Source organism: Gracilinanus agilis, chromosome 2, assembly GCF_016433145.1.
Source record: "Gracilinanus agilis isolate LMUSP501 chromosome 2, AgileGrace, whole genome shotgun sequence".
Lineage (NCBI taxonomy): Eukaryota > Metazoa > Chordata > Mammalia > Didelphimorphia > Didelphidae > Gracilinanus > Gracilinanus agilis.
Genome location: NC_058131.1, coordinates 429,952,542 through 430,024,630, shown reverse-complemented (window position 1 = coordinate 430,024,630; position 72,089 = coordinate 429,952,542). Strand labels below are relative to the sequence as shown.

The 72,089-nt window shown below is 37.5% G+C and overlaps 1 protein-coding gene across 2 annotated transcripts; it reads left to right on the top strand.

Annotated features, from left to right (window-relative positions):
- Positions 1 to 26,061: 26,061 nt before the first annotated feature.
- VDAC1 (voltage dependent anion channel 1) lies at positions 26,062 to 64,375 on the top strand. Of its 2 annotated transcripts, XM_044664685.1 has the most exons (10): positions 26,062 to 26,131; positions 42,131 to 42,200; positions 43,286 to 43,335; positions 43,436 to 43,438; positions 47,069 to 47,221; positions 47,319 to 47,371; positions 54,324 to 54,551; positions 59,130 to 59,280; positions 60,300 to 60,357; positions 63,378 to 64,375. In XM_044664685.1, the coding sequence occupies exons 2-10, from the start codon at positions 42,134 to 42,136 to the stop codon at positions 63,467 to 63,469; spliced, it is 855 nt and encodes a 284-aa protein (XP_044520620.1). In that variant the 5' UTR covers positions 26,062 to 26,131; positions 42,131 to 42,133; the 3' UTR covers positions 63,470 to 64,375. The 2 variants fall into 2 exon arrangements, with proteins under 2 accessions (XP_044520620.1, XP_044520618.1); XM_044664683.1 differs by lacking the exon at positions 43,436 to 43,438.
- The last annotated feature ends 7,714 nt before the right edge of the window (positions 64,376 to 72,089 follow it).

The window sequence follows — 72,089 nt, the reverse complement described above, 5'->3', positions numbered from 1 at the left end:
AAAGAAATCAAGTCAACAAAAATCATAAAAATTCTCCAGTTCACTAATAATTCAAGAAATACAAATTAATGCAGTTTTGAATTGCTATCTCTCACCCATCACATTGGTAAAAGTGACAAAAATAGAAAATGAAAATGATAAATATTGGATGGGCTGAAGGAAAATAGGCACATTAATGTACTATTGTTGGAACTGTGAACTGGGCCAGCCATTTTGGAAAATAATTTGGAACTGTCTGAAAAAGTTCACTAAATTATAATACCATTTCACCTAGCATACTATAAGGAGAAAAGGAAAATAATCCACATATGCAAAAATATTTGTAATATTTCTTTTTGAAATAGCAATAAATGGGAAAGTAAGAAGGTATTATCCTCTTGGGAATGGCTAAACAAATTTTGGCATATGAATTTAAAAGAATATTTTTACACAATAAGAAATGAAGAAGATGATGGTTTCAAAGAAACGTAGGAAGAAATGTATGAATTGATGCAGAGTCAAATGAGAACTAGCACAACAGTTAATAACATTATATGAAAAAACAAATTTGAAAGATTCAAAACTTCTAATCAATGCAATATCAAAAAACAATTCTAGAGGAATGAAGATGAAGCATGAAAGGCAAAAGACTCATGATACAAATGAGAAATAAACTTTTTTTAGAGCCAGAATGAGAATTTGTCTTTCTCACTATGTATATTTGCTAAAATAGTTTTTCTTTTTCAAGTTTGTTTAATGGGGGGTGGGAAAGAGAAAACTAATTCTTATTAATTTTTCAAAAATAATAAAACTAAAAATTTAAATATTAGAATTTATGAATATAATGAAATGATATTGTGCCATTAAAAATTAAGAAATAAATGGTTTTGTTGGAAGAATTCCATGTGAACTGGAATGACCTCCCGGAATTGATGCAGAGTGAAAGGAGCAGAACCAGGAAAACATTGTACACAGACACTGATACATTATGGCACAATCAAATGTAATGGATTTTTCTACTAGCAGCAATGCAATGACCCAGGACAATTCAGAGGAACTTGAGAAAAAGAATGATGTCCACATCCAGAGAAAGAACTGTGGAAATGGAAATGCATTAGACAAATATGTGATCAATCATAAAATAGGGATATGATTGGGCTTTTGATGTTAAAGGATCGCTCTACTGCAAATATGAATAACATGGAAATAGGTTTTGAACAATGATACATGTATAACCCAGTGGAACTGCTTGTCAGATTTGGGAGTGGGGGAGAAAACAATGGGAAGGAGGGATAATGAGTCATGTAACCATGGGAAAATATTCTAAATTAAAAAAGGGGAAAAAATTCTAAAAAAGAGAAAGAAATGGTTTTAGAGAAATTTGAGAAGATATATGAAATTATATAATAGCAGTGACATTGCAAAGACAAATAGCTTCTAATGACTTAGGAATTATGACCAACGCAATGACCAACTAACTATAGCAGGGGATTGATGAGGAAGCATGCTATCCACAAGATAAGTAGTGGATTCAGAACATAGAAGATACATGCTTTTGCATATGGCCAGTGAGATTATTTTGCTTTGTTTTGTTTGAACTACATTTTTTTGAGCAGATGTTTTTTTCCCCAATTAGAAGATGTGGGAGAGAGAGAGAATAAAGAAATGCTTGTTAATTGGGAGAAAAAGTTAAAAAGAGTTTCTCTTAGACCTTTCTCTCAGGTTCTCTCTAGCCATTGTGATTAATACTCCAAGATGACAGTTGAATTGCCAATCTTCTCAACTATAATAATCCGGAGAAACAAAACCACAACTGGTCATGGTGGTACATGCCTATAATCCTAGGATTATAGTAGGAGTGGCCAAGTCTAGTGGATTCCTTGAGTTTTCAGCAGCAGCAGGTGCTAAAGCCAATCTTGTGTCCATACTCTCTGATACTAAATGGCGAATGGGAGAGAGGGAGACTGTCATGACTGCCTAAGGAGGGGTCAATCCACCCAATGTCAGAAATAAAGCAAATTCAATTGGATTGGGTCCGCTGAGTAGACACTACATTGTCAGACTAGGTGAGATAGAATGAGTGACTCAATCAAAGACAAGAAAGAAAGTAGGAAGATAGGAGAGAAAGGGAGAAAGCGAGAGGGGGGAAGGAGGAAGGAAGGACAGATGGATGGATGGATGGATAGAAACTGAGAAAGAAAGAACCTCTTGTCTAGGTAAATCATTACCTGCTACTGAAATGATAGGAATATTGATGTCTCTATCTCACTCTCACTGCCTCTTATTGAATCTAGATCTCTAGGAGGAGTCCCATTGATTCTTTGAGACAGAGTTGTCCAGGAGGAATAAAATAGGGTTGTTCACCTATTGACTATTAACACAGATTTGTATTATTATATACTTTGATTTTCCCTCCTCTTTTTTCTCCTTTTTCATCCTTTCTTTTTCTTAACATTCTGTTTCTTAATTCTCATATTTCTTTATCCATCTTTTCCCAATGCTTTTCAAAATATATTATTCTAATTGTCTCATCATCAGAATTCCATGCATCTTACCTTAAAAGAACAAATACAGCAAAGTGGCAAGATAAAGAGGCTATTCCATTTCATAACATGCTACAAACATGCTAGAACAAAATGGAATATAACATGATAAAGTTGGGGCATTGTTTCACATGTATGCCATGTCACTGGAATTACAGAAAGAGTCTGAGCAGAGAGAAGTGATAAAAATTTGCTGTTGGACATCATACAGAATATGTATGAATTCAATTTTCTAATAGTTTAATTTCTTGGCCTTTAGTGAAAAGGTTATTCAGATTAGCAAATTAGTTTGGGAGCAGGTTAGTGCAGGTAAAAGACATTTGAAAATTCAGAGCGATTTAATTTTGTTGGCCAAAAGATAGCATGATTGGCTATGTGAATCACTGTTTACTATAAAAAGAAAGATGTCTAGGGTTCTAACAGTGGTTTCCTCACTACAGTTATCATTGTTTTTAAAATAATTTTTAAAAATCCTCATCTTCATTCTTCAAATAAATTCTGCTTATTGGTTTCAAGGCAGAAGAGTGGTAAGGACTAGGCAATGGGGGTTAAGTGACTTGCTCAGGGTTACACAACTAGGAAGTGCCCCAAACCAAATTTGAACCCAGGGCCTCCTGTCTCTGGGCCTGGCTCTTTAAAATAATTTTTAACCAGTTGTGGTACTTTTTATTTTTTGGCCAGCTAAACACGTACTTCTCTCTCATACTGTAATTGTGAATCCTATCTTTGTAAAGGCCAGAAAGTCCACTGATTTCCATTTCCATACCAAAAAGATGGCATAAATTCAGGAGCACTTACTTTAAACAGGCAATTATTACTCAGTCTCACATACATCTTCTCCAGGGACCCAAGAAGTCCTGTAAATTGAAACCCAAGTCTCCCAAATGGTAACATAGGAATCAACCTGAGGATGCATCTTGAGTGGTTACATGTCCAACATAAGACCTTCCAGGTGGACCTTCATGCTCATAGATTAGTTGGAATTCCTGAGGTATTGGTTAACTGTTAGACCACTGCTGATGAGTAAGGTCATCATGGAAAACCCTTAGCTTATCATTTTAAGATATCTTATACCTCAGAGCATACAAAGCTATCCCATTCATGTGACAACTTAAATGCTAATCTCTTATTTTTTTGGCTAGTGAAGAAATGATTGGGAACTTTCCTAAACCTACTTGGAGCTGATTTGTTTGTTAACAAGGTTTCTCCCCCCACCCCTTCTCAATTGGGGAATGTGGGAGAGAGAAAAGAAATATTTGCTAATTGGAAAAAATGTTTTTTTTTTTTTAAAGAAAGATATTCTCTTGGTCCTTTTCCTCTGAACTCTCATTCTCTCTAGCTATTATAGAAAATACTCCAGGAAGATAGAATTTCTAGTCTCTCAAGATACTACAATATCCATATTCTTGGGAGGGATTATTGAAGTTAATGTTACATGTTCTATAAAAGGCATTAATTAAATATGAAGGGATGTATGGGTGTGGGTATAAGAGTAGGGGAGAGAGACAGACAGACAGACATACAAATAGACAGATTGAATTCAATAATGATGGCATAAGTCAGGCCTGATTGTGGCTAATCCAGTACCTAAGGTTCAAGATCATCACAAAATGGTATTCTCTTTCTAAGTGTTTTTGTATAATCCAGACTGAAACTGCAGTCTTGGTCCAATATCAAAGATGATCAGTTAAATATCATTTAGTCACCTAAAGGAATGTGGGTCCCCAAGATTTAGTCACAGCCATATAATGTCCTAATCAAAGAGCTACTCCTTTGGAACAATTATACTATTGGAAATTAACATGAAAGCCTATCAAGGGAACAGCAAGTTTAATAGTTCTAGCATAGCATTGGCCATCATCCCTGTTTCTCCTAGTGGACACTGTGTACGAAAGCTGTTAGGGTATCATATTAATAATAGCATGGAATTGAATGCATTGTAAGAGAGTACAAGCCACGTTATACAAAATAGTGCAATTAAGAGTATAAGTGGTAGAAAGTTTCCTAGAAGCAGCTTCTTTCACATTTTTATATTTAGTAATGCGGTAACAAAATGGTTCCATCTCACCCATTTCACAAGTACCAAAAATGCATCTATATCCATTTATCTAGAAAAGGCATAAATGCTATAGTTAATAGACTTCAATCACAAGGATACCTATTCATATATGAACACACATATAACAAATCCTTTTTATTTTTATTTTTTAACCCTTACTTTCCATCTTAGAATCAATACTATGTACTTTTTTTTCTAACGTAGAAGCGACTTACCCAAGGTCACATAGCCAGGAAGTATCTGAACCCAAGATCTCCCATCTCCAGGCCTAGTTCTCTAAACATTGAATACCTAGCTGCTCCAACAAATCTTTTTCAAGGAACATATTTTAAAAACAATGCTTATTGGAGCTGGTTAGTTGGTTTGGCCTGGGCTAATTCTCCTCTAAACTCTCAAAAATCTCCACTCTAAGAAAAGTATTTTTTTCTTTGTACTAGTACTTCTTCAATAGGGGAGAGGTTCTCAGGAATGTCATCTTGACTTTTGTCACATCCTCAGTTTCCACAGAGGCTGCAGTTTTTTCAAATTGTGATTTGTGAATCCAAGAATGAAGATTCTGCTACTAAACAACTCTTGTTTTTCAGAAATATTTGGTGGAGTCCTTTCCAATAAGGTTTCTGCTGTCTTTCTTCAATGGACTTTTTTGTTGTTGCTCAGTCTGTCTGACTCTTTGTGATCCCGTTTGAGATTTTCTTGGCAAAAATGCTGAAGTGGTTTGCCATTTCCTTCTCCAGTTCATTTGAAAGATGAAGAAACTGAGGCAAACAGGGTCACACAGTTAGTAAGTGTCTGAGACCAGATTTTAACTCAGTAAGATGTCTTCCTGACTCTAGGCCCAGCACCCTGTCCACTGTATCACCTTGCTGCCCACTCAGTGGACTTCAACATGGACCAAATCATCAGATTGAAGGGATTGGCACAGTCTACCAGGGGCTTTTGGTAAGGCTCCTGAGACTTGCAAGTGGAAGGCTTTAACACACTTTCCCAGTGTTGAACAATTATTTAACACATTAGTCAAATGGATATTTGCATATGAAAATATAAACATTGGGGATACTGGGATTCTTATGGGTCTTGCCCTGAGTACTTCATTTGGGTTTTGACCAGTTTTCATACTTGCAGATCTCATGCTCATAAGGAAAACAGGGAAGGGATCACACCATTTCAACCCAGTTTCAGTGAATATCTCTTAATTAGCCCAGTTTTCAAGATACCATTATATCTTTATGCAGTTCCTATTGAATGAGGGTAATAAGGGAAATGTAAGTGCTGTTGAATTTAGAGAATTTAACAGATTTCTTTTTCTTTCTTTTTTTTTTTTTTGGTGCACAAAATGCATCCCTGGATCACTACTAATTGAAATTGGCATCTCAAATCATTACATAAAATATTTAAATAATTTTCAGACAGAGTTTGCTTTAACAAGAGGCTAAAGTTCAACCCATCCATAAAACATATATACAATAACAAGAACCCACCCATTATTACAATATTCAACTGTTCAAATAGATAAAATCAATTTAAATATTAAGAAAAGATCTTCAAGAGGAAGTATGCTACTCTCTTTGTTTGAAATGGCTTCCCAACATTATTATATGGCTGACAGATGGAGGAAAGGTAGAAATATTGTTGTACTATTGAAGGAAAGTTTAGAGCATGCCAGTCAGCTTCTCTAGCTTCAACTACTTTCCCTTTGCTCACTTATGCCATATAATGGAGTACCCAAGCAAGGTGAGGGGCCGGGTACAACCAGGCAAGTGGTCTGGGTGGGGCTACATGGGATCTGGATGAAAAGGGCATCCTGCCATTCTTTAAGCCTCCTTTTCAATTTCAATTTCAATTTCAATTTCCATTATCTTGTAAAACAGAAATATCTTTTAGACTAGCTAATGGGGATTGTTGTTGTTCATCCTTCATTTTGGAAGAAGACTGATGACAACCCAGTTAGTGATGTGTTGACTTGCAGAGGAATTAAATTTTAGTGAGGCAGTTGCACAAAATCATCTTTCTCTTCCAAAGACATCAAAGTCCAGGAGTTGGCATCTTCAACGTCTTATCAAGCTTTAAGCTCTCATGGATAAAGGAAAGTATTAATTGTACTGGCTGAGGAGATTAAGAGGCTTTCCAGTCAGCTAAGGTATTCCAATGTGCAATTTCATCATGTACAATTAATTAGGTGAATGGCATATTTAGCAATATATAGTTCACTAGCAATTATAAAGCATCTAATAAAGAATTTATATATTGTACATATTTATATATATTTTAAATCTTCCCTTTCCCTAAAGTGAAATAGCTTCTCTGTTTCCACTACTGGACATAACAATACACGAATCAAGTTTAGGGAGAATCAATGTATTCAAAGCAGAATTACTTGGAGGCCAAACTATAGTTTTGATGAGGACAACCAATCCTTCAACCTAGGCAGGAAAAAAATTGGCAAAGGGTTAATTTTTAAAATTTAAAATGTATTTTTCCAATCACTTTCTCTCTCTTCCACTCCATTTCCCTTCCCTCTATCTCCAGTTGAGAAGTAAAGAAAAAAATTCCTTTTATTAACATGTATAGATAAGAAAAACAAATTTTCACATATCTGTCCATTTATCTGTCTACACACACATATATATGAATATGTATTCTTATTTGTATAGGCACGATTCTGCACTCTGAGGCCTTCACTTCTATATTAGAAAGTGAGTTCATCATTTAACTGCTGGAATTGTTGTTAGTCATTATACAGACCAGCATTCCTAAGTCTTTCAAAATTATTTGTCTTTATGATATTGTTGTTAAAATGTAAATTATTCTCATGGTTCTGCTCACTTCACTCTGGGTCAACTCACAAATGTCTTCCCAGGTTTGCCTTTCATCTTTTTTTTTTTTTTTAGTCATTTTGTTTTCAAAGATCAGCCTTCTTCCCTTTTCTCTTCCGTTCCACCATCCTTACCACTGAGAAAGCAAGCAAAACATAAGTCCAGTTACAAATATGTATAGGTAGGCAAAATAAGTTTTTGCATTGGGCATGTGTAAAAAAAAATGTAGCAAATTTCCCTTTAGGGCTCATCACCTCTCTGTTAGGAGTTGGGCAGCATATTTCATCATGAGTCCTCAGGAATTGTGGGTAGTCATTGTATTGATTTGATTTCCAAAGTTTTCTTGTTTTTAAAACTACATTTTAATCAAACAAGATTTAATTTCTTACCCTCCTTCCCCCACCCAAGCATCTGAAAGTACAAGAAAAACAAAACCATTACAAGCATGTATACTCAATCAAAGCAAATTTCCATATTGTCCATGTCTTGAGAATTTTACTCTCATTTTACATTCTGAGTCCTTCACTTCTCTATCAGAATGCAGGTAACATGTTTCTTCATTAGACTTCCTGAATCCTGGTTGGTCATTATGCTGGTAAGAGTTCAGTATAATAGTATTCCATTACATTTATATACGATAACTTGTTAGTCCTTTCCTCAATTTATGGGCACCTCCTCAGTTTCACATTCTTGACATTTTAAAGGAACTATAAATATTCATGCACAATCTTTACAATTTGTTTTGCTTAGGACAAATCTCTCCTTTAATCTACTTTTCCTATATTCCCGCTTTCTTTTTTTCTTTCAGTTTCCCCTGAGTGAAATATATTTCTGTACCCACCTTTCTGTATGTGTGTGTTCTTCCTTCTTTTGATCAGTTCAGATGAATTAAGGTTTAAGTATCTGCCACTCCCCTCACCTCCCTCCTACTTGTCTGTATAGATGTCTACTTTTGTGCCCTGATTATATGAGATAATTTTCCTAATTATATGAGACAATTTCCCCTAACCTTTTCCTTTCCATCTTCCCACAGTGTATTTCTCTCCCTCTTTCTTTCCATTCTTTTCTCAAGATTGTTAGGACATAGTAACAGAATCATTCTCAGGCCTTGTCTAAGTAGACTCCCTTTAGGTGCCTTGATGGTAGTAGGGATAACAAGGGACAAACATATCATCTCTCTTCTTTTCAAATTCTTCTCTCTTCATAGGGATGGCTACTAAATTATGTGTGATCTTGACTGGCTCCTCAGAACTTGAATTCTTTCTTGATTGCTGTTTGCAGTATTTTTTCTTTGACTTCAGAGCTCTGAATTTGGCTATCATGTTCCTAGAAATTTTTCATTTGGGAGTTTCCCCTAAGAGGTGGATTCTATCTCCACTTTGTCCTCTGATCCTAAGAGATCTGAGCAATTTTCTCTTAAGATTTCTTGAAATAGGGGGGCAGCTGGGTAGCTCACTGGATTGAGAGTCAGGCCTAGAGACAGGAGGTCCTAGGTTCAAATCCAGCCTCAGCCACTTCCCAGCTGTGTGACCCTGGGCAAGTCACTTGACCCCCATTGCCCACCCTTACCACTCTTCCACCAAGGAGCCAATACACAGAAGTTAAGGGTTTAAAAAAAAAAAAAGATTTCTTGAAATAGGATGCCTAGTCCAGTGATGGGCAAACTACAGCCGTAGGGCCAGATGCTGGCCCCCTGAAATGTTATCTCCAGCAGTGTAACATTATTCCTAATCTGAGGAATACAATGAGCAGGATACAATACAATGAAACTTCAAAAGAGTTGCCTTAGAAACAGACTGACAGATGAGCATTTCCTTTCCTTTGGCCCCCTCTAAAAAGTTTGCCCATCACTGGCCTAGTCTATTTCTCTGTCTCTCTGTCTCTCTGTCTCTGTCTCTGTCTGTTTCTGTTTCTGTCTTTGTCTTTGTCTGTCTGTCTCCCTCCCTCCATGGAGACTTGTAAAAATGAAATTTGGGAGATGTCATCTAAAAGTATATATATTTTCTATGGACACGTGGAAATTGTCAAACTACATTTCCCGTGGTCCAACGGGTTTCCGTTTCCGGTTCTTTGGGCGTGGGAACGCCTACGTCTCCACGCAGAGAAGAGTTTGAATCTCCTGGGTTAGGGGGGAGTGGTCTCTTGGCCAGCAGACTCAGGAGGAGATAGGAGACAATAATGGCGAGGGCGGTGGTTTTGAATTCTTACAAGCGCGTGGTCTAATAACTTTATCTATCAGCATGGCTTTAATTAAAATAATAATATATATTTATATCTACCTTTATTATTTTTTATCCTTATAATTATGGCAACCTTACGAAGTTTGGAAATCGAATTTTCAATTTTCCAGATAGCCTTTCAGAAACGATAGCCATGCCTGCTTTTTGGCCGTCTGGCTCAGCTCTTTTGAGCACTTTTTTTAAAAGGGAAAGTGACTTTCCTTGCCATGCTTTTGCTAAAAGCAAGAGCACATTTTTGCCTCCAGCGGGACTCAGCCAGCCAGTCCAGCCCAAACCACCTTGGGAGGGAGGTCAGGCCAGCCGATTCGGGCTTTTGGCTTTAAACTAAAATGCCGGAGCCCAGCCAGTGTGTCTCTGCCGCCGATCTCCTGACTCCTGACTTGATCTCCATTCCTGCCCTGCCGCAAGCCTGCAAGCGTCCCAGTGCCTGTGATCTCCGATCCTGACTGCTAATCTTGCTAGTTCCAGACCCCGAGCCCCAACAGCGATGACCTGCCGCTTTTGCCGAGATCTTTGGAGACTTCCACCACTGCTCCTTAGGATTTGGTATTGTCCCCGCTACCCCCTCTCTTGGCTTGGTAATGGCCTGCATTCAAGCCTTCCACGTTTTTCTCTAAAGACCTAAATTAGGCAACCCACACAGAGTCTAAACGTGGGTATTTTCCTGAGCTTTTCTCCACTAACCCCGAGCCCACGTGGACACTAGCGTCTGGACCTAGCAACTAGCGTTTACCCTTAATGGGGCCAAATGGCCTATTCAGACTTGCTTGTGATTAAAAACTGAACTCAGGGGAAGAAATATTCACCCCCATACCTGCTCAGAACTTTGAACTTTAAAAAACCCCTTAAACTCAGCAGAACTCAATCAGAAGAACCTTAAATTGAACCAGGGGTGAACTTTTAAAACCTCAGAACTGAATGAGCTTTATTTCTGTTAAGAGACTGTATTTTGCTAATTAGTTTTGTAAATTAATCTTGCTTATTTCGTTGATTTTCCTGTTGCACTGAATCATTTTAAGTTAATGTAGTTTGTGGCTGCTAGATTAATTATGTTATGATTTTATTGTAACTCCCAAATAATGAGAAAAATCTATTAGAACTGGTAAGAGGTTTTGACCAGCTTGTTACTCTAATACTCACATTATATTTCCTACACATTTTTAATGTTGTAACTTGCCTTATGTATACTGGCTTTATAGAGCACATGTCTTTTAAAATTTATTCTGTCTTGGTAAAGAACCTTGAAGTTTCCGTGCTTTGAACATTACCTTGTAATTTTACAAGAGGTCTTTTTAACTTTTACTTTAAATCCTTAAGAATTGTTGTCTTAAAGGATAAAGCTTTTATATATTTTATTATAAGAGAAATTGTTGCCTTAAATGGGTAGAAGCATTTCCTACCCAGGATTTTTTTTAAATACAGAGAGTCAAGGAGCTCCTGTATATTCTTATCTGAGGATAATTATATCAGAAGGTTTCTTTTTTTTAAATATCAGATTTTGCTATGGAAGCAATAACAGAGTTTGTTGAGAAACTCTTAGCCAAGATTTAAAAGTTGTAACAAGTATATGATTTTTAAACATCATTGTTTATTGTTTTAAAATGTGCTATTGGAAATTATGGTACTCTATTTGAATGTGCATTGTGAATCTGCTATTTGTAAGATCCATTTACACTCACAAAATGAAAACCTCATTTTTGGGTAACATAACCCTTCTAGTTCTAAGCTATATATATATTTTTGATTTTTAAAACATTTTTCTAATGAGCAATTGATTTTTTCCTTTTCTCATCTTGTACTGGAAGTACATATATAATCATTATATATAATCTTTTTCTGATTCTACAGCAAATACCTGAGCCTATAGGACTGTGATTAAATGCCTTTCTGTCTGATTCTACGAAAAGGGAATATGAAAGCCATTAATAGTGCTAAAAGAAAGCACATGGTCAGAGACTTGACTGACTAAAATCTGCATAATTGCAGCAGTTCTATGCCAATACTTTAGGGCTTGGAAATTGGGGTTTGAGTCCTGGAGTCCCAGTCTTTTCTAAAACTTTAGAGGACGTGGGTCCCCTCAACTTAGATTCCTAGAAAGCACCTAAGATTGGTTATTTAATTGGCTCAGTTCCCTAAAAAAGCTGATGATAAGTCAGATCAGAGAGAGACATTTTCCTTAAGTCCTGGCCCTGAATGAGTAATTGCACACTGCTGAATTCACTTTAATTAGGCCTTCATTCAAAGGTCTAAGTTTATTTTCCCTACATTTTTTGCACATTTTACATTTCATTCACAAGTTAATTTTTTCTTCTTTTTTCTTGAATTCTATTCTTTGTATTTTGCCAATTGATTTCATACAACCCCCAGGACTCAGCCACTCATCCTTAGCAGACCTGAGGTGCCTTTTTTTAGAAAAAAAAGGTGTGTTTAAGATTTACCTCAGGGGGATATCTGTTAAGTTTTTTAAAATTCGATAATGTAAAAATATATGTATATTTAACTCTTTTAGGAGTAATTTCACGGGGAATTGTATAAATCTTAGAAGAAAATGTATGTTTTGTAATCTATAATGTAAAGTTTAAATTCTTTTGAGAATAATTTCAGGATAAGGATCTTGCCATCTCCCCAGAATCCAGATGACGAACCTGTTTGGTGAAGACACCATGAAGATGTCTGAAAAGCCTTCACTGTACCATGAAGACCAAATTTTGAACTTTAGAGTGCAGTTGATTGAACTATGGGGAGTTGAAATTGAGTTGTATAATTTGTTCTAATTGTACACTGTTATACCAATAGGGGACTGCCCCCAAATTGGTTTTTTGTCAATGCGGCTAATTTTAACCATTTGTTCATCTATTTCTTTTATCCCCCAAATTCCTAAATTTTAGAAGTTGTCTATTTTTACAGGTCCAGCGAAGAAAAAGGACTAACCTTTTTTTTGCCGGACCTCACGGGGAATTGTAAAAGTGAAATTTGGGAGATGTCATCTAAAAGTATATATATTTCCTATGGACACATGGAAATTGTCAAACTACATTTCCCGTGGTCCAATGGGTTTCCATTTCCGGTTCTTTGGGCGTGGGGACACCTACGTCTCCACTCAGAGAAGAGTTTAAATCTCCTGGGTTAGGGGGGAGTGGTCTCTTGGCCAGCAGACTCAGGAGGAGACAGGAGACAATAATGGTGAGGGCGGCGGTTTTGAATTCTTACAAGCGCGTGGTCTAATAACTTTATCTATCAGCATAGCTTTAATTAAAATACTAATATATATATTTATATCAGCCTTTATCAATTTTTATCCTTATAGACTGCTGCATAACCTTTGGAGGGTGGAAGTAGAATAATATGGACCACTGAAAATGGAACATTTTGTAACACCTAATAATAAATGAGAAGCAGAGACCCACAAGACTTAACTCTAACCATACCACAGAAACAAGAAGTTAGGTGAGAAGGGAGGTCAGGACCAACACTTGAGTTTGTTAAATCTTAGTGTACATATATTCTGGAGGACTGAGACCATATCAGTCAAACCAGTTTTCACTGGCTCACAATGCTAATATTCCATTACAATCACCTTACATAATTTGTTAAGCCATTTCTTAATAGGAGGGTACCCTTTTGTTTTCAATTTTGGGATTTTACAAAAAAAGAACTTATATTTTTGCACACATAGGCCATTTTGTTATAGATCAAAGAGTATACATAGCTTAGTGACTTCGGGGGCATAGTTCCAAATTGTCTTTCAGAATTGATGGACCAATTTGTGACTTTTTCAATGGCGCAGTAGTGTGTTCCCCACCCCTCCACAACCCTTCCAACATTTATCATTTCCTCTCTCATCATTTTTGCCAGTATGTGAAGTGGAATGAAAATTGCTTCAGTTTATATTTTTCTAATTATTAGTTATTTGAGGAATTTAAAAAATTGTGGCTGTTGCTAGCTTGTATTCTTTCTTTGAAAACTACTTATTTATGTCCTTTGACCACTTATTTATTGGTGACTGGACCTTAATCTTATAAATTTGAATCAGTTCCTTTTATATCTTGGAAATGCGACCTTTGTCAGAAAAAAACCCAACAACTTGCTGCTTTTGTTTCTTGTTTCCTCTCAAGTTTTAATTATATCAGAATTGTGTAAAAATATTTAATTTCATTTAATCAAAACGATCCATTTTATCCTTTATCATTGTTTTTATTCATAAACTCTTCCTCTATTGAGAGATTTGAAAGATTTCTTGCTTGGTTAATGTGTTTATGATGTTACCTTTTATATCTGGGTCATGGATCAATTTTGAGTTTATTTTGGCATGTTTTATGCAGTTGACCAATATCTAATTTTGCCAGATTATTTTTTAGTTTTCTAGTTTTGTCAGTTAGTGAAACTTTCCTTTATTAACTGGAGTTTGGAGTTTTATCAAACATTATACAACTGTGTTCATTTGTTTCTTTATATTGTGTATCTAATATGTTTCACTGATAGACCTGTTTTTTAACCAAGTAGCAAATCATTTAATGATTTGTTTGAAGACTGGTATATTAAGCCACTTTCCTTCCTTTCTCTTTCCTTCTTTCCCTCTCTCTTTCCTTCCCTCCCTCTCTCCTCCCTCCTTCCCTTTCTCCTCCCTCCCTCCGTCTTTCCCCGCTCCCTCCTTCCTTCCTTCATATCATTATTGATATATTTGACTTTCTGTTTCTGAAAGTGAATTTCATCATTTTTTTCTTGCTCTATAAAATATTCCTTTGGTATGAAATTGGAAAAATAAATAATGTAGGCATGAAAAATTAATGCTTTTTGAACTATTTAGGTCTGTCTTTCTGCAAAGAGAGTTTTATATAGTTCCTGGGTAAAACTTGGTAGATATACTCCCACATATTTAAAAACTTCTATAATTATTTTGAAAAAAATTTCTTTTTCCAGTATTCTTTGCTGGGTTTTATTAGTAACAACAATATTGGTTATTTATATGGATTTTTAAATATTCTGTAACTTTGCTGACTTTATTGTTTTGATGAATTTTTTCTTTTCTCTTTAGAGTTTTCTCTTTAAATCATCATATCGCCCATAAAAAGCAATAATTTTGCTTCCTTTTGGCCTGTTTACTTCTTTGATTTCTCTTGTTTTATTGCTAGACTAAGAACTTATAGCACTAGGTTAAACAGCAATAACATCCTTTCTTTATCCTTAATCTTCTTGGAAATACTTCTAACTTTTCTCCATTATGTGGAATGTTTGCTCCTAGATTTAGATAGATATTATTTAATATCTTAAGGAAAGTTCTATTACTGTGCTTTTTTAAGAGTTTTAAATGAAAATGAGAGTTGGATTAAAAAGAAAACCTTAGGGCTATGGTTAAGTGACTTGCCCAGGGTCACATAGCTAGGAAGTATCTGAAGCCATATTTGATCCCAGGTCTTCCTGATTCCAGGCCTGGTGCTCTATCCACCAAGCTACCTAGCTGCCTTGGAGTTGGATTTTTTTCAAAAGTGTTTTTAGCCTCTATTAATAAAATCACATGGTTTAAATTTATTTATGTTGTTAATATGCTTTATTTATGTCCATAGTCTTCCTTATGTTGAATCAACCCTGCATTCCTGGTACAAATCCAACCTGGCCACAGTATATAATCTTTCTCACTTGAATTCTCACTCTATCTTTTCTTCTTCTTCTTCTTTTTTAATTTTCTTGTGGTCACTTACAATTGGTACCTCCATTTCCTTTTTTTTCTTTTTCTCTTCTTAACTTTTTGCAGTCTGACTTCCAGCATCATCATTCAACTGAAACTGTGTTCACCAAAGTTACTAATGACCAATTCTAATGGATTTTTTTTTCAATCCTCATTCTTCTTGGCTCTTAGCAGATTTTGACACTTGAGATTCTCTACTCTTTGTGTGTGTGTGTGTGTGTGTGTGTGTGTGTGAGAGAGAGAGAGAGAGAGAGAGACAGAGACAGAGACAGAGGCAGAGACAGAGACAGAGACAGAGACAGAGACAGAGACAGAGACAGAGAGACTATTGTTNAGAGACAGAGACAGAGACAGAGACAGAGACAGAGACAGAGACAGAGAGACTATTGTTGTTTTCCTGTTATCTATCTAACTGTTCCTTCTCAGTCTCTTTTGGTGGATCTTTATCCAGGTCACCTGCTAATTATGGGTATCTCACAGGGTTCTGTCCTAGGTCATCTTCTCTTCTCCCTCTATACTATTTCACTTAATGGTGATCCCATTAATTCCCATGGATTCACCTCTCATCTCTATGTACATGCCTCTCAGATCTATTTGTTCAATGTTAACATCTATCCCAATCTCTTAATATCTTAAGATTTAGATAGATATTATTTAATATCTTAAGGAAAGTTCTATTACCATGCTTTTTTAAGAGTTTTAAATGATGTGTTGAAACATCTGAAACTCAATGTATCCCAAACCAAACTCATTATCTTTCTCATCTAGCCCTCCTCTTTTCCTAACTTCTCTATAACAGATGAGGCTACTTCATCCTCACAGGCACTAGCCTGGAAATTTAGGTTTCATCCTTGACTCCTCACTCTCTGTCACCTCTCTTTTATCCAATCAGTTGTTGAGTCCTATTGTTTCTGCTTTCATAACAACTCTAACATATTCTTCTTTCTCCTCTTTGACACTTCTACCACCCAGATGCAAGTCCTCATCACTTTCTACCTGGACTATTTTAATAGAACACTATTTGATCTTTTTGCCACAAGTCACTTTGCATTCCAATCCATTTTCCACTCAGTTGCCCAACTCATCTACCTAAATTTCGGTTCTGACAATATTAACACTCTCTCCCTCCCCATTCAGTAAGCTCCAATGGCTTTTATTACTTCTAGAATCAAATATAAAATCCTCTGTTTGGCTTTCAAAGCCCTTTATTACCTGATTCCTTCCTATCTGTCCAGTCTTCTTATTCCTACTCCCCATACATATGAGGATGGATTATCAAACTTCTTTCAGAGCCTTCCTTTATAGAAGGAAGAACTTGAACTTCAGACTTTGCATCTGCAAATTTGCCTGGTTTCAGCTCCATGGATACTACCAGTTCTATACTCTCATCTCCATTACAGCAGTCATCTTGTGAGATCTCTATTGTGGGTCCTTGGAACTTTGAACTTTCTTTTTGACTGCTTGGAGTATTTTTTTCTTTTACCTAGAACAGTGATGGCAAACATTTTAGAGATAGAGTGATAGAGTGCCAGACATCACCCCCCCCCCCAGACTGTATGTTATGTCCGCCCCCCCAAACCGTGTGCTATGCCTCTCCCCCCACAAGTGCCAGGTATGCACACACACACACACACACACACACACACACACACACACACACAGCAGGAGAAAGCGCTCCTATTGGGCTGCTGGGCAGAAGAGTGGGTGAAATAAGGAATGTCCTCAGCAAGAATAGAGAGAGCAGAGGGGAGAAAGCACTCTGCTCCCCTCCAGCTCTGCCTCCTGTGAGTTGTCAACCTTAACCCTTGTGTACTCCCATTGGGCTGCTGGGCAGAGGGGCGGGTGATGTGAAAAAATGTTATTAGTCAGAGTGGAGAGGGGGAAGGGAGCAGCTCCATCTGAGTCTCTCTGCCTCTCTAGTTACAAACTGTGTGGGGGAGCACAGGTGTGTACCCACAAAGAGTGCTCTGCATGCCATCTTTGGAGCTTTAGCTCCAGGGTTCCTGGGAATTTTTCCTTTGAGGTTTCTTTCAGGAGGTTCCTAGTGTATTGTTTTTCTTTTCTAAAAGTCCTGAGCAATTGTTGCTTGTAATTTCTTGAAAAAATTTTTTGTCATGATTTCGGATAGTCTGATAATTCTCAAAATATCTTTTCTTGACCCATTTTTCAGGTCAGGCATTTTTGATATAATATTTCTTAGATTTTCTTACTTTTTTTAGTGTTTGGATTTTAATATTTCTTTTTATCTTATTGAATCATTGTTTTCTCTTTGTCCTATTCTAATCTTTAGGGCATTTAGTTTTGGGGTGAGATTTTCCACCATCTGTTATCAGATATAATTCTCCTTGCCATTCTATCTTGTCTATTTCATTTTTTTCTACATAATGCACAAAAATGTCCTTGTGAACAAGACATTTTTTTCTCTCCAGCTTTACCTGAACTTATTGTGGGGTCACAATCCTCCTTAGGGTTTATTCATAGGACAACGTTCAAACCAAGGTATTTTTTCTTTGAAGTTTTCCTTGATATGCCATTGTCAACTTCAGTATTTAGTTTGGTGTCCTGTGCTTAGGTCATATTCTGTAACTAAATGGTACGGGCATAGCCTGCCTGATCCCGAGTATAGTGGCCAAGAATAGACCCTCAAGGAACTTTAATGGTCTCTGCCTAGGGGTTCCTTCTTGCTACAGGTCTATGAGAGGGCATGCTGATTTCCCATTATTGCCTTTGGAGATACCTATGTTGGCTTTTGTTTAAGGCTTTTCAACTATCACTGAGCTCAGATAGAGCAGAATCAGGTTGGAGCTTTCTAGGATTGTAGGGATGCCATGGACTCCATAGAGGCCTAGGATAGTCTTTGACTAGACTCCTTTCCTTCCTCTAAGCTTGAGCAGCTGGTGGTGAGCAGAACAAAAACAGAACTAACCGGGGGTGCTTAGCACTCCTGCTCTAGCTTGTCTATCTCTGAGTCTCTGAAGGACTCCAGGAGATCTCTGCACTGAATGGAGGCATCTACCAGTGATTCATCTTATTTATTTTTAAACTTATATTTCCAAGCTCTCCTGGAGTGTTTGTAAGGAACCCAGTCTCCTCTCTACCTTAGCACCTTGCCATTTAGTCATAATCTCCTTCTTGAGTTTTCTTGTAGCACAGTGGATAGAGTTCCAGATAGAGCTCCATTTAACCCCAGTTACCTATCCCTTTCTGCTTTAGAATTGACTCTAAGACAGAAGGCAAAAGTTAAAAAAAAAATAAACATTACTGTCATTACCTAATGACTACCTGTCCCCAAACAATAAAATTCTTCTTTGTGTCAAAGAATTATACTTTTGTTTTGATTAGACCTCCCTATCTCCCAGGCTAAAAGTATAATTTCTTATGGGCCCAACCATAATACTGATCAACTTAGAAACTTTAACTAACTGTATTTTTCAATTCAGGTCAGTTTTCTCTACCTTAGGTAGCTCTTGGGGGTTCACAATATTGGGGCTGGGTTTTGTACAGACACTTGATTTGCTTTAACCCTAGTATACCTCAGAACTCTGGAACTCAAATGATCTACTTGCTTAGTTTCCCCAGCCAGCAGCAGGAATTGTAGTGATGGGCCATAATGCTTGGCCTAAGAAGTTAGGAAAAAGACAAATCAATACAGTATTCATGTCTGGGAATGTGTGCCTCATTTTGTACCTGTAGTATACCACTTCATTGTTAGAAGTGTTGGATTTAAAAATCAGTCTGGCAGTCTACTGAACTATTTCTGGCCAGGGCAAGCTACCCCCAGCCCCCAAGGTTTCCCAGCACAGTCTTCCTTATCTCCCCCTATCATAAACCTAAAACTGAAGCTGTCTTATCTGATGGATATTAATCTTCTTGAGGAATGTTTGTCTATGTTTGCCTGCTTTACAATATTTGCCTACTTAATGTATATTTGCCAAATGCTTCCAGACCCCTGACCCTGAAACACCCCCCTCCCCAGATGCTTCCTGACCACCTGTCCCTGACACTACCTTGATGTACCAACCCCCTTCCCCAAACATTTCTATATAAACTCTTGGCTGAGAATTCCAAGGGGTCATTCAGGCACGCCTCTCTGCCTAGCGACCCTAGCTATTATTGCTAGTAAAAAATGAGCCTCTTCTTGCATATTGCATTGTCAGTGTGATTCTTCCTTCGGCCATGAATCTGGGTTAGGTATTAAAATTTGGGTACAACAGAAGGAGAATGTCAGTCTTCTGAGATCATGATTCATCCTTGTAGCAAATAGAAATTTGAAATCTTTCAATGTTTTCCTTTAAATTATTGTGTTCATAGTATAAACAGTTATCCTGAAACACAAAGCATTTTCTCCTTCTTTTGATTCTCTATTTTTATCTACCTTTATCACATCCTATCTTGTCCTCATCCTATTGCTCCTGAGCTCAGAGAACAATCTCATTTATTGGTATCTTTCCCAAAAGACCCATCACATAGTAAATTGTGCAAAGTTTGTTTTCACCACCAGCCTCCTCCTTGACAATCTTCTCCCCACTGTTATTCATTTATTCATTCAACTATTCATCAGAATTCTCTGCTTCATCAGTTTACCTAGGGCAGGACTGATGTTTGAATTTAACTTGAACACTTATGACCTCTGGTGACTTCTGGGATTATGGGAGTGAAAGCTGGCTTCCAAAAGGCCCTCTAAATTTGACCTTTCCCTTTAGCCCAAGAGAGATAGGCGAAGGTAGTACAGTAACTTTCATGACATCTTAAACTATCTAGGCCAGTCACTCAATAAATATTTATAAAGTACCTACTATATGCCAGCCACTGTGCTAAGTTCTGCAGATACAAATTTAAATAAAATTAGACATTCCCTGCCCTCAAAGGATTTACAATCTAAAACAGGGATGGGTGTCTTAAATTCCTGTTATTAGTTCATCTTTCCAGTCACCTAAATTTTAAAAACTAGCTGTTATCCTTGACTCTCATTTACCTCATATATCTAATCAGTTGCTAAATGTCATAGTTTTTGCCTCCAGCATCTTTCTTGTAAATGTTCTTTCTCTACTCACATAGTAGCCACCACTTGGGCCCCTGCCATCTCTTGTGTGAACTATTTCAATAGCCTCCTAATTGTTCTCCCAGCTTCAGGTTTCTCCCCACTCCATTCTCCATAATGCCACCAAAATTATTTTCCTAAAGTACAGCTCTGATCAAATCCTTCTCCTCTTCCCTCAATTCTCCACTCAAACTTTGGTACTTTATCATTACCTCTAGAATCAAATATAGACTCTCCTGTTTGGTGTTAAAAGCTCTTCACAACCTGATCCCCTTCTATTTCCAGTTTTCTCTTTTCCACACTTTCTACAGTCTTGCCATACTGGCCTTCTTATTGTTCTTTATACAAGATTATCCAGCATCACCACTTCAGGAAGTTTCTCATTGTCCCTTCATCTGCTAATGTCTTCCTCTCTAAATTAACTTGTATCTACTTTGTATTCATCTTATAGGTACACACAAACACACACATACACACAGAGTGACTGTTTAATAAATGCTGGTTGGTGGATTGATTGGAGAAGTAGTGTGGTACAATGAAAAGTACACTGGATATAGAGTTAGAGAACCTGGATTCAAATCCCACTTCTGCTTCTTACCAACCACATGATCTTGGGAAAGTTACTTAACCCTTCAGTCTCAATTCAGTTGAAAAACGAGGGAACTATATAACGTACCCGGTAAGCCCTTTCAGCTTTAAATGTACATTATAGGCCTCTCTCTGGGACTTCCTCTTCTTCAAATATAACTATGATGATTAATAGCCTTGTCTTTCCTTGTCTCCACCTTCATTTTTTGGTGGGTTTAGTTCCCTTTGTCTGCCTGCCAATAGATTGGATGGGGATCTGACACTAAAGACAACCATGATCTAGGTCAGTGATGGCAAACCTATGACGTGTGTCAGCCCTGACACGTATAGCCATTTTCGATAACATGGGGCCACATGCCAAGGAAGAAACATTTGTTGTAGTGTAGTGTAGACACTCTATGCACTATAGATGATAATTCTACCTATGTTAATTTACCTATTTTGGTTTATTAAATACAGTTATGTATTACAATTATACATTTTTGTTATTTAAACTATAAATATTGCAAAATTATGGTGTTTTTTTCTCAAAGTGACACACCACCCGAGTTATGCTCTGTTTTTTGGTGAATTTTGACACACCAAGCTCAAAAGGTTGCCCATCACTGATTTAGGTAGAACTGAGTCTTTATTTGCTCTGGGACTGGTTCTATTTCAATCTGACCAACTACTGATACTGAGTAAAGTCAACAAAGCCTCATTACATTCTCTGGTTGTTGGGTTGTGACTCAGAGAGACAGCCAGTAGATGAGGAATTGAAAAGGCCTGAGTCTTATATACATATAACAGGCCTTAGTCATATATATATATATAATATATGTATATATAATATATATATAATAGGCACATAATAATAGGCACATAAGCCCTCTGTGATTTTTATCCTTGAAAGATGTTGTTCATTTAAACCTGATTTTTTGAGGCAACATGGAATAGAATAGTAGTTCTCAAAGCTTTGTCTGAGGACTCCTGGGTTTCCCAAGATCCTTTCAAGAGGGTCCATGAGAACAAAACTATTTTCATAACAACACTAAGATAATTTATTTTCTAATATGATAAATATTGATAGTTATAACATTCCCCAAACTGATTTATGAAGTAATATATTTCATAAACTTCCATAATCTTTCTTTTAAGATTTTATATATTTGCTTATAGTCCAGCATGGTGTCATCTTATCAGCCACCTCTCTCCATATGGCAAGTCAGCCAAAGACTAGGTGGACCCCCTTGTTGTGACTTTTGGGAGAACATGGATGAGTCTCACAGAATAGACAGGCATGGATGGATTTCTAGTTCATTTAAGGGAACTCTCAAATTTCCATGAGATCACAGATCCATTTGATTTTTTTGAGTATGTTAAGTTGAACAAAGTAATAACAAAATGACTATGTTCCTAGATTTAGGACAATTTAAAAAGTCGAATGTGAGACTTTCAGATAGGTCCAGGGATAGTAGACTTTCCTTCGGTGTGTTTAAGCAGGGACTGATTAATTACTTCTTAGGGATGTTGTAAAGGGAATTCTTGGTCAGGATGGTCTATGAAGTCTCTTTCAATTCATATTCTGTGACTCAGGGTTTGGTTTTAAAAAGTTTATAGGGATACAAAAGGGGAATACTAGGAGGTAGGGCATTCCAGAGATAGGGAATAAATAGTCTAAGCAAAGGTACAGTGGTTTGAGGGTAGACCACAATGTCTGGGCAAAAAGTAGTAAAATTTGATCAGACTGTAGAGTCATTTATTTCATATGGAGATGGAAATGATTCTAGAGATGATTAATTCCAATTCCTTCACTTTATAGATGAGGGAGGAAACTGAGGGGTGGTGGTGATGGTGATGGTGAGAGACAGACACAGACAGATAGACATACACATATTCACACACACACCCCATGCACACAGAATATTAAACCATAGATCGGAATTTAGGTCTTCTGATTTCAAACCCAGTGCTTGCACTGAAATTGAGTATCTAAACCAGTGATATTGAACCTTTTAAAAATGGAGTACCAGACTCTGCCCCTACCCCCAGACCAAGTGTTGTGCCCATCCCCCCCAGTGGCTGTGAGCCATTCCCCTCCTTCGCCAAGTGCCAGGTGCACCCCATGCTCCCCCAACCTTATCCCACACAGGAGAAGGAGAAAGAATTTCTACTGGGCTGCTGGGCAGAGGGGTGGGTGAAGTGAGAAATGTCCTCATCAATTGCAGAGTGGAGGAGGGGTGTGACCTAAGTGCTCCACTCCCCTCCAGCTCTGCTACTCGTGAGCCCTGTGCCCCTGTGTGCTCCCATTGGGCTGCTGGGCAGAGGGGTGGGGAATGTAAAAAAATGTCCTCAGGCATGGTAGAGAGAGGAAGGGAGCAGCTCGGCCTGAGTCCCTCTGCCTTTCTAGTAATGGGAAAGAGGGAGGGTGGCTGAGTGCCCACAGAGAGTGCTCTGTATGCCATCTTTGGTACCTGAACATAGGTTCGCCATCACTAGTGTAAACCATGCTGTCATTTTCTTTCACTAATTGATGTATATGCACACACTTATTAGCTTAGCCTAATCTCTCCCATCCCCAAACAATGAAAATTCTCCAGAGAGGAAGGGACTTGTCCAAGGTCACTGATTTAGGTTGAGGTAAGTCTGGGTAATGAAAAAAAGCCACAGACAAAGAGTTTACGACAATTTTTAAAAAACCCCTGCTTGGTGTTTATTTCGAATGACCAAGCCAGTCTACTTCTATTATAGGTTCTATTTCCAACTATTTCTCTTTATGACTTTGGATATCACTCTGCTTGGTGTCCCCATTATCAAATAGGAAGGGTGAACTAAGTAATTTCTAATGCTTCTTCTTGCCTTGGCATTCTATGTATTTATATTGTTGGAATAATAGAAAACTAGGGCAGAAATAAGAAACATTATAAAGGTAATTTTTATGATAGCAAAGAAGAGATACTATTTCTACTTCTTGCATCTGAGATAGAAGATACATTGTAGAGATATTCTCTGCCTATTTCTATAAGATAAAATGAAGTATTTAGATATATTTGTGATTGTAAAGTCCTTCAAGGCATGGATTGTTTTATCTTTGCTTAGGGAACTTATTTACTGTATGTTGTCCCTTAGTCTTACTTTCATTGTATACTGAGTGCCTCTGTGAGAGGCATTTTTGGGGTCCCACATTTGGGGTAAACTGGGTAAAAGTCACATTTGAATTATATTTTAGAGATTTTCCTGAAGAAACACCATGGGAGAGGGTAGATGCATAAACCAAAGAAGAACTTAACCCCTATAGCAGGGGTTGGCAACGTATGGCTCTCAAGCCATATCTGGCTCTTTTGAGGGCCAGATATGACTCTTTTTGCAGGAGCCATAAAGTCAATTTTTTTTTCAGGCGCTGTTACAGGAATGTGCACTGTTACTGGAGCATGCACTGTTAGCACTGTACGGCTCTCATGAAATTACATTTTAAAAAATGTGGCATTTATGGCTCTCACGGCCAAAAAGGTTGCTGATCCCTGCCCTATAGGATCAGGGATTGGATGTGGTTCATTTAAGTTCTTGGGGAACCTTGTCCCACATGTGCTTTGTTAGTAGTCTGCTTTCCCAGGAAGTGTTGTGACCAGAAACATCTGGTTTTCTTTGGCAACATTGTGGTGGTTTAACTCTGAACTGAGGGGTCTGAATACCTTTAGAGTTGTTGTGAGGGTCAAATGAGATAATAATGTGAAGCATTTTTGCAAACTGTAAGGAAATATAAAATGCCAGTTATTATTATTGTTGTCATTCTCCATACTTTCTACACACATATCTTAAGTTTTTTTTTATTTTAATAACAAATTTCTACATGAGCTTTCTGAAGTTATATAATCCAAATTGTTTCCCTCTCTTCTTCCCTCCCCTCTCCTGAAGCTGGCAAGCAGTTCAATTTGGGTTATACAACTACATATATATCTTAAGTCCTGGAACATGATTATTGATGTTCAGAGATTGCTGCTCTAAAAAAGCTCCTCACCAGGCAATGAAGGATTTGTTGACCATTTCTCAAATTGGAGCCCAAAGGCAGAACAGTATATTCTGGATAAATGTTAGTCTAGTTCTTGGAAGCTCCACAGGATAAGAAACCTAAATAGCTCCTTGGTCACAGGGAATATGAAATCAGAACCTAGTGAAATACAGGACAAAAGTATATGCTCTTGGAAGACATAATCGTGATTGGTCACATTTATGATTACTTTGTCTGTCCTCAGATTCACTAATCCTGAAGGGAGAACAGGAGCTTGCATGAAATCATCAAAGAATAAAACAGACAGAAGAAATCAAGAATTAGGCTTCTGGCTCAGAATCTTGAGAGCATCCCAGAAAAACTGTGCTCCTTCCTTGCAGATTTAGAGTTGGAAAGGAGCTTAGGTGTCACCTATGCCAAATTTCTCTCATTTTTACCCAAGTTGAAACTGAGGCCTGGTGAAGTTTAGTGATTTGTCCAAGGTCATAAAAGTAAGCAAAATAACAGAGTTCAGGTTTGAACTAGTGCCTTCCAATCCATTGCTTTTTCTCTGTTCATTCAGGGTGACTGATTTTTTTTTTTTTTTTAGATCTAAACTTATGGGCCTAGGATGTACATGCCCAAATAAACAGAGGTGTGGTATCTTGGACTGCAAGATACTTGATCCAAGAATTGGATTGGAAAAAAGGCTTTGCCATTCATTAGCTCTGAGACCTTGGGCAAGACATCTAACCTCTCTTAGATTAATCTGTAAAATGGAGAATAATAATCCTTGCCTATCTACCACACGGGATTGTGGGAAGGAAGTCCTCTGTGAAATGCAATGTGCTTTGGCAATGTGCAGAGGATCACACGCACAGGGGCAGACAGATCGAAAGCAGCCATTCAGCCAGGAGACAGGAATCGGGGGACAGATGGAGAAAGGAAAATGGGAGGGGGAAGGAAAGGAGGAGGGGGAAGGGCAGCAAAGGGTGGGGACAAGAGGAGAAGAGGGAGGCGGGAAAGGAAAAATGGAAGAGGGGGAGGAGACTGAGAGTGAGCAGGAGCCCGAAGCGAGCCCGCACCCGGGGGCGGGCCCGCGCCGCCGCCGTGGTCCGCGCCCCGCCCCGCCCCACTCCCCCGCAGCCTCTGCCTCCCCTTTGCCTCTGTGTCCGCTGCCCGCTGCTGCTCCCGCTGTGTCTGCAGGGCGAGAAGGTAGGAACCGTCACCTCCATCCCTGCCAGCTTCCCTTCTCCCGTGGTCTGCAGTCGTGAGGGCTGGGGCACGGACTCACGAGCGCAGCTTGATTCCGGGTGGAGCTTTGGCTGCGGCTGCCCGGGCTCCTGCCCCGGCGAGCTGGCCTAGAACCTGAGTGCAGGGCGGGGGCCGTGGGCACAGCCCATCCCAAACCCGGCACAGCCCAACCTGACCCCACCAGGGTAGGGCGGGTGCGGGGAACGAATTGGGCTGCGGTACCTGACCCGGACTGCACCAGACTGGAGCGCGCTGCACCGTCACCCGCTGCCCTCCTGGAAGCCACGTCCCTGGGGTGACGAAGGAGGAGGCCCGTGCGGGTGTCCCGTTTTCAGGCCCAGTCAGGCTTGCTCGCGTGCTACGCCAGATCCTGCCTGGGGTTGCTCTGGGTAGGGGCCCCGCAGTGGGGAGGGAGGCTGGCAGGCCCGGGCGCAGCGCCATGCAGCTCTGTTGGGGACGTGACCTTCCTGCCCGGAGCTGTGAGGCCGGGTGCGCGGACCGCGCTGCCCGCTGGGCCGGAGGCTGCCCCGGACCTCCGTGCTCTCATCTTGGTGCTTCCTCTCCTGCGCATCTCCTGCCTCAGGCACCCAAACCCCACCTGCACTTGGCCTCCAGCTGGGCCTTTGGTGCGAATATTCCGTTACCCAAGAGAGGACCCTGGGATGGATACGTACCTCTCTTCTCCCTCTCCCACTTTGTCAGCACACACTTGCCCACTCTTTGGTCCTTCTCCTTCCTCAAATGAAATATTTTCGTTAGGTTAATTGGTGCTAGGCTGGCCTGGCTTTCTCTAAGGTTGTCCCTGGGTAGCAGCAGCACATGACAGCGGCCCAGCTACAACAGCTGCACAGACAGCAGGCCACATGGCCTACAGTGAGACCAGGTGTGAATTTACCTCCTCGGAAGCAAAAATAGCTTAGCTCACGAATTATACAATGTTAGGGAGAGAAGGGACCCAAGAAATAAAAGATTTTAACCTCCTCTTTGGTCCCAGACAGTGAAACTGAAGCAAGAAGGAAAAAAGATTGGCCCAAGGTCACAGTCTGTTCTGAGCAGGAGAACAAGACTACAGCCTGGATCTCCTTGCTCCTAGGGCTATTTGCATATAGAAACCTTTTTTTTTTCTTCTTGTACCTAATATGGTTTTTATATATGTCAAATAGATACCTGGAATTATCGGGGAGGATTTGGTCATTCCTCTATTTTCTAGATTTATGAATTAGTTGCATGCTTAGTAGCATCTCGATGGAGTCACTCAAGTGAATAATTGGAGGAGGGAGAAATGTTCTCCGGAAAGAACTACTCAAAACCCATTTCCCTCAACTCCACCATTCCTTCCCCCCTCACCCTCATTTTAATGAAGATAATGTATATGAATAACTACGGGATAGGTGGCAGGAATAGCTCAGGCCTGCAGGGGGCAGCTGTTAGAATTGTTAAAATCCCAAAGAAGTCCTTTAAAAGACATTTTTAAAAAATTCATTTAGTGTCTCTGTGAGGAAGTTTTTAACCACTTTTGTTCAGGCTCAGTGTGTGTGTGCGTGTGTGCATGTGTGCATGCAGATCCTTTGCTTGGCATTATAGACATAAAAATGTGAAAAAAGATATAAAACAGTGGCTACTGTCAATAATGTTACAGTCAGAAAGAGAAAAGAGGTTTACACAAATAACTGATGCAAGATAGAAAAAGATAAGTGTAAAGGAGAAGGATGTGTATGTGTGTCTTATGCACTTAAAAAATTTCTCTTTATCCCAAATATACTTTTCATTGAAAATGAATTACTACTTGGTAAGTCATTTTCATATTGATGGGTGTGGTCAGAAACATAGAAAGAAAACCTTCCTTCCTTAAATTATTTTAGGCTCTGTCACTAGCTCATTTTATGACCTTGAATTACGTCCCTTTTCTGGACCTCAGCCAGGATGTTGGACTTTGACATTCAAGGTCCTTTTCTTTTTTTTTCTTTTTTTTTTTTAAACCCTTGTACTTGTCTCATAGGTGGAAGATTGGTAAGGGTGGGCAATGGGGGTCAAGTGACTTGCCCAGGGTCACACAGCTGGGAAGTGGCTGAGGCCGGGTTTGAACCTAGGACCTCCTGTCTCTAGGCCTGACTCTCACTCCACTGAGCTACCCAGCTGCCCCCTCAAGGTCCTTTTCTGCTCTGATATCTCATGATTCTATGACTACCTCCTCAGATTGTAGTGCTAGGGATCTAGTGATTCACATTCCTCTTCTCCACAGTCTTTGAAGAGGTAGCAGGATCCATGATGAACTAGTTTCTTGTAGATGAGCCTTTGGTGGTGAGTCCATCAGTTCCCAACCTACTAAAGTGGAGGAATCTTTCTTAGCTCTGGGAGGATAATCCTATAACCAACAGAAATTAAATGTGTACTCCTGAATAAGATGCCAGAAACTGAAATTCTGTTCAAGAATATGCCATACATATTCATATTTTATATATGTGTATGCATGTGAATTCTTCCCCACCCCCATCATAACATTGTCTTTTTAAACAAAGTAAAACATTAAATCCCTTTACTTTCCCAGACCTTAGCCACAATAGGAGAACTTGGGGAACTGATAATACGTGGAAGAGGCTAGTGGGTTTAGGTTTTGTATTCTACTCATTTGTACACTTGGAAATCTTTTAGCCACTCTGGTGATGGCCTAACATCTTTTAATTGAATCATTCAAAAACCAAGCATGCAGGTTTTCAAAGTTCCTTTACTTATTTTCCAATTCTCTTCTTATCCTTTACTTAATTCTCCCACACAGCATTGTATTATTGTCTCTCATATAGAGGATAAGTGATTTGCCTAGCATCTCACAGCATATTTGGAGCAGAGCCAAGTCTAGGACCCATGTCTCCTGAGTGTGGTTTCAATGCATTTTTTGCTTTATTGTGTTACTAAATTAAATCTCTTATAAGAATGCTCTCAGTGTCTAATTAGTACTAGACTTGAATTTTTAAAATCTGTAATTTTGATAGAATCTTGCAAAACTTGTGCAAAGCCTCCTTTTGCCCTTTGGTGACTGTTGGGTAAGATGCTTCGTCAATAGCATTAGACCCTTTGTGTATTCTTCCAGTAGTTCCACATCCAGGTGACAAATCAGAATGGACACTAGCTAATGAATTATTAAGTATTTTCTATTCCACCTGACCATCTCTTTCAAGGCAGTTCTGCTTGTTGACAGGAAAGTTATATTTTCATAAGATTTTCCTCCTATGGAGTCCACTGTGGGCTTATAAATGTGTAAACAAAAGAATGAATGGTGCTAACTTGAAAATCCAGGGATTTGAATGATTGACCAGCCTCACTTTGGGGGTTTCATTGAAAATTTGAGTTCACACAGTGCCTTGGCCCCACATTTTTGTCCAAAGTGCTTGGTTGTATTTTATAGGTGAAGAAATAAGGCCGAGGCTGCTTAGGACTTCATACTAACAACTGTCATTAACTCCCAAGTGTAAGTTTGGCTAAATCATTGATATCTCCAAGTTTTAGTTTCCTTCTTTTTAAATTGTTGGAGTTGGACTGGAGCCCAGGAATTCTTAACTTTTTTTTGTGTCGTGGAACCCTAGGTAGTTTGGTCAAGTCTAGGAATCCATTTTAGAGTAATGTTTTTAAGTGCATAAAATAAAATACATAGGATTACAAAGGAAGCCAATTATACTGAAATACAATTATCCAAATATATTTAAAATTTTTTTTCCCTAGATCCTAGATTAAGAATTTATAGACAAAAGTAGGAATATGCAAACTGTACTGTGTTGGTTTTTGTACACCTGTTTTTCACTTTGTAAAGTTTTAGTGCATTTAAAAATGTAAAAGCCATTCTTAGTTTGCTGCCATACAAAAAATAGGTAACTCTGCAGATACATTTGGCCCTTGTAGTCTGGAAACCCCTGGACTAGATTCTTTCTTACGCACAATGATCTATGAATTTGTGAGGAAAATTTTGTTGGTTAGGCAGTTTCACTTTAGTCCTCAAACTGTTTTTCAATTCCACTCAGCTTTCATGAAAATGTGCACTATTCACAAAAGGATTTGGGTGAGAGCATGGATGTCACAATTCTGGCAAAATACAGAGATCTAGATCAGGAATTAGGAGACCTAGGTTTGGGTCCCAGTAATGATTCAAATTGTGTGACCTTGGACAAGTAACTTTCAAGTCAATATTAAATGTCTGACATGTATGTATAAAGCCCTAAACTAGGTACCAGAGAAATGAAGTAAAGAAATGTCTGAGTCCTTACTATCAGAGACATTTTCACAATTGAATTGACTGTAAATTATTTCCTCTTCTTGTGCCTTGTTTTCCTCCTGTGGGAAAATAATCTTGCCTCACAAAGTTTTTTAAGATCAGATGTGAAGTGATTTTAAATAATGACATTATTATTACTTTTCAATTTTTTTGCATTCCAAGCATTATTTCCCATGAACAGATGAACATTATTTAAATTCAACAAATATGTTGCTTCCTGCATATCATATTCTAGGTCCTATTCACAAAGCAACTTTTAACAACTTGGAGTGGGGAGGATCAAGACAGAGCCATTGTAAGAGAGGGCACCTGAACTATATTTTGAAAGAAGTTGGGGATTCCTTGAGGGGGAATTTATAGAAGTTTGCATTCCAGACATGGTAGGAGAGGGGGAGAGTAGGGAAACACCTGTGCAAAGGTGATGAAGTCAGAGATAGAATATCATGTAGGGAACAGTTAGCTACCAGTTTGACCAGGACCAGTTTGACAGGAAAAAGTGGGTGAAAGGGAGTAATATAATTAAGACTGGAAAGTTAGGGAAGAGCTATATTGCTGAGGGCTTATGGTGTCAGGCTGAGGGTATTGTCTTTTAACTTAAGTGTGTATCTTTATAGATAAAAGATAGCATGATTAGATAGGCAAGCTACTTTTTCTTTGGATTAAGACACTGGAAGGATTTAAGATTTGTATATATATCTGGAGTGGCTGAGAGGCTTCATTATGCAGACAAGATGTAGTCCCTTTCAGCCATTAAACCTTCCAATAGCCTTGTGGACATTTGCCCAGAGGATATAACTTAGAGTCTTTCAAAAATGTGTGTTGGCTAGTTCCTGGTTCCAAAGTTGTCTTAAAATTGAAGCAACTTCTCCAAATTTCTGTTGTTCATGTGGGAGAGACGATTCCTTGGGTTCTCTGGGCACTTTCATCGAGACCCTCTTGAACCATGAGGCTAATTGTCAGGCATGTCCTGGGGAATTACTTGACAGTATAAATTTATAGCCATTAGTGTGTCTTGTCTTTTTCCCCTGGCTTTCCCAGGCTTGACCTGCTCTAATGGTTAGGTCACAGAGTTTGTGGAAAGGTGGTATTAGCTGTGCTGAATTTAGTGACAGGAGACCTAGACTGCCAGATTGGGTTTCTTCAGTGGCTTGTTTGGAAATCTGCAATGGGAAGATGCTGTTCTCTGCAGGCCTGATCCCCAACATGCATGTGAGGAAGCCTTTTATGGTGAGGCGGATCCCAGCTGCCTCTGTTGAAACATGCCTGTGGTTACCAATCAGCCTGATCAGCCTTCATTTTAAATTAAGTTCATTCAAGATGGGCACACACACACCCCAACACTGAGTTTTGAGCAGCACAGGCTGTTTGGTATTTGTAAATGCACCAGGGCATTCACTTAGCATTTACATATATGCATATATATGTGTGTGTGTGTTTTTAAAATTAAAGCTATATTTTGATCAGAGCTTTAGAGCCATCTCCCCAGTAACCTGGAAGTGCAGACTGTATGGGCTGCCAAAGGAAAACTTAGTATCCCTATTGACATTAAATTATCCATTAGCTTTCCTAATGAGGGGGATTTGGGTCTAAGTTTCTTCTGAACTGGCAGCCCAGTGTAGACAGAAATTCTCATTTAAATTTGGTTTGTGCCTTATCTCCTACCACAATGCTCCATATACAGTAAACAGTTTGATGCTTGTTGAAGTGAAATGAAACTTTTGGGTCTATTCTTAGCCTTTTAATAATGTTGTTTTGTCATTGGTAGTAACCCTAATGTGTTTTGGATTCATGCATGTTTTGTGTAAATAATGGTATTTGTCATAGGACCATAGATATAGAACTAGGAGAGAACTTAAAGGTCATTGAGTCTAACCCTTCATCTTACAGATGAAAGAAACTTTTGCCCATGACAAAAAAGATGTGGCAGAAACATTTGGTAGATAACCGGATGGATGGACCCAAAGCCCTCTTGATTCTAAATGCATTCTTCTTTCTATAGTGGCATGTACCTTACAACACCCTCCAGGTCCAGCAGTCTTATCTACTGAACCACTTTTCTGTGTGCAGAACTGAATTAATTTACTTTTTTTGTAAACTGAATCTATTACACCTCATGATTTAAAGGAACCCTGTATTGATACCATTTGTAAAGCAAATGATAATTTTGTAAAGAGCGCAAGTATAATTGCCACTTTTCAGATGAGGCCCCTGAGAATCATGGCCATACATGATCATGTATGGTCATATTCATTCATTCATAGTGAGAGAGTGAACTTTGACTTGAACTCAGATCCTCTAACTCTGAATATAGTATTCTTTTCCAGGAAACCTCAGCTGCCTCTATATTTGTGTAGGCAAGGTTCTGGCCTTAGTGAGGCCCCTTTAGATTATGGAAGACTATACTTCAAGAAAACGTAAGATAATGAAATCCAAAATTGAAAGTGGCCTTTTGGAGACCATCTCAGGCCTTCATTTCCTCCTGTGTAAAGTTGAAGGAGTTCTACTAGATGACCTTTGATGGTCTACTAGCTAAAGAGCCTTTGTTCTCTGGAGTGTACCTTCTTAGACAAGTAAGAGACAGAGAGCATAGTCACCTACAAGATGACTGTCATAATCCCCAACTTTTGGAGTACTTGTGATGGAAGGAAGAGATACATTTATGAACTTGCAGGCATTTTGAAATATTGAAGCAAAAAAAAAAAAAGCCTTAGCATTCTCATCTCTGAAAACATTCCTTGATCTTTTACTTAGGAGAGAGATAAAATAGTCACTTTGAGTTTCTAATGATGATAAAGATGACAGAATTTATATAGCACTTTAAAGTTTTGTTTTTTCCCCTTAAAATCCTTACCTTCCGTCTTGGAGTCAATACTGTGTATTATTGGCTCCAAGGCAGAAGAGTGGGAAGGGTAGGCAATGGGGGTCAAGTGACTTTCCCAGGGTCACACAGCTGGGAAGTGTCTGAGGCCAGATTTGAACCTAGGACCTCCTGTCTCTAGGCCTGGTTCTCAATCCACTGAGCTACCCAGCTGTCCCCCACTTCAAGGTTTGCAAAACACTTAATTTAAACTATCTCATTTGACCCTGTGATCAACCCTATGAGGTAAGTATTATCACTATCTTCTTCATTTTAAGATTTAAGATGAGCAAACTCTGATTCAGAAAATGAATTGGAAAAGGAAATGGCAAATCATTCCAGTATCTTTACCAGAAAACCCCCAGATGAGATCATAAAGAATTGTACATACCTGAAAAAATGACTGAAAGCAAATATTAGGTCCCTACTAATATGTCTAACTATGTAGGGGGGGAACATGTCTATTCTATAAAGCAGGGGTTGGCAACGTATGGCTCTTGAGCCATATCTGGCTCTTTTGAGGGCCAGATATAGCTCTTTCTGCAGGAACCATAAAGTCAATTTTTTTTTCAGGCCCTGTTACAGAAGCGCGCACTGTAAGCACTGTACGGCTCTCACGAAATTACATTTTAAAAAATGTGACGTTTATGGCTCTCACGGCCAAAAAGATTGCCAACCCCTGCTATAAAGTGTACCCTACCCTTGTGTTCTCTCTTATTAATATCTCCCTCAAAGTTGCAGGAAGCTCTTTATGAGGGGAATAGTGTTCTGGGGGTGGGAGAGACTATGAGATTCAGTGAATCTGATGCTTTCAGAAAAGAATTTTTGCATTTAAATACTATTTTAAATTTTATCTTATTTTATTTAGATCTCAATGGTAGGAAGCAGGAAGGCCTTAAACAAACGTTTTTGAATAGATTCTCTGAGTCAAGGAACTTGATTGATATGCTGTGAAGGACTCAGGGGAGGTTATTGGTATAATATAGGAGATTGTGAACTTTCCATTTGTGGGAAGATGTACTGTATTACAGTAAGATTTATAGAGATGCTTTAATTTGGGGGTTATGTAAGTTTAGACAGAGTAAGCCAGGTGCTGTAGAGTCTCCCTTCTTTAAGCTTGTGTTCTAGATGGGAATGCAGTGATGCCATTTTTTATTACCACTTTTGAGCCAGCAGATGGCGATTACATGACTGATTTCTGGTTGCTGGCTACGTGCTGCTATGCAGGGAATGCCTTGAAACAGAAAAAAATTGTTGGCCTTATCCTCTGACTGATGCTATTCTTATCCTTCCCTTTGCACCTATAGAATGCCAGTGTCTTCCTGCATCAAGTTCAGTCAATAGAAGAAGGCAGAGAGATCTGGACTTCCCATTTGGATCTTTGCCTGATTTCTTTTAAACCAAGGCTGATTTTTAAAAAAAAATCTGTACTTGAGCATGCATTCCATCAAGCTAACCTCTGAAGGTTGTTTTGTTTTGAATTCTGAAGGAACACCATGTTCATAGGCTCCCCTTTACTGTAGGTCTTCTTGTGCTACTGTAGAAATTGCTCAAAGAGAGCAAATTAGTAGTTCAGTGAAAAGAGCCTGGCAGTAGGAATCAAGAAGGCTTGGGTGTGATCATAGACAACTAACTTGGCACTCTCTGAGGCTCAGTTTATTTCTTTGTAAAATGAGATGGTTGCACTAGAAGATCGCCAACATCCCTGCCAACTCTAACATTCCAGGATTCTGCTGTTCTAATACAAGATAGTTTACACAGGAAGGCAGCACAGTGTAGTAGAAAGAATTTGGAGTTAGAGAATGAATCCTAGCTCTGCTATTTGTTACTTGCTCAAACTTGGGGCTTTCTACCTGTGGGCCTCAGTTTCCCAGTTTCCTCACCTGTAAAGAAGCTGGAGTAGATGATCCCTAAGGTAGATCCCTTTCTTGTCCATACCTTGTTATACTATAACTAGATTATTCAGTTGGACAAGCATTTATTAACACTCTTACTCTGTGCAAAGCCCTTTGTTTAGCACTAAGGATATAAGAATGAAAGATGGGCACTGCCTTTAAAGAGTTTATAAATCTTATTGGGCAGTATGATCCCTAAGTAAGTATAAGATAGACAGTTCACATAGAGTGAGGCCTGGAGACAGGGGGTCCTGAATTCAGATGTGGCCTCAGATACTGTAACCCTGGGCAAGTCCCTTAGCTCCAGTTGTTTAGCCCTGACTGCTTTTCTGCCTTGGAACCAATACTTAGTATTGATTCTAAGATAGAAGGTAAGTGTTTTTTTTTTTTTTTTTTTTTTTTTTTTTTTTAAGGAGAGAATGATCCAACTTTCTTGCTCAAAAATCTTCAAGGGGGGTAGCTCAGTGGAGTGAGAGTCAGGCCTGGAGACGGGAGGTCTAGGTTCAAACCTGGCCTCAGCCACTTCCCAGCTGTGTGACCCTGGGCAAGTCACTTGACCCCCCATTGCCCACCCTTACCAATCTTCCATCTATGAGACAATACACTGAAGTACAAGGGTTTAAAAAAAAAAATCTTCAAGGACTCTTTGTTATCTCTAAGGTAAAATAAAATGTCCTCAGCCTGACATTTGAAGGACTTCACAATCTGGCTCCCAAAAGGCTTTCCCATTTTCTTTCCTATTATTTCTCTCTCCCAACTCTTATTGTAGTCATATTTTCCTCCAAAATGTTTTCTTACATGAGAGTTCATCTCCTGCCTCCATGCCTTGGTACATGTAGTCCCCACAAATCTAGAATATGCTTCTTTCTCATTTTGACCTTTAGATTCTTTTGTAGCATGAAGGACCATATCCTCCCACTTGTTACTGCTCTTCTTGAAATTATTATATATAGTCATCCCTTGCTGTATCACGGTTCACTTATCACGGCTTTACTTTGTTGCAGGTTTTTAAAAAAAATCTAATTCTGTATTGTGCAGTTTTTGCCATATTATGGGATTTTGCGGATGAATACCATACTGTACATAAAGGAAATGCAGTATATACACCACTACCACTTGTGCAAGTTTGCCAGTGTGAGATTGTACACAGCACACTATTGGCTGATGGAATGAAAGGCGACCAAAAACAGTGTCCTGGGTGCTGATTGACTCAGTCTTTATAAGGGTGTGGAAGGGTTTATAAAGCCTTAAAATATATATATGTATGTATATATATATATATATATATACATATATATAAATAATAAAATGAATATAACATCACTACTTTGCCGTGGTCTCTGGAATATAATTCCTGTGATAGGTGAGAGATCACTATACACACTTTATGTTTGTTTATTTGTATCTTTCCAAGTAAAATGTAAGATTCTTGAAGGCTGAATCTGTTTCATTTTAATTTTGTATAGTCCAAGTGTGTGATTAGAATTTTGTACCCCAGGACTCCATTTCCCAGAATCCCACTTTTGACCTCATGTTAAGTCTTTTTGTTTTGGAGATAAAGTTTCAGTAACCTTGCCCTTGGGGGCTTTTTTCCTATTAATGCGGTCCTGAAAACTTCACTTTACTTAGGCTTTTAGTCTTGTTCTTTTTATTTCCTCTACTTCAAGTGATTATTAATAAATCTCATAAAATATAATACTTGGAGTTATTGGATATTAATTTTAATCTTACACAAGCCTGGTATAATACTATATTCAAACTAGGTAGCTAATAAATATCAAGTAGAAGAGAGAAATATAAAGTATTTATATTTCTGGTTCAGGGGTGACCTCTCAATCAACACATATTTATTAAATGTTTACAGTATTTCGGACTCTATATTAAGTTCTAGAGATACAAAGACAAAAATACCTTGTGACCCTAGCCCTCAAGAAGGTTATTTTCCCAAGTGGGAAACAGCATGTACATCTATAGTTATATGCTAGGTGATGTTAGCAGATAGAATGATGGGTCTGGAGTCAGGAAGTCCTGAGTTCAAATGTGATCTCAGATACCAGCTTTGTGACCCTGAGAAAATCAATTAATTCTGTTTGCCTCAGTTCCTCAATTGTAAAATGAGCTAGAGAAGGAAATGGCAAACCCTCCATTATCTTTGCTAAGGAAATCCCAAATAGGGTTATGAAAAGTTGGGACATGACCGAAATGACTTAACAAAATATATGCAAGATGACCCTGGAGGGGAAAATACCAGCAATTGGAAGCATTAGAAAAAGATCACATAAAATAAATGATAATTTGATATATTATTAAAAATAAATTTGATCATTGAAATGGGGTGGGGTGGGGGGAGATCTTATGCAGAAGGTGGTGGCTCAAACCGATATTAAAAGGAAATCATCTTATCACTCTTCCACCTAGGAATCAATACACAGAAATTAAAGGTTTAAAAAAAAAAAAAAGGAAATCATTCCATGTCTTCTTTATTAATGCATACAAATAGGACACAGAACAAGAAGAGGAAGGAGTTGGTGGTCTACACTGTTTAGGTGAATAATCTGAAATAAAACTGGAAATTTACGTGGGATTACAGTTTTGCATTGTCCTCCAAATGCTAGCTGTGGGAGTAAGAAAGAAAGAAAAATCAACAGAATATTCATAGGCAAAACAGGAAACAAAATTCACTTTTTTTCTGATGACATGATTTACTTAGAAAATCATAAAAAATTAACTGAAACTACTTCAGCAAAGTTGTTGAAACAATATAGAAAAGATACAAAATAAATCATCAGTATTTCTATACATTTTATACATTACTAACAAAAAATAGAAAGAGAACTTCCATTTAAAATAAAAACATCACAATATATTTGGGAGTGTAGCTACACTTATTTTTTAGAGCTTTTGAGGAAGAAAGACTAAAGAATCTCAAGGATAATAATGAGAAAGAAGAAAGCCCCAGTCTTGGATCTCAAATTATACTACAAAATAGAACACCTTAAATACATAACATGTAACGTGCCAGAGGCAAACAAACACAACAGCATATTTTGATGCCCCAAAGACCCCAATTAATGGGGGCGGGGGGAAGCCTCAATATTTGACAAAATCTGCTGGGAAACCTGCATAGCAGTCTGGCAGAGTTAGGTATAGAGTATATGTTAAGATAAACTCCCAAGTTGATATGTAACTTAGACATAAAAGGTGACATCATAAGTAATTTAAAGAAGGAAGACATTACCTTTTAGATCTATAGATGTGGAAAGAGCTCAAGACCAAACAAGCAATGGAGATCATACAAGATTAAAAATAAACAGTTTTAGTTATATAAAATTAAAAAGTTTTTTTGCACAAACATCTAAGGTAATTAAACGTAGAAAGGAAAAAAAAGTAACATTTTATAGCAAGTTTTTCATATAACGGTCCTATTTCCAAGATAGAAGAGATTGATTCAAATTTATGAGACTCCACTATTCTCCAAAAGAAAATAGGTAGTTTTCAAAGGAAGAAATACAAACTATTGACAACCATATGAAAAAGTATTCTAATTCATGATTAATTTGAAATAACAAATTAAGGCTGCCAAATTTCCATCTCAGACCCATCAGATTAGAAAAAATTAACAAAAAAGGATAATAGAAAATTTTGGAGGGATAGGGGAAAACAGGCACACTAATCCACTGTTGGTAAAGCTGTGAATTGATGCAGCTAATCAGGAAATCAGTTTGGAACTATGCCTTTAAAATTCTTTAGCTTTCTTCCAGCTATCCCACTTCTGGGCACAGCTCAAAGAAATCAATGAAAATGTACAAATGTGCAAAAAAAAATTATATGTTGTACAAAAATATTTGTAGCTGCTCTTTGTTTAGTAGCCAAAATCTGTAATCTAAGGGAGCGGGAGTCCCCTTCAATTGGGAAATGGCTAAACAAATTATGGCATATTAAGATATTGGGATATTAATGTTTCACAAGAAATTATAAATGAACAGGTTTAGAGGAAAGAAGACTTTTGTAGACTGATGCATTAAGAAGTAGGCAAAACTAGAACAGTTTATATACATTATGGGGAAAAATAATTTTGAAAGATTTTAGAACTCTTATCATTACAATGATAAACCATGAGTCTAAAGGACTAAAGATGAAACATGCCTCTTAACCTCCTACCAGAGAAGTGATGGGCTTAAATTGCAGAAGAAAAGTATTTTTTAAAATGGCCAATGTAGGAATTTGGTTTGCTGATATATATACATATATATGTGAGTATATATATTTCCCCCCCTTATTATAGATATAAATATATATATAAATATACATATTCCCCTCCTTATTTAATTGGAGGGGGTAGTGGGAGAGAGAAATAATAAATACTTGCAAGAATAAATACATTTAAAAAATCTGTGTGGAATCCAGTTTATGATTGGCCTTACTGTCAGGCTAAGGGGTCAGTAGAAGTTTTTGAGTAAGGGAATATCATGGCAAGACATTGATAACAGAGAAATGATAATTGTGAAAGGCAGAGAGAGAAAGGCACCAAAACAGACAATGAATGATAAAAACACAAGTCTGGAGCCATTTAGTGATAGGATATAGAGTCTCCCACCCCACAACATTCTACTAATTTGGTATACCCCAGAGTTGCAACATAGGACCAAAAAGAGGTTTTTAACATTGATTCTAAGTCAGGCAGATTTTTGTGGATATTTGGTAGATTTGATTTTAAAATGCAGAGTAATAATACACATTTTAGAAAGATTTCCATTCTAGAGGATTAAAATAAAATCATTTTGGTGTTTGAAATTTTTGTTATGTTTGTATGTCTGTAAACCTTTACTAAGTGCTTACTGTGTGTTAGCCACTGGCAAAATGCTGGTGATATAAATAGTAAAAGAAAGATAATTCTTACCCTTAAGGAGCTTACATTTTAATTGGAAAAGACAACAAGAGAAGTTAAAAAGGAGGGAAGCAGAAAAGAGTACCCAGTTGGGGAGCATGATGAACTGCAGCCAAGTGGGAAATAAAGCTCTTCATTCTTGAGGTTTCTGGTTTTTATTTTTTTTTTAATTGTATTTTTTATAGCTAGGGAAACCAGGGCTGAGGGAAAATCCTTAAGCTTACTTGGTAGCTGAGCTGGGGTCTGGCATGGCTAGGGTTTTTGCATTGTCTATTTCTCTTTTTTGTTGTTTCTGGAAAGTTGCATGTTTATTTTAAGCATCAGCTCAAAAGCCTTGGGGTTTTTTTTTTGTTTGTTTGTTTTTTAGAAGTGGGGATAATATACCCTCAACTTCAGAGGAAAGGTGTTTTTTGGAGGGCATTTGGTGGGGAGAGACTGTGCAGTTCAGAGAATTGCAAGAAGACAGAATTTCACTTAGACTTCTAGTAGTGAAGCCTTTACACATCTGTCTGGACAAGTCACTTAAACAATCTCTTCAATTGCAAAGTGGGTATAAATAGCATTTGCATTACCTTCCTCATCTCCTTTCCTGGCTACCCTAGCTTTTTTTTGAGTCCCATCTGAAATCTCACCTGCAGCAAGAACTTATCCTGGTCTTTCTTAATGCTAGTGCCTTCCCATTGTTAATGATATCTAGTTTATGCTGTCTGTCTCTCCTTTGTATATATTTGTTCACATATCCCTCTAGTTAAACTGGGAGTTCCTTACTTATCTTTTGCCTCTTATTGTACTCTAGCACTTAACATAGTACTTGACACAGTAGTCACTTAATAAATGCTTGACTTGAGAAGATCATGAGGAAAGCCTTGTTTAAACAATAAAGTACTTTCTAAAGTAGAGTTTTCTTTGAAGAGGTCCATTGCCCTAAGCAACTTTCTTATCGAGCAGGTGTTTGGGTCTGTTGCTGGACATAAAGAGAAATTGGAAAAGAAATAGACTGGCCAGTGCTAGGAAGATGAGAGCATTTAAGGGGAAGCACAACATATTGCTTAATTGGAGATATACAAGGGAGTTTCTAGTTGGAGGCAAGGGCAACAAAGGAAGCATGTTAGTGTGGTTCTTCCCCCACCATACAATATCATACTAGGATCAGAGCTGGTACCACAAAAGTGAGACTTCCTGGAGGGAGGGAATATACATTTATTTAGTACCTACTATGTGCCAGGCACTGTGCTAAGCACTTTTATAAATATTATCTAATTTGAGATTCACAACAACACTGCAAGATAGATATAATTATTAACCTCATTTTTGAGTAAACTAAGACAGAGAAGCTGACTTGCCCAGGGTCACACAACTAGTAAATATCTGAGGACAGATTTGAATGAGGACTTCCTGATTCCAGGTTCAGTGCCTTGGAAGGGTAGGAAAAAGTTACAACCAGGAATATCTCCAAGATACTTCAAGAAATATGTTTTTCAGGCCATAGCAAGAGGAAGATATCCATGATAGTTTTGTGAAGGGCCTTGGTGCCTTTTGATTACTCTCAGATCACTTGCTCCCAGTTCTTTCATCACTCATCCCTGGATTACTCCCACCGTCCACTTCCTCTGGTTAGCACTGCTAAATAGAGCTCTTGGAAATCACTGAGCTGTGTTGACTTTGGTACAATCTAAATTCATATTATCCGTCTTGGGAGGCTGGGGAGAGGCTTGCTTCAGCAAAAAAAAAAAATTATTCTTTATTAATTGATTTTTTTCACTCTCCACAAAAGCTTTTCTAAGTCTTATCTTCTCTCTTTAAACCTCATATGAGGTAGTTAGACTCAATGGCTTCCCAAAGACCCTTCCTACTCTAAATTTATGATCTTCTCATTATGTGAAGCATGGAGAGACAATCTGCTGCTGTAGTTAGCTAGTGGCAGGAAAAGATATATGTATGAAATATTTAGTAGAGTCCTACATTGCATTAATTTTAGTTATATTTCCTATTAATAAAATAGATTTCTTATAACTAGGAAAAATTCACATTCTGATAATTGTTTTTGTTCCTGCAGAAAATGGCTGTGCCACCTACTTATGCTGACCTTGGAAAATCTGCCAGGGATGTGTTCACTAAGGGCTATGGTGAGTTCTCTTTGGAAACTGTGTTGGGTATCTAAGACCTGAGTTGTTTTCTATGCAAATTTTTACTTACCATAGCTTATAAGATACATGCCAATTGCTCAGAGAGTTGAGAATTATTTTCTTAATCTACATTTTTTCTGAGTGAAAATATAAAAGTTTCTAGAGTTGCTCCAAATAAGTGACTCCTTTTGCTTTATGTTTTTATTGATATAGGTACTTTTTGAATTAGTACAAATTCAGCCCTTCCATATCTTCCTGAGCAGTTCTTGTACATGTCTTTCTATAATTCCTCACTAGGGGTTCTACTAATGCCCTGGCAGCTTTCTTCTGTTTTTAGAAGTTCATCCATAAGAGGACAGCACTTGGATTGTACATTGAATATTACTCATTCTTGCTACATGGCTGATGCTCTCTTTTTTCTGATTCTCTATGTTCCCATGTATCTGGTACCACTTTGTTCTGAAAATGATGTCTAAATACTATTAATATTGGGTACATTAGTAATGATTATTATCAGCTGATAAAAGAAAAATTGTATTAGATGCACTTTAAGAGATTCAATGGTTTCATCTAGTGTGAGAAACATTCCTTCTAAGTATTTAAGTGGGAAGTTCCTGGTATGATCATCGTCTCTTCATTTATGCAGCTCTGCCCAACCTGTGGCCAAGCTTTCAAAGCTGGCAGCCAGAACTCAGTTGGAGAAAAAAAGCAAGGTCTGTCTTTGCCTTGAAAACAGTTATATGAATGGTGCCAGAGGAAGATTTTTTTTTCTCCTTCTAAATTTAGCTTGTCATTAGACCTATGAGCACTGGGCCCAATGACTACTGCACAGAAGTGCCAGCTTCCGCCTGGGCAACCCAGAAAAGCAGGGGTTGGGTTAGGGGCCTCCCTAGGCTAGTATTCTCTCCTGATAGCCCATTAGCAGCAGGAGCATAAATAATTATCATACAGTAGATGCTTAGTGCATGCAATGTTGAAAAACTCAGGGTTTATGAACCTTGTTTTAAAAGGAACACTTATAAGGTCTCTAAAAGAATGCCTTTCTAGGTAATTCTTCCGTATTAATATTCTTCTTTTTTCTTTAGGATTTGGCTTAATAAAACTGGATCTGAAAACAAAGTCTGAGAATGGACTGGTAAGTCTTTTCAATACCTGTAAATGTATCCTGAAGATCTTTCCTAACATAGTCCCCTTATTGTCAAAAGTGGCACCTTGGAAATGGTCTGTAATTCTAGATGGTAATTTCAGTTGTTGTCTGTTTCATCTCCCAAAGATTTACTGTATCAGCTGCAAAGTTGCTGTTTTGAGATTGTGCTCATCTCTTCATTTTGAACAGTTTTTAATAGGGGTGAGAGTTGGCAATATAGAATTAAGGAGAGGGTAGTCAGGACTTCTGAATTAGGACTATGGTTTATTTATTCTTTATAACTGAAAGATACCAGATAGTGTGAAGTTCTGTCCTCTCTATGAATACTGAAGAGGGAGAGCTGTAACAGCAGAAGAAAATTTTGAGAGGGGGCAATATTATACATTTTCAAATTATAGCAGATTTTCCATTATTTAGATAGAATATCTGTACAGAACTTTTGGGTAGGCTTCACTCTGGGATCTGGTCCTTATGTCCTTTTTTTCTCTGAAAACTGTACAAAACAAAACAGAAATTCCCTAATAATCATAAAAACATGGATTCTTCATTCTGGTCTTAGAAGTAACCTCAAGAACCCATTTAGTCTATTCCTTATTATACAGATGAGGAAACTGAGGCTCATAGGGGTTAAGTGACTTGCCCAAGGACATAAATGTAGTATGTACTAGTTTTGAACCCAGGTCCTCTGATGTTAGCTGTAGTATTCTTTATCTTCCAAGTTACTGCGTCTGCTTCCCTTGAGGCTTTAGCCATGTGATTGTCTAATCACCCAGGGAAAGGTTGGCTAACATTTCTCTTCTAGTTTTCTTTCCATATCTTCGAGATTCCTTTACCAAAACTGACCCAGAGGCATGGGTCTTTCCAGTAGGGGTTTAGATAGTGTGATTTTTATTTCTGGAATTCTTATTCCTTTTAAAGCTAAAAGAACTAATATTTTAGATATCCTTAACTAGTTGGCATGGAATGATAGGGGGAAGAGAGGACAAGTACTAAAAGAATCAATTGTCACCTACTTTATTTTCTTTCTAACATTCATTTAAAAAAAATTTAAGTGTTCCAAATTCTCTTCCTCCCTCCAGACCTTCCCCTATCCATTAAGAAGGCAAGCAAATGTGAAGTTATGCAAAACATATTTCCACATTAGCCATATTGCCCAAAAAAAGGCAAGGAAAAAAGTCTCATTTACTTTTTGAATTATTTACAGAAAAATTTATCCTAGGCTGACTTTCAGCCTCTACACCATTCTTCTTTTCTCCCCATTGATTGATATTTGCCCAGGGAACATGAAAACATGGATGCTATCGGTCTAAAAAACAAATGAACTGTGCAAAAAAAAAAATCATACCATCTATTCCAAAGCCAACTGAAGATAATTTTTGACATAACTTTTGCTTTAGTTCCTGTGTATCATATGTTCCTTGTAATTGTAGGGAGCTTCAATAGGGAACTATACTAATTAACATGTTTCACATGTCAATTATTGTTTAACTCAAAAGGTTATAGCTTCTCAATTCTGACTTTTCTTATTCTTTTCTTTTTTAAAATTACAAAGCTGAATTTCTTTGCATATTTTAACATGGGGCCTGGTGAACTGTTTGAGGGCAGAGGTACAATATTTTTGCCTTTTTTTAGTATCAGTGTTTAGCACCCTGCCTGGCACATAGTAAGGATTTAATAAATATTTGTTGGTTGATTGATTGATAGTTATAGTCACCTTTGTCAGGCATATGACTTTTACTTAATTTTGAAAACCAGGGACTTATTTACCAAGATACCTCTTTCGCGTCTTTCAAGTAATCTTCTATGATTTTGACATATAGCCAACAACCAACTCTTTTTTGTCAGTTGTGTGACTATGAAGGTCTATTCCACTCTAATATATAGTTTTCAAAAGCCCATATATTCCCTTCTCATTGCTTCCTAAGAGATGTAAGGGATACCCAGTGTACAGCCCACTCACTTCATTGGCATTTTTTGCAAGGTTAGGAGACCAGGAGGCAGGTTGCTGTTGTGATGGGCAGACTTCCTGTGTAGGATTTATGACAGGATGTGGAAAAGAATCCTGTGGTTGAGAGAGCTTGGATGGGTTGACTGTATCACTAATGAGATAACAGCTTCTTCTGCGTTCTAACAAGAGACAAATATTTCTAAATTTCTAAAACCGAATGTCTGGTACTTAAAATTATTATTTCTTAATAGAAATCATTAACTTTTGGCATGAAGGAGGCAATATGGTAAAGTGGAAAGAGAACTGGATTAGGAGTCAGAAAGGCCCAGATTTGTATCCTGCCTTCTGTGAGTTACTAACTCTGTGGCCTTAGGAAGCTCCTTAATTTCTCTGGGCATTAATTTCCTCATCTGTGAAATGATGGGATTTGGCTAACTGGCCTCGTTGATCCCTTTCAGATCTAAATCTAATTCTCTGAAATTCACAGAGCTGAAGTTGTTGTTCAGTTGTTTCAGTCATATCTGGCTCTCCATGACCTCATTTAGGGTTTTCTTGGCAGAGATACTGGAGTGATTTGCCATTTCCTTCTCTAGCTCATTTTCACAGAGGCAAGCAAATGATTTGCATAGGGTTTCATAGCTAATCATTGTCTGAAACTTAATTTGAACTCAGGTCTTCCTGCCTCTAGGCCTGCTACTCTATCCAATGTACTACCTAACTACCTCAGAGTTTAAGTAGAACTTTTCAAGGTGAGACCTTCCTGCCAAAGCTAATTTAAGGCAGTTTACTGTAAATGAGGACCCGAGGCAGTTTAGACTCAGGTTCTGTTTACATTAGTATGAAGTACTTCTTTTTTTTTGTTTGTTTCATCTCTTTCAAGTTTATAGAAATTGATCATAAAAGACAGTTAGGAAATAAGACAAGACAGCTGTATTCCTTGCACTACCCCAAGAATGTTCTCTGTACCTTTCAATAAGGATTTTAGCTTACCTGAGACCTATATTACAGGAGATCCAATGGTAGACAGCAAATTCATGACTTTTCCACTTGCAAGCAGCAGAGTGGGGCAAGGGGTTTAAGGGAGTATTTGGGGTGCTCTTATGTGTTCTATACTTCTGTAATTAACCTCTAGAGGGCAATATTGCACAATTGGAGCCAGGCTCTTCTGAAAATGAAGCACAGTAACATGAGAGTATGAAGTATTTCTAAAGCACAGTGCCTGGCATATACTAGGCACTTAATAAATGTTTGTTCCCACATCCCCCATAAAAAAATTGGAAGTTACAAAACAGATAAATTGCAGCGAGGTGATTCTTTGCCTTGCAAAGTAATTCATTGTGTAATTTCTTAGAGTTGGAGTTCCCCTGGTGATGTTAAGTTTGTAGATTCATTCTATGAAAACATCATTTGAACACAGCTAATGACAGTTTTACAAGCTAATAACAATAGCTGTTTACATTTTGGTTTACAAAGCACTTTAGTCACAACAGTCAAGTACCAGTATCACCCCCATTTTTAGATGAAAAGACTAAGATTTAGAGAAATTAAATAACATGGTCAGTGCTAGAGAGTTCCAAGACTGGACCCCATTCTTTTGACTCAGAATCTAGTATTCTTTCTATTATAACATGAAATCTTTCAGATTTGCATATTGCAAAACAGCAGGTATTGAAAATTTTGGGTAACAAATAGTCTTTCCTCCCCATTTTAAGTGTGTAAGTATCCTATTTTGTACCCACTAACTTTCTTTCTTGTTTTCTTTTTTTTTTAAAGGAATTTACAAGTTCAGGTTCAGCAAATACTGAGACCAGCAAAGTTTCAGGCAGTTTGGAAACAAAATATAAATGGTCTGAATATGGCTTGACATTCATAGAAAAATGGAACACAGATAATACATTGGGTACCGAAATTACTGTTGAGGATCAGGTAACCATGTTTCTGAAGAGGCATCTTTTTATCATTTTGTATATCATAGCTTTCCTTGCAACTATAAATGCAACTTTTAAATTTCTTTTCTGTTCAGCTTGCACGTGGACTGAAGCTGACCTTTGATTCGTCTTTCTCACCTAACACTGGGTAAGAATCGTTAGTTGAGTTGGGTAACAAGGTTGCTTTGTGATAATGTGTGATGTAGAGCAGACAGTAGGGGAGCAGGTGGGTTCAGGAATCTGTGTTCTGAATGGCCTTCATTGTATGGATCTGTTTTGTGGTCAGATTTTCTGTAGTGCAATATATGACTTACTGTAAAGTGTATGTCCTGATGTTACAGCGCCATGTACATATGTACATAAAAATAATTTCAAAAGAAAATACTTTTTTGACCTGGATAAAATCTGTGAAAGATACTTATTTTGTCACTAAATAATGTCTGGCCTCTGTAAACTAAATCTACTGTGTAATATGAACTTGACATCCAAAAGTCTGAGTATTAAGTGAAGATACATGTAAGCTTTGTTAATTCCAAAGACTTAAGCAGTTCAACAGTTACTTTGGAAGATAAACCAACTAACTGAATGTGGAAGAAAACATTGTGGCATAGTAGAAACAGTAATGGATTTGAATCTTTCAACTACCAATTTACTAGCTGTGGGCAAGTAATTGATCAAATAATCTCTCTGAGTCTCAATTTCTTCATCTGTAAATTGAGGACAATACTTGCACTACCATGGGTAAATCATGTGCCTCCTTTTTCTCAGCTAAAGAAACTGGCCATATTTAGACTAGATAGAGAAAAATTGGAAAGGGAGTTGGAGCAAATATAAGCTGCCACCATGTGGTTGAAAGACTTTCATGCAGAAAAGGGATTGGATATGTTTTGCTTGGTCCTAGAAGGCAGAACTAGGAAGATTCATGGATGTTGCAGAGAGACACATTTTGGCTTTTTAAGAAAATGACTCAACTAGCAGAACTATCTATGTGAAATGAGTTGAATGGGAAGTAGTAGTTTCCCTTCCAAGTGAGGGATAATTAAAAAAATTATTGATGGGCTATTTTAAAATTAATTTTTATTTTTTCCAAAATTCAACTTCTCAACTTCTTACCCACTGCCCAGTTGAGGAAGAAAGAAAAATATAGCCCCTATTAGTAACATGGATAGTCAAACAAAATAAATTTCCATATCACTCATATCTAAAAAAATTAGTTTAATATCTTTTTCTCTATTTATAATCTTTAACATTTCTCTCGAGGAGAGGCAGGTAGCATATTTCATTATTATTCTTCTGGAATTATTATTGGTCTTTACACTAATAAGTTTTTAAGACTTTCACAGATGTCAGTCTTTATAGTATTGTTGTTATTATATACTCTTTTTCCTAGTTCTCACTTCACTCTGCATCAGTTCATACAAGTTTTTCCAGGTTTCACTGAGACCATCCTCTCAACCATTTCTTATGACATAATAGTATTACATCATATTCATAAACCATAATTTGTTCATCCTGATTGATGAGCACCCCCCAGTTTCCAATTCTTTGCCATCACAAAAAATAATCATAAATATTTTGCACATCTTTAAATAGAGTTTATTTTGCTTAGGAATGAATAACCCCTTTTCAGAGAGTTTATTGCTTGGACAATGGTTTATATGTCTTGTGCCAAAATGTTAATTCCTTTTCCAGTTCTTCCATAGCTCTTATTTCTCTTCCTGTTCCCACTCCCCCTTCCCCCCTCTGCCCCCCCCCAGGCTTGCATTTATCACTTAATATTTTTTAACTTAAAAAAAAAACAACCCTCTTTTCTAAGAATTCTAGTTGAATAGTTGAATTTAATGGTATGGCCAGGCCTTGTGCACTTTTGGAGAGAATGTCTAAGTCTTGGTGATGTTTTCTTGGGGTTGTGTTATTCCAGGATCTCAGAGACAGCTCAGACTAGAGACTTGTAAGCTTTCAGTATTTCCAAAGTGTTCTGATCCTAGGCCACATCTGATCACTGCCCCCCAGTCAGAATTGTGCAAATTCCTGGCCTGATTTTAAGTGTGAGAGATAGAACAGTAAGCTTCCAACTTTTGGATTCTGCTTTGGGATTCAACCACTCTCAGCCAAATGGAAAGTTCTGCTGGTGCAGAGCAGCAGAACTGTAAGCTTTTCTTTGTTCAGGATTGCTCGGTATACTTAAGACTACTGGCCCATAAGCTAAAACTGAAACTTCCCTCTGTACCCAGGATCTGACCCACACAGCTGCTGCTGTTTTATTAGGTTGTAACCTTGCCCTACACAATTTAGGACCTGTAACTGTTCTTCATCCTGGATTGTCACTTATCATCCTAAGTCCTCTCTTCATTTCTCCCTAGATCTATTACTCAGAACTAAGTAGTGAATTACAGAACTGCTAGTTCCTGCACCCTGCATAAGGGTGGGCCCTTCTTTGCTAGATTTAGAACTGCTTGCCCTTGCTTCTCCCTGAACTGGAATGGTTATCCCATTCCTGGCCAGACCCTATCCCCAATGGCTCAAACCTCATTTTCTGACTCCCTACATCTTCCTGGGCTGGAAATGAGACTTGCTCTGATTTTGAAGGGGATTTTCCAGTCAATTGATGATCTGGTGAATTTTCTGGCTCTCTTTGTAGGAGGGTTTTTCCCCCCTGACTTTTTGTGAGAGAGGAAACTGACTGTACTTCTACCTGCCATCTTAGCCTGCCTCTGGCATCCAGTGCTATTTCTTTTGCTACTGCAGTCATTACTGGTTTTTCGGTTTTTCAGATTTTAGCTTCCTTTTAGTGAGTTTTTCATTTATGTTAATTTTAATAATTGCATATCTTGTTTTCCTGATTCAGCCCACTTAAATCTGCATCATTTCATACAAATATTTCCCTGCTTCATTGTGTTTTTGTTAATTCTTACTGCAAAATTACATCCTATTCCAGTTATATATGGTAATTTGTTCAGACACATGATTTATTATTGCTGACTTCCTTCTTGGATTTTGCATCCTGTGAAAAACTGAACCTCTCCTGCTCTCTTTCAATTGCTACTCTTTTAAAATGTCACTATTGGAATAGGAATTCATGGTTTAACAAAAATGGCTACAAAAATTAGAAAACAGTATAGCAAAAACTAGGTATAGACCAATATCTCACAACCTATATCAAGATAAGGTCAAAATGGGCATATGATTTAGATATTAAGAGTAATATATAACTAAATGATGGGAACATAGAATAGTTTACCTTGTAGACATTTGGAGAAGGGAAGAACTTAAGAACAAACAAGAAATAATGAGCGTTACAAAATGTAAAATGAATAATTTTGATTGTATTAAATTAAAAAATTTTGTGCATACAAAATTAATGTAACAAATATTAGAAAGGAAACCACAAACCGGGGAAAAATTTATAACAAATTTCTCTAATAAAAGTCTAATTTCTCAAATTTATAGAGAACTAAGTTAAATTTATAAGAATATAAACCATTCCTCAGGTGACAAATGGTTAAAGCAATTTTCAGATGAAGAAATTGAAGCTATCAATAATATATGAAAAAATATTCTAAATTACTCTTGATTAGAAAAATACAAACTAAAACAACTCTGAGGTTCCACCTTATACCTATCAATATGACAGTAAAAGAAAGGGATAAATGTTGGAGGGATGTGGCAAAATTGGGACACTGATGCACTTTTGGATTTGTGAACTGATTGAACCATTCTGGAGGACAATTTGGAACTATTCTCATAGAACCATAAAATTGAGCATACCCTTTGATCCTGTAATATCACTTTGTTATTACTATGTTATACTATATATGGTATGTGGATATCTGAAAGAGATCATATAAAAGGGGAAAGGACCTACTTGTACAAAAATATTTATAGCAGTATTTTTTGTAGTGGCAAAGAATTGGAAATTGAGGAGTCCATCAATTGTGGAATGGCTGAACAAATTGTGGTACATGTTGGTGATGAATACTGTTATGCTATAAAAAATGATAAGCAAGATGATTTCAGGAAAAGATCTGTGGGAACTGATACACAGTGAAATAAGCAGAATTGGGAGAACATTGTACATAGTAATAGCAATATTGTATCATGATTATCTGTGAAAACTTGGTTACTCTCAGCAATGCAATTATCTGGTACAGTTATGAAGGATTTATGACTGGGAACACTTTTCACCTTCAGAGAAAGAATGGATGGATATGGATCAAAGTGTATTATTTTTTACATCAGTGTATTTATGGTTTTGTTTTGGGGTTATGTTTTAGTACAGGTGTGCTCTTACAACAATGACCAATATGGAAGTGTGTTTTGCATAATAATAAAAACAGAAGAAAGAAAAAAATGCCACTGGCAACTTTCCATTGTGATACCTGCCCAGTCCCCCTCCCCAGCTTCAGACTTTCTGATTATTATAGCTTACCAGAAAGAGATAAAAACTGAAACTTCATTCAAAATGACTATATAAAGTATATAATATTTGGGAACCCGCAGACAAAGAAATTATGTAAATGCAACCATAAAACACTTCAGAAAAATAAAGACTGACTTACATAATTACGTATGTATTAACTTACATAATAGTTAATAATTGCTCATCATTGGGCAATGCTAATGTAATAAAAATGACAATATTACCTAAAATAATTTATTTGTTGCCATACCCATGAAACTGCTGAAGAATTATGTTATGGAGCTAGAAAAAGAATACAATAAATGTTAATAAAAAATAATAAAACTCATCTAAAGGGATGGGTAGAGGGTATAGTGCCAGGCCTGAAGTTTGGAAGACTCATCTTTTCAAGTTCAACTCTGACCTCAGACAATTATTATTACTATCTCTATGACCGTGGGCAAGCCACTTGACCCTCTTTGCTTCTTCCTCATCTGTAAAATGAGCTGGAGAAGGAAATGTCGAACTACTCCAATGCTTTCCTTGCCAAACTTCAAATAGGGTCACAAAGTGTAGGACATGATTGAAGTGACTGAACAACAAACCAACAAAAGAACAGAATGTCAATAATCTCAGTGGAAATAATGAAAAGCAGGAAAGAAAAGACCCTGATAGTACCGTATCTCCAGCTATTCTACAAAGTGGTAATCTTCCAAACTATTTTATATTGATTAAAAAGTAGAAAAATTGGTCAGATTGATTAGATATTCAAGATCCAAAGCAAATGAACATAGTAGCATAGTGTTTTATGAACCCAATGACTTTTTTTGTTTAGCAAAGAAACTAAGAGTGTTCCCATCAATTAGAGAATAACTGGCTGAACAAAGAATGTAGGAGGCAGGTATAAACAGGAAAAAAGAAGATTATTTATTCTTGTATCAAGATGTGCTCCACTGGAATTCTCACAATATTAAAACTGCATTTAAGAATATTTGGTTGAGTCACTGTGGTGAACTTACCGGGGGGGCCTGACAAGAGTTTTGCAGAAAGGAAATGAATGAATAAGTTGTGATCTGGGTTTTTTTTTTAAGCCCCCTATCTTCCATCTTAGAATCAATATTGTATATTGGTTCTAAGACAGAAGAGTGGTAAGGGCTAAGCAGTGGGGTTTATGTGATTTGCCCAGGGTCACACAGCTAAGAAATATCTTGAAGTCAAATTTGAACCCAGGACCTATCTCTAGTCTTGGCTCTCTATCCACTGAGCCACCTGGCTGGCTGTGACTTTTAACTTTTTTTTTAGACCCTTACCTTCCATCTTAGAATCAGTATCATGTATTGGTTCTAAGGCAGAAGAGTGGTAATGGCTAGGTAAAGGCTTTTAAGTGACTTATCCAGGGTCACACAGCTAGGAAATATCTAATTTGAACCCAGGACCCTCCATCTTTAAGGCCTAGCTCTCAATCCACTGAGCCACCTAGCTGCCATATTGATGTTTTCATGTGGCTCAGTTGCATTTGTTTTAAAATAATAGTAATACTATTTTTTACTAAACCCCACATTAGGTGAAGCAGAATAAATACAGGTGCTAAGTGCCTGAGTTACTATTTAGCAATAGAGCATAAACTGGGTATGAAGAGTGTTAAAAATCCCTACAGGGTATAGGGAATTGCGGTAAGTGTTAAATTGTTGTTGGAGACAGTGTTACTATTGTGCCATTCCATCAGTGCTTTTGTCCAACTTGGTTTCATTCTGATTATAGATGCTTTGTTTTTATACGAGGATAGGTTCATTTTCCCAATTCCTGAGAATGATCCTCAGTGTGATTGAGCCATGAGCAGATTTCAGCAACCCTAAAAGTTATTGAAAATTGATTTTTTTGCTCATATATTTTACTTCATGTCATCTTAGGGACTGTCTTGGGATATCTTCCTTATTAATAAAAGCTAGCATTTTTATTGTACTTAGAACCACTTTTCATATGTCATCTCATTTGAACCATACAAACCTAGTCACAGGAGGCTGTTACTTACAAGGCAACATTAATTCCATTTTAGATTTGAAAGGAAGCTAAGGTTCTGACAGAGTAAGGGACTTTGTGCTTACTGAGCTGGCAAATAAAAATAATATTAAATAGCATTTTAAGGTTTACAGTTGTTGTTGTTCAGTCTTTGATTCTTTATGACCCTGTAGGCTATAGCATGCCATGAAGTTTTTTGTCAGAGAGAGACTGGAGTGGTTTATCATTTCCTTCTGCAGTGGATTAAAGCAAACAGATCAGGTGATTTACCCAAGGTCATACAGCTAGTGTCTGAGGTCAGATTTAAATTTGGGTCTTCTTGATTTCAGGCCCAATGCTGTTTCCACTGAACCACCTAGTTGCCTCTTAAGGCTTACAGAGTGCTTTGCAAGTATGCTTCCAATTACTGAGTGGTAGGTGTTATCAATAAATATGAGAATAGTGGAGATTGGATTGGAAACTAGATTTTGCTGACTAAGTCTTATATTCTCTATTGTTCCTTTTTTCTCTAATGCTAAAGCCTAGATTGACTGCATTTATAAGTATGCCTGTTGTGATATAGTTAGTATATTTACTGAAATCCATGTGTTGAGTGTAACTGCTATTTTTTACACATATATGCAAACCCCCCCCCCCCATCACCGATTGTGAAAAATTGATAACCTGTCTTCTTTTTCTTTAGGAAAAAAAATGCTAAGATTAAGTCAGGATACAAGAGGGAACATATCAATCTTGGCTGTGATATGGATTTTGATATTTCTGGGCCGTCAATACGAGGAGCTGTGGTACTTGGCTATGAGGGCTGGTTGGCAGGCTACCAGATGAATTTTGAAACTTCTAAATCACGGGTTACCCAGAGCAACTTTGCTGTTGGCTACAAGACCGATGAATTCCAGCTGCACACCAATGTGTGAGTCAGAAAACACAAGAAGCTTTGGTCCTTTCCTTTCCCCTTCTCTTTCCCATCCCTGGTACTTAGCAATGAAGGAAGCCAATTGTTGGAAATAATGAAGACCGAAGGACTCTTTTAACAATTATTGTTTCTTGGCAGATATTGTCTGTCTTATTTTCATCTCAGGATTAGTCTATATTATTTCTTATGGAGATAAAATTCCTGGGGGATACTTTCTTTATGAGCTAAGAACAATAAATTTATTACTTTGTAAATATAGAATGACAGATTGGTTACCAAAGCATCAGAAAGATTTTCAACTGGAAAGAGGTAAGTCATAGTTAGAAATTGTCCTTGAGAATATAACTGGGGCTGGAGAGAATGGAGTGGCAAGAAACCTGTAGTTATAGAAGATCAATGAACTAACTTAAGTTAGTCAGTCATGTGAGGATGCATAGTGAGGTGAATACAAAAGGTTTTTTTTTTCCTCCCTGGCCAGTAGAAGTCTCTAGGAGTTGGGCTCTATTAGTTGGGGCCCATTTGTTTATGTGTTTCTGAATCTTCATAGATTCCTTCCTTCATATTCAATACCCAAAATTTTTTGAAGATTTTTTCCAATTCCTTTCTTTTTTTAAATGCTTACCTTTTGCCTCAGAATCAGTACTGTATTGGTTCCAAGGCAGAAGAATGGTAAGGGGTAGGCAGTGGGGGTCAAATGACTTGCCCAGGGTCACATAGCTGGGAAGTGTCTGAGGCCAGATTTGAACCTAGGACCTCCCGTCTCTAGGCTCAATCCACTGAGCTACCCAGCTGCCCCTCCCAATTACTTTTGAGGGTTTTTGAAACTAAATATAAAAATTTGTCGACAGAACTTGAGAGATGTTTCACCCCTCTAGTGGTATATAATGAGACTCATTCACTTATGCCCTAGAACAGTGATGAGCAAACTATTCCCCCGAAGGCCAGATCCAGGCCATAGTTTGCCCATCACTGCCTTAAGCAATTCCCTAATCACTACACCTGGATGTGGGGGCTCGGTGATTAGGGAATTGCTTAAGGCAGTGATGGGCAAACTATGGCCTAGATCTGGCCCGCGGGGAATAGTTTGCCTATCACTCACTGCCCTAGGACATCTCATTTCCCATTAGACTTCTGAAAGGTGCATCCATTGGTCATCTCTCCTGCTACTCTTTTCTCCTATCTTATTTTCCTTAAGCAGCTCTGGGTTGATCCTTTCATTAATTTTCAGATAACAAACACCTAGGAAGATGTAAATGTTTGGAAGCTGGAAGTTAGCTCCTAATTCAGTGAACACAGAGTCATGGGAATGAGTATAGGAACTCAGATTTTATGAGTCTTGTGTAAGATTAAAGTGCCTTACACACTATGGACATAAAATCAAACGATGGTCTCTCAGTGCACCTCTGGGTAAATAGTAGCTACAGGAGAGGCAGTATTCAACAGGAAGTACATAACTGTTTAAGAATATGTTTGGAAATTTTTTTTAAGGAGGGTTCTGTGGAATGAGAAATGTTACAGCCAATAAAATTACTTCTTTGGGATAACTATTTACCTGAAAGAACTTTCAAATCTCCGGATTTTTTTTTATTGAAACTTACTTTTTATAGTACTTATTTGGCTTATCTGAAGTTTTTGAATTAGGGATTCATCTTATTTCTTGAAAGATGTGGGGACATTAGAGGCACTCTAAATTACTTTGAAACATGACTTCTAATTTGTCCCTATGATAAAATATCATAGTTTTATAAAATTTCATAGAATATTTTAGAATTCTGAATGTCATTTCATTCAGTCATATCAGTAATCAGGCATTAGTGATTGATGGCTTTTAGTTTTTTAGATTGCAGCCAGGATTTTGTGATGAAGATATAGATTCCCCTCACCCAATTACACATAAAAAGTTTCCAACATTTAAAAAAATATTTTAGTCTCCAATTCTCCCCCTTAGCAAGATGGTAAGCAGTCTGAAACAGATTTTACATGTACAATCATGTAAAACGTTTTCCCACATAAATCCTTTTGTAGAAGGAAATGACTAAAAAAAAATTAAGAAAGTGAAAAAGTTTTGCTTTGGTTTGTATTCAGATTCCATTAGTTCTTTCTCTGGAAGCAGATGACATTTTTTATCAAGAATCTAAAGGAATAACTTTTTAAGTAATAGTGGTAATTGATATTTGCATAGCATTTTAAAAAGTTTTATTTTAATCTTATCTTTCATCTTATGCTCAGGGTCACACAGCTCTGAAGTGTGAGGCCAGATTTCAACCCAGGTCCTTCCAACTCTAGGTCTAGCATTCTATCCACTGAGCCACCTAGCTGCCCCTTCTTCAGATATTATTAACACCCTACTATAGCTGATGAAACTGAATTTCATGTGGGTTGTGACTTGCTCAGGGTCATATAGCTAGTATACTATGTTTTGGAGGTGGGATGTGAACTGATTACAAGAATGGTGCTTTATCCACTAAACTCATTGAGCAGCAGTCAACCCAAACTTGTGACCAGATCCAGTATCTTTTGGAAACAGTCAGAATGATGAACTGCAACAGTGGAATGTCTCTTTCCAGTTAAATTTTATGGAAGTATTTAAGGGCCAGTTTAGAGAAATGTTCAGATTTTGGGAGAGAGAGGAAGCAAGTCATTCTTATATAAGTTTGGTTTTTCTTTCTTAGAACTAAGCCAATCAAAAGCAGTGATTGAATATTATCTGGACCTCAGTTTCCACTTTTGCAATATGAGGCAAGTCCAACCAGACTAGATGAATTTTGAGGCCTCTTCCCATTCTGACCTTTGATGGCCCAAGAATGATACCTCTCTACCTTCTAGAATGAACTGCTCCCATAATAAAAAGTACACCAATGGAGCTGTTAGAATTCAAAGATGCTTGTAAGGTGACTGGCATGGCTTTTGACAATAATGATAAAAAAGATAAAGAGAAGACCCACGCTGAGAAACTCATGAGGGTTTAGAAGAGAGGATGTTAAAGCTTTTTCTTTATCTCTGAAGGGGTTTTTTCCTTTTATTTCTTGGGTATCTTAAAAAATGAGATGAAATATCCACTTCGATCTTTGAAGCAGGGAGCTCTCTGTTTTCCCCTCCAATCCCTCCAACCTTCATCAAAAACAAAATCAATTGAGTAATAATTGATAACCCAAGTCCCTCAATTAGGCTATAAGATGTACAGCAAAATGGACAGTCTTAAGCCTGGATAATCCATCAGGCAGGTAACTGACTCCTGATAATGCCCTACTGGCAGCAATGGAAAGAATGATTTGGAGTCAGGGGGCTTATTTTATTACCTTTGTAACTTTATACAACTCACATAACCTCCTAGTTTCCTTTTCTTTAAAATGTGGAGGTTGGACTAGATGACCTGTATGTATGATCCCTTCCAGTTCCAAGTCTGTGGTTCTGTGATGTATGTCTAATTCTGGGCACTTTGGAGTAGGGAGGACAAATTCCCTTGTGGAGGCTACAATTTTATGAGAAAGGCAAGACTAATAAGAATCATATAGGCCAAAAAGTGGCTAAACATTAGGTTTGGGAAATTTGAACTTTTATGAAATTTTGGAAATTTGTAGAAGCATGTTCAGAAATAAGATTAGGGAAGGAGAGTGAAGCAGGTCTTTTAGGCTTTTTTAAAAATTAAAGTGACATGAATAAAAGAAAGACATAAATGTGGATATGAGACTGATATGTGTGGAGATAATGAGGAAATGTGCCTAGAAGTGTATTGGGAGCAGTAGGAGATAATGGGTTGGACCAGGCTATGGAGGGCTTTTAAAAATCAGTCATCTGTTTCATTTGGCTTTTACAGAGTGGAAAAAAATATTAGGAAGCAAAACAATTTCTGAAACACAGAACTCCTGAAAACTGTGAGAGTTTATTTAAATAGAAAATCCAGATTAGATTTTCACAATCTTAAGTTCTTAATGTACCTAAGTACAGCTTAGAGAAAGAATTAGTTTCTTCCATCATTGCTACTACTGCAGAGATAGCCCTGGATTAAGATAAATATTTAATAAATAAATTAAAAAAAAAACACTTCAGAGTACATTGCAGCTGTCCATTCTGGAGGTCATGACATGTAGCTAATATTAAAAACTGCTCAGGAGTCTCAGCTAAAGCTGAGAGCAATACCCCAGAATGTCAACTATGGCTAAGGCAGGATTTTTGTGTCTCTTTTGTCCCTCTATTTACACTATGCACTCTTATACTTTTTGCTCTTTTAGGTGTTAACTTTGGTTAATATGGCTATTTGGCTTCATTATAGAAACCTAGTTTGTTCTTTAGAAACCCTCATGTGTCTGAAATAATATTCCCTTCACCTCTGAAGCCCCCGACTAACGTTTCTGTCCAGTTTTTGGCAGGTTTCCTGTCGTTAGATACTTTGTAGTAAAGTTTGAAAAGAGTGGCATTCAAGATTCTTATGAGCAGCTAATTAAGCCCATTAAAAATCCTGTTATCAGCTATTTAAATCTAACACAGTTCCATATGAATTTATAATGTGCCTGCTATATTTCACAGATTTGTTTTCTAGTAGCAATTTGCCACTTGTTTTCTGCTTGGTTACAGGAATGATGGCACAGAGTTTGGGGGCTCTATTTATCAAAAGGTGAACAAGAAGTTGGAAACTGCTGTTAATTTAGCCTGGACAGCTGGAAATAGCAACACTCGCTTTGGAATAGCAGCCAAATATCAGATTGACCCTGAGGCTTCTTTCTCTGTGAGTACATGTGTCTTCACAAGCTTAAAAGGAAATGTGGAATTATTTGCTGTTTTTAAATTCAGCTGTTGTGGGCTCTAGCAACATAGGGCTTTGGTTTCAGACTTGTCCTTTATGCTAAGATTTTATACATATGCTTTTATTTTTATTTTTTAAATAAGTTATATTAATGACTTTTGGTTTTAGTTCACAGTCATTCTCTGATTTACCTCCTTCTTCATTTCCTATGAGCCTTCTCTAGTTACAAAAGAAAAAAAATTAAGCAAAATCAACCAGCATTCATTAAGTATTTAAAAAGTCCTCCTCTCTGATGGATAGCCTTACAGGCAGCCCACTTATCACCATTAGTGAAATGTCTCATGTTGCCACACGTGCTGTGTTAACAGTTCCTGTCCTTTGCAATTCTTGTCTCTGGAGTAAGCAGAGATGACCTCGGTTATGTGCCCCTTTAGTGTGGCAGGTGGTGAGGAGGAATGAGAAAGAAAGCAAATATCATATTCCTTTTCTACCTTCTTTCAGCCTCCCACTTATACCTGCCAATCAATTCTGGTCTATTTTAGATTTCACCGAATGACTGGTTTGTGTCTGGGTTTGGAATGAATGAATAGTCATTATCATCTGCCTGGGCCATCTGAAGTCATATCTACTTAGAAATTTTGGACAAGGAATTGTACCTTTTAAAACGGCCTAATGTTGAAATAGAAACATAGTTAATCCTTCATGGGATGACTGTCAAAAGTTATATTTCTAGGAACAACCAGGAAACACATTTCCATGGAAATGAGGTTTTCAAGGCTTGTTACATATATTGATCTAAATATAACATTTGGACACTTATTTTACATTTACCCTCTTAAGAAATAATTTCAAGCTCCCATGAATTCCATATTGTATATATTCCATAAACATGGGAATTGCAAAGAAGAAACTGATTGTATGCTGAAACCCAGAGTTAATAGATAATTAAAGCTTTCCAGTTCACTTTATAACACTTAACCCTTTTCTTTCCCTCTAAATAGGCTAAAGTGAACAACTCTAGCCTGATAGGCTTAGGTTACACCCAGACTCTAAAACCAGGTAAGAGTTACTTGTGGATAAAAATCCACTTTTTTGTCTCAACAGTAAGATTATATTATGATATTTTGTCTTGTATATTGTTAACTGTGGGATTTTTCTGTAACATTTTGTATTAGGGTATGGTTTGAAAGAGCCTTAGCCAGGATATCAGGAAAATTAGACTCTACTCTTGACTTATGGCAAGACTTAAAGCCAAATTGTTTCCTAGTTTCAGTTCTCAGTTTCACCATTTATAAAATGAGAAGGTTAAATTGTCATTTGAGAGTCAGGTAGTGCAATCGAAAAAATGTTAAATTTGGAAGCAGATCTCTGATATCTGTATGACCCTGTACAAGTCACTTCATCCCAAAGGGCTTTAGTTTTCCTTATCTGTAAAATCTGTAAAAAGTTTGCATTATGTGTTCTCTATGATCCCTTCTAGCTTTCTAGTTCATGGTCTCTAGCCTTTCAATTTTGATTCCTTTTCCATTTAATTTTTATAGTCAGTCTAAAAGTAATTCCTGTTATAGGCCAGAAATGGAAAAGACATCCTTACTTTGTTCCTTTGACCCACGTACAAGTCTGAGTCTTCTGACTATCCTTGGAGTGACCTGCTGAGCCATTTGGATTTAAGTAATATTTAAAGTTCTTCTGAGACATGACTGATGTCTGCCTCTTGTACTAAATTCATAGAATAGGCTCAGAGGTGGAAAGGACCTTAGAGGGGCAGGTAAATGGCTCAATGGATAGAGATCCAGACCTGGAGATAGGAAGTCAGTGTGACCTTGGACAAATCACTTAACCCCAATTGCATAGCCCTTACTATTTTTCTGTCTTGGAACTGATACTTAATATCAATTTGAAGAAAGAAAGTAAAGGTTAGAAAAAAGAAAAAAAAAAGAAAGAAAGGAACTTAGAGATCATTTAGTCCAACCCTTTTATATTTGAAGATGTAGAAGTTCAGGCTAAGCAATGGTGAGGGCTCAAGGTCACATAACAAGTAAATGGCAATACCTAGACTAAAGCCAATATCTTTTGACTCTAAACTTAATGCTCTTGTCTCTAAACATCTAGATGTGGTAAATTCTAAGACTTGGTAATGGGTTCTAGAATATCAGATAGGCTAGGGAAAAAATAAAGCAGGGAAAAAAATCATGAAGTTGTTCATCATATTTTTACAAGATACTTCTTAGGAAATGCTCATTATGTAAGATCTGTTTTAGGAGCATAAATCATGGCAGGGAAGGGGATTAATGGACTGGGTGCGCTTGGGTCATCTAGACAACACAGAGACTTCAGTGGGAATTCCAGAATAGTAAACTGAGAGGAAAAGGAAAAAATAGTTTGAAGGTTTAAGTAGCAAATGCCATAGAAATCTTAAAGTATCAAGAAAATATGAGTTAACTGTGATATAAACTTAAAGTAGGATGTGGACAAGAATTATCCAAGACCTGCAGGTTTGAAATAGGTGTGATCATGGTTGGGGGACATCCACAATGAGATCAATGAGATCACTCTTCCATGTGAATATTATTATAATTATTTAAATAATTTTTATTTAAAAATATTTTTCCATATTTCCATGCTTCATTTTCTTTTCCTCCCCCCTTCCCAGAGCTGACAAGCAATTCCACGATGTTGTACAAATGTATTATTATAATTCTTTTTAGACAGAATAGTGTAGCACAGAGGTATCAAAATCACAGCTAGTGGTCTGCTCTGGCCAGCAAAATTCCACAGTGCAGTCCAAACCAGATTAAAATGTAATTGCGAAACGTTTGACAAAATAAATAAAAATAATATTAATTTGTGGTTTTCTAAGTCAATATACAGCCAACAGTTTCTATTTGTCACACTGGTTTAGTGGATGGAGAGCTAGGTTTGAAATCACAGGAAGATCTGGATGCAAATCTTGTCTTTGATACACATTGACTATGTGATCATAGGCAAGTTATTTAATCTCTTAATGTTGCAGGCAATTACCTTAAGACTTTAAGTCAATAGAGGGTACTAGGAGTTCCCCACATCAGAGGGTTCTCAAAATTTTTGTTATTGAGATCTTTTTATACCCTTAAAATATTTAGAAACCTAAAGAACTTTTGTTTATGTGGGTTTTATCTGCTGATATAGATACATAATACCATATTAGAAATAAAAAGATATATATGTGTGTATATATATATTACATATATATATATATATTTTTTTTTAACCCTTACCTTCTGTCTTAGAATCAGAGTATTGATTCTAAGGCAGAAGAGCAGTAAGGGCTAAGTAATAGGGTTTAAGTGACTTGCCCAGGGTCACATATCTAGGACATGTCTTAGGTCAGATTTGAATCTAGGACCTCCCATCTGTAGGCCTGGCTCTCAATCCAATGAGCTACCTAGCTGCCCCCTGGGATATATTTTTAAAATATTTAATTCATTTAAAACAATAAGCCCATTCTGTATTAATGTAAATAACAGTTTTAATGCAAACCCAACTATATTTTCAAAAACAAGATCAATTAGAAGAATAACATTTCTTTACATATTTTTCCAAACTAATGACTAGTTTAATTGAAGATAAATAGATTCTCATAAATGCTTCTGCATTTGGTCTGTTGTGGTAGGTCTTGATGAGGAAAATCTTTCCTCTCACAGATGTATAATTGGAAAAGTGAAGAATACTCCAGTGGGCAAATAACATGTTAGACCTCCTGAAAAGAGTCTTGAGGAACCCTAGGAGTCCATGGATCACACTTTGAGAACTGTTACCCTGTACTAATGAAATTGCATGTTTAGTCCCTATCTCATAGGTGTTTTCAATAAATTCTGGGGTTTTTTTCTTCCCAAGTTCATTACATAATAGTCTACCATGTGGCCAGTGAAAATATTTGTATTACTTTGTAGGGGAAGTGCTTATCTTCCTAAAAGATAAAGATACTGTCCCTACCCTCAAGGAATCTACAATTCTAATGGGAGGTTCTGAATTTTTCTGGTTTGTGTAAAGTTTTTAAACTTTTATTGATGCAATCTTCTTATCTGTTTGCATTATAGGTATCAAACTGACATTATCAGCTTTGCTGGATGGCAAGAATGTCAATGCTGGTGGCCACAAGCTTGGTCTAGGACTGGAATTTCAAGCATAAAAAAGTTGTACAATCACTTAATTTTAAACTATTTTGCAGGATAGCTACCTTCAGAAATTAGTGTACCTTTCCATGTTGTATGTCTGGGACGCAAGTATTGCTATGTATCAATCATGTTAGACCTCCAGGTTAAAGATGACGCAGCTTTAAAGTGTTATCCTTTCAGAGATACAGAAGAAACCTGACTAAGAAAAAAGGTCCTTTCAGCTTCAGGCTTTTGAGGGGATATGTGATGATTCCCACAACAGCTTTCAGAATTCTCTTAAGGATTAAAAGGGTGCATTGAACCACCCTTTTTATAGTGGAAGGCAATGATATGTAGGCACTTAGTGAATGTGGACTGAATAAATGAATGAAATTTTGACTTCCTGAGAATTCATGGTCCATTGCAGTCAACTTGGTTACATTTCTATCCTTAAGTGGGTAGAAAGAGGCTCATTCCTTGATGGAGTGAAAACTTGTTTGAAAAGGAGACTCTTTTTTAAAGTCAAATCCTTATGAGTTGTTCCAGCCTTGATTAGTTATTTCTTCTGCCAAAAGTTGTCTGCAGAGTCCTTTAGGTATACCATTTTGTTGTGGAGCCAGTTTGATGTGATTAAGCAAATAATGTAGTACCTAATTCCCAGTCTCATTGTGGTTCCATTCACTTTGGTTGAGTAATATACAAAGAGGAGGCTAGGACACAGAATCATAAGCAGGGAAGAGTCTGTGTAACTGTGCTCACATAGTGACATCACTTGGAATAAAAATTGGACTTCTGTTGTATTCTCACACTAATTTTTTTTTAAGCAAATTAATGGATATATTTTAGAGTCTTCCATATTGTGTGGAATTAGATGCCTTCCCCTCCAAATGCTGTACTTACCACCACTTAAAAATACAACTTGAATAAAATATTGAAACCTCTGCCTTTTTCTCCTTGTATTTTTATTAATATATTTAACAGCTTATAGCACGGGCTTAGGAATATGTTGAATATTCTTGATCCTTTTCCACAAATATACCTTATTTAGACAAAGATTTTTAAAAAAGAACATGAGCATGTATTTTTTGGAATGGGCTTCAGACTGAAAGAGTACTGTCCTTTGTTCTAATACACATCTTGCAGCAAGTATCAGAAAAAGGATAGGTGTCAGTATTTGTTGTGGTTTGTTTTTGGATATGGTTACAAAGCTGTTTTTTTTCCCCTTTCTTTAAACCATATCTGCATTTAAGGGATTTTGAAATGAGGGTTTGTCAAGTTTCATCATGCCTTTATTGTTGCTAGGATCAAATGGGAGAGTAAAAATGAAAAAAGTCATTGAAAAGAATATAATTGATTGGTTCGTTAAAACTATTCTGTTTTAGCTTTGTATCCCCAGGGGCTTACCTAAACATAATAGATATTTAATAAAGATTTTTGAGTTGAATTGAGTGTACTCTTGGATATAACTTGGTACAGTTGAAAGATAGATGGCTTTGGAACCAACAGACTTGAGTTAAAATATTGGCTCTTCCATAAAATATATAACCTTGGGCAAGTTATTTCATTTTTCAGGGTGTGTTTTCTTATCTGTAAAATGAATTAATTTCATGTAAATTACCTCTAGGACCCTATCCTGCACTATATGTCTGGGCCTAAGTGAACTAATTCAAACAAGTGCCTTCTGTGTCCAAGCCACTGTGTTTAATGCAAGAGATCTGATGACAAAATAGTCCTTGCCTTCATAGTGCTTATATTCTATTATAAGGATACAGAATAGAAATTGATAAGTATGTGTGTAATTTGAGGAAGGAGACCATTTCTGTATTCATTTCCCTGTGGCTCTAGGACTGAGAAACCTATAACAAGGAAATTTGGATTCTCCTAGGATTTTTTTACAAATCCTGATGTATAAGTCATCATGTATATTGAGTCTATAGTGACAATTCCCCACCCCAATCCAGTTCCTAGGGAGTATGATGAAGCCTGAGTTTGATTTCTTATCTCTAAGCATTTTTTTCTCAGGGAAAGTAAAATAACTTTGTCCCAACTCCAGAATATCAGGGATCTGATGACAAAATAGTTCCTGCCTATCGATTAAGTAAGCTGAGTGTCCAATGGATAAGAATATGGATATATTACAGTGCTTAATTAGGGAACTTGAGAACCTTTCATGTCTGGTGTGTAGGCATCATTCTATTCTGGAGAATATTCTAGGCCAGTGGTCAGCTGCCTATTTTTGGTATGGCCTATAGAATAAGAATATTTTTTTTGCTTTTTAAATAGTTTTATCATATTAAAAATGCAAAAAAAAAAACATTCTTTGTTCCCTGTTATACATTACCCAAGATTGAATCTGGGCTATTCAGCTAGATTTGAGCTCTTGTTGAATTTGTGGCTGACCATAGGATGAGCTAGTAAATTACTCTTAAATGCTTAGTAGCATCTACACATCTTCAAACCTTCTCAGACTGGTCTGGTGTTGTGGCAAGGTGGATGTTCTAGTGGTTTTCTGTTGAATGAGATACAACATTATAGTGGGAAAGAGCTAAATTTGGAGATGGAAGACATGAATTCATATCAGTTATGCCATTTAATGATCATGTGATTATATCAATTATCTTCACTTTTTTTACTGTAGAATTGGGATAATACTTATAATTCACATCTCAGTGTCATTGTGAGGATCAAATGTTTTGTGAACTTGATATTGCTATATAAATACAAGCTACTCAAATTATAAAAGCTTCCACAATCTGGTCTCACCTTACCTAGCCAATTTTTTCCTATTACCCACCAGTTCTTGCTTACTGTCAATGGTTCTTTCTGTAGATTCTCTCCCCTCCATGTGACCTTGCCCCTTTGAGGCTTTACCTGGAACAGAGGACCCCTGGTTCTGGGTTGCAGTGCTGCCAAAGCTGTTTCTGCTTGGCTGGGGTGGGAGGAGGTGATGGTAGAAGTCTTTCTGAGAATTGATTGAAATGTGAACTTACTAAAAAAGAACTTTCATAAATTCAGTGTTCCTGTCCAACTGGCCTAGTAGCAGGACCCTGCACACAACATTTCCTCTTCCTTAGTGCTTTGCACAAGTGGAATCTCATGCTTAGAATGCACTTTCTCCACCTCACCTTATAGAGTCACTACCTTTCTTCTAAATATAACCGGTTCTTTGAAAGTGAAGTGACTTGTCAAAGGTAACAGCTAGGAAGTGGCAGTCAGGATTTCGATCTGGGCACTCAACTTCAGTTCCCACACTTTCCACTGTACCACATTGCTTCCTTATATTGAATAATATAGCTAACTCAAGGAAGAATGAACTCAACATAGTGGTTAGTTGGTGTTATTGTTATTTATAGGATTTAGAGGTGGAAGGGACCTTAGAAATCATGTAACCACTTGATTCAACATTTTAGGAAACTGAGGCTCAGAAGGAGTTGGCTCTTAGGTAAGGTAGAGTTCTGATAGCTGTTCTTACTAAGGCTAACCTTTTTCCTTGTACTGGATCCCATCTCCTCCTATGTCCATTCTTACAGACCTTCCTTTCTGATATTCAGTCTCTTTCTACTTGTTCCTTGCTTCCTACAAACGTTCTCCAGTCTCTGACCTTAGCAAAAAAACAAACAAAACACCCTTTTATTTGACCTTACTATTTCTCAAAGTTATCTCTCTCTCTATTCTCCCTTTTGTAGTTGAACTCAGAGAAAGCTGTCTACCCTCACTGCTTCTACTACAGTGCCCCCTCCCCTCCCCTTTTCAGTACTATGCAATCTGGCACTGTTCTCTGAGGTTTTTGAGCAATTAAAAGATTGCTAAATCTTGGCCTTTTCTCAACTTTCCGCCCTTTTCACCTTTCTTGCAGAATTTGATAGTTGATTGTCCCCCTTCTGAATATTTCTCCTGTGTAGATTTTCATAGAGAGAGAAGAAAGTATTCTAGAGGAAGGAATAGTCAACCTTTCCCATCACCTTTAGAGAACTGGGTGACTATTCCCTTCGAAGATCATCATCCAAAACTGTGTATTGGCCCCAAGGCAGTAGAGAGGTTAGGGCTAGGCAATGGGGGTTAAGTGACTTGCCCAGGGTCACACAGCTAGGAAGTGTCTGAGGCCAAATTTGAACCTAGGACCTCCTGTCTCTAGGCCTGGCTCTCAATCCACTGAGCCACCTGGCTGCCCCCTGATGCCTTCTTAATCTATATTTTCAGGTCCAATCTCTGCTATGCCAGACTTAAATAATGTAAGATTAAACTTAATATCCAATAACTCCAAGTATTATTTTTTATAAGATTTACATTAGTAATCACTTGAAGTAAAGGAATAAAGTATCCTGAGTAAAGAGCAAACTGCAAAAGCAGGAGAAGAGAGTGAGAGGACGGAGTTACACAAAACTTTATCTACACATGGTAAGGATGTAACATGAGGAAGAAACGAAAGGGATTCTGGGAAATGTAGTTCTAGGCTATAAAATTCTAATTACACAATAACCAACTGCTATTTGAACATGATTTATTATAGTGAGTCATAGGCAGAGGCATCTTAAATTCAGTCTGTCTCAGAATTCATTTTCTCTCCACTTTCCCTGTCTCCCCAAATTCATCCCATGTTCTGACTCCTTTTCCAGTTAGACACTACCATCCTTGTCACCCAGGATTGCAAACTTGAAATTATCCATAATTTTTTCTCATCCTCAACTCCATTCCTTTTTTGCCACCACCTTCATTCAGACCCTCAGTACTTCTCATCTGGTCTATTGCAGTAGGCTGCTAAATTGGTCTTCTGCCTCAAGTGACACAATCACTTCCTTGGTTCTTTAACTTCCTTTTTCCTTATCTATACCTGAATTTACTCTGTGGTCTTTGACCTCCATGTAGAATCCAGCTCATAACATAAAATTCTCGTGTGGGTTTGAATCACCTGTGAAGAGAGGTTGGAAGCTGGAAAGTTATGGGTTAATCTTATAGGCTAGAGAGAATGAGACATAGCAGGAACACACACACACACACACACACACACACACAGAGAGAGAGAGAGAGAGAGAGAGAGAAAGAGAGAGAGAGAGAGAGAGAGAGAGAGAGAGAAAGAGAGNTTTTTGGAAGTATTGAAGCATCTTTGCCAAATCTGTATGTTGAGAATAACAGGTGTTTAAATAATAGGAAAGAAGATAATCTGTATTTAATTTCTTAGAAACAAGAAAATAAACATAGGTATGGAATTTTAGAGCTAGAAAGAATTTGGAGAAAGCATGCTTTAGAAGAAGTCCATTATACTAGAGATTTCATGTAGTTTTCCCTTTGCTGAAATCTAGGGAACTCTTTCTTGGTTAAGCTGAGTTTGCCATGCTCCCAATGCTCATGGGATAGCTCTAGCACTCTGGGTTGTCTGACATATGTTTTTTATGTAAACTTTTTTCTGATTTTTGTTTTGATATTGATTTGGAGAGAGAGAGAGAGAGAGAGAGAGAGAGAGAGAGAGAGAGAGAGAGAGAGAGAGAGAGAGAGAGAGAAGGAACATGACAAAACTTTAGTATGGTTTCAGCATGTCAGCAGGTCAGCTCTTCCTCCTCAGGTCAGAGAGAGAGCATGGTGAGCACCTAAAACGGGGGGGGGGGGGGGGGGGAATGGGTGAAGGGGTTTAAGGATTAAGAGAAGACATGAGGAAGAAGGACACAGAGGCAAATGGTTCAGCAGCATGGGATTCAGTCTGTGGTTCTCCTCTGATGGTAAAGAGAAAGAGTCACATATGGTTTATTGCAGAATCAAGGGATGGGGAAAGGGAAGTAGTTAATGAACATGTAACATGGCAGAGAATTTAACACTGGCTCAGTTAACAACCACAAGATCAAAGAGGTGGAGGCTAAGACAATGTAAAAGTCAGTGCCTGCCCAGAGGTCCACTTGACCTATGGACTGAAGGCTTGGGGAGTGGTTGGCATACATAAGACTAGAGTTTCACTTTGTTACAAGGATCAAGGAATCAATCATGTGAAATGTAAGAATTATAGTCAGCTTTTGGGCACATCTATAATATTTATATGATTTCATGTAAATCCATGCCTGGATCCCAACAGCCTTATTATTTATTATTATTTCCTTATTAAGGAAAATTACAATGGGGGTTGCAGGATGTCAATCAAATAGTCAGTACAACAGAAGTTTTAACATGTTAACAACAAAGCCAAAAGAGGGGATGATAACATAATAGATTGCCAGGTATCTGGGAAGCTGGCATCAGTTCTTATTTTAGGAATGCAAATGTAAGTCTTTGACATTACAAAGCACCTTTAGAACTAGTCTGCTAGCCTTCAGATTGCAGATCATAGTAAAGGCTTGATTTCTAAGTTTCACAAAATTTAAGACCCAACCAGTTTAAGGATTCAGAAATCAATCATGTGAAATAATAAGAATATATCCATAAGTCTGGTCAATAAGCACTTTGCTCATTAGAGTCAGCTTTTGAATACATCTTTAATACCTTCATGATTCATTATAACTGAAACCCTACACTCCAGGTCACTGAGAGATGATGTTAAAAAAAGCCACATAATGGAGGGAGAAATTTACTTCCAACAATAACAAACCCTGTGGAATCTTTGAGAAAACAGATGATAGAAATGAAATCTGGGATACTGTTTCTGACTGGAGTTACAGTGGTTACTCTGTACATATGGAACAAATGACACAGGAAAGACATTCTATATGAGGTTTCATATACTAGACAGCCAAGAAACCTTGTAATAAGGGTGGCATTCATCATTTTCTGGCAGCATGTGTGTTAAGGGAAAAATCAGGCCTCAGCTATAAACATCATTGAATCTATATAATCCTGGTAAGTCAAAGGAGCCAGAAAAAGTTCATAAAATTAGAGGTAGAGTTAGAGCGTTGGACTTTCTCCCTGTGAAGATGTGTTTGGAGTTGGGCTCTGGCTTCTTTAAGAGGACCATAAAGTCCTGAACTTTGGCAGCAGTAAAAAGGGAAGAAGAAATGTAAAATAGTTATGCTTCACTTTATACAATGTGTGGACTTCAAAACAGTTGTGTACAAAATGAATTTTTGAAAGTTACATCTTCTTTTGAGTATAAACCCCAGGGAATGGAAAGGGTCTTGTTTATGAATGCAAATCACTGCCTTCATCCCCACCACTCTAAGTTTTTGATTTCTCTTTACATATCTATATCTATACGTATCTGTGATTTTTGGGTAACCTGTGGCTGAGGGCCCATTATAGACTCTTTGATCACATAATATGTATTGGATCTAGTTTTGGGAACATAACCCAAAGAGGCTCAGTTTCCCCTTAGTCTCATTATATCTCTATTTTAAAGAAATTCCCAAAGTTAAATATAGCTTGTGCCTAGGTTTTCATAAATGTGGGCAGCAGGGTCCTTAACACAGGAGCTTTGTGTACAACTCTGGCATTGGGTGTGGGACAGCCTTTATTTCATCACCATAGAAAATGCATATTACACAAAGGATTAACAGAAACCCATGAATAGATTCAGAAACACAAGAAGCATTCAAATATCCCTTTAAACTCCACCCAGAAGGTAAATTCGCTTTGTGGGGTTGGACCTCTGAACAAACAATCACCTTCCAATGGGCCTGTACTGTCTGTTACAGAAGAGTTAGTAATGAATTTGCAAGATACTGACAGATTTTTTACCCACCTCATGCATGCTCCCACATGATTTTATTAGCAGAGCGAACTTTTATTTGTGATCTACTTTTTTTTAGGAAGCACTTATTAAGGAAATTCCCTTTAGGAGATTAGTGGTGAAATACTCCTGAACACAAACCTGGAGTTATTCATGAGGCAATTCCAAAGCTGGTATTAGAAGGCTAGGTTCTGGGATCATGTTGCCCAGGAAAATTAAAAATTCTTTCTTTTCTTCAGAGGAATTTGGGGTTGACAAATATTGTTCATAAACTATCTACTGGAGTTGAGGAGACATATATTTATCTACTTCTGCCAGGTTCTGCTACAAATAGCTGTAGGCAGCAAGGAAGTACAGTGAATAGAATACTGGACTTGGTGTCAGAAGGAACTGAGCTCAAATCTAGTCTTGGACACTTAATAGCTATCCAAATGTGTGATGCTGGGCAAGTCCCTTAACTTTACTTTCCTCATCTATAAAATGAGAATAATAATAGCATTTATACTGTTTTGAAGATAAAATGATAATATTTTTAAAGTGCTTTGCAAACCTTAAAATACTCTATAAATGCTAGCTATTTTTTAGCTACTTCACTGGGAAAAGAAATCTTGATTTTCCTGCCTGCTAAAATCTAAAAGAAGTTGCAAGGGGAAAGGGAAAATAATGTGGTGGGTAAAAGATGAAATGACTGAGGAAACAAAGGTTTGATCTTCTCAATATATCAATTTATTAAGCAAATGCATACCACTTGTCTAACATTGGGACCTATCCCCTTCTCAGCTTAGAGCTCGTCCCCTGAACATAGGGGAAGACAGACTTTTATGCATTAAAAACAATTAATTAAATGAGGCTAATTAATTAAAAAGGGAATGACACAATATCTGATTTCTAATTGGAGAAAAGATTAGGGACTTTCCAAGGTGGAAAAGGGGAGAGTGAATAGGTATAATTCTTTGCAATCAGAAAAAGTTTTGTAAACAATTGAAGGAACATGGACACAATAATCGATC

Bases quoted from the DNA above. Each gene is read 5' to 3' on its own strand.
- VDAC1 (XM_044664685.1), top strand. From the start codon at position 42,134: ATGGCTGTGCCACCTACTTATGCTGACCTTGGAAAATCTGCCAGGGAT. The intron at 54,552-59,129 runs GTGAGTCAGAAA...GCTTGGTTACAG, and splicing joins TTCCAGCTGCACACCAATGT to GAATGATGGCACAGAGTTTG. The intron at 60,358-63,377 runs GTAAGAGTTACT...TTTGCATTATAG, and splicing joins CACCCAGACTCTAAAACCAG to GTATCAAACTGACATTATCA.